At 42.3% G+C, this 65,522-nt stretch overlaps 2 protein-coding genes and 1 long non-coding RNA gene across 3 annotated transcripts; 2 read left to right on the forward strand and 1 right to left on the reverse strand.

Moving 5' to 3' along the window:
- Positions 1 to 207: 207 nt before the first annotated feature.
- Positions 208 to 7,291, reverse strand: LOC102154514. Its single transcript, XR_005383851.1, has 4 exons — positions 6,890 to 7,291; positions 6,343 to 6,416; positions 5,504 to 5,584; positions 208 to 394 (listed from the first exon to the last, which is right to left on the reverse strand). It is a non-coding gene; the product is annotated as an uncharacterized LOC102154514 (long non-coding RNA).
- A 4,331-nt stretch (positions 7,292 to 11,622) lies between these two features.
- AHSG (alpha 2-HS glycoprotein) lies at positions 11,623 to 19,413 on the forward strand. The gene is made up of 7 exons (XM_038583641.1): positions 11,623 to 11,940; positions 14,168 to 14,278; positions 14,652 to 14,736; positions 15,114 to 15,277; positions 16,753 to 16,854; positions 17,972 to 18,055; positions 18,689 to 19,413. Exons 1-7 carry the CDS (start codon positions 11,728 to 11,730, stop codon positions 19,025 to 19,027), a joined length of 1,098 nt encoding a protein of 365 aa, XP_038439569.1. The 5' UTR covers positions 11,623 to 11,727; the 3' UTR covers positions 19,028 to 19,413.
- Positions 19,414 to 49,847: 30,434 nt separating this feature from the next.
- FETUB (fetuin B) lies at positions 49,848 to 63,516 on the forward strand. Its single transcript, XM_038583643.1, has 7 exons — positions 49,848 to 50,185; positions 50,525 to 50,635; positions 51,952 to 52,039; positions 54,188 to 54,357; positions 55,075 to 55,176; positions 62,224 to 62,307; positions 63,009 to 63,516. The coding sequence occupies exons 1-7, from the start codon at positions 49,964 to 49,966 to the stop codon at positions 63,387 to 63,389; spliced, it is 1,158 nt and encodes a 385-aa protein (XP_038439571.1). The 5' UTR covers positions 49,848 to 49,963; the 3' UTR covers positions 63,390 to 63,516.
- Positions 63,517 to 65,522: the final 2,006 nt, after the last annotated feature.

Consider the following 65,522-nt stretch of genomic DNA (forward strand, 5'->3'; position numbering starts at 1 on the left):
AGCCCACCCTGTCCCAGGCTCCCCCGTCAGTAATGTTTCCCCAGACTTGTCTTTGAGCTCATGGACAGAAGCCACAAGAACAACAAACTGACTTTAGACCTACATTTTATTACATCAGAAAGTAAATCAACCTTGAACTGTTAGTTTTGGATTTTATACAAAGAGATAATGCTGCCATCCACCCCCACCCCCCCACCCCCAGCTCCTGATCACGCGTGGTCTCTGCTGGTTTCAACCTTCCTGGGTAACCAGCTCCTATTCCTTTTTAAATGTGATACGCCCAGATGTCTTTTGTTAAATGTCATCTTCTCTGTTCACTTCTCAAAATAATACCGTGTATTAGCGACTTGGAGTGAGAGGGCACCGTTTGCTCTCACGGTGATCAAATCACGGGCTGCAGGAGAGCACTGCTGTCACTCAGGGCTCCTGTCCCCAGGCACCCCCACCCTTGTCCCCTTGGCCGGCACCGCCCTCCCTGGCCTGGGGGTGGTCATGGAGCAGCACCCAGGGCCGAAGTGAGTTCCATGCGGACAGTTCAGGAAGATCTCTTTGCTTTTCTATGTTATAGGCTGTCAACAGGCATCGAAACAGAAATGCCTAAACTTCCTGAGGTCTTCTGGGGACAGCCCCTCTTCGGTTCTTTCTCATAATAGGGCTCAGATAATGAGTTCAAAGCAGGGCCAGGCGGGAGACAGAGCTCAGTGACAGACAATATTTTGTTGTTCCCTTTGACCAGGGAGGACGCTTCAGTACCAGGCAGGCCTTTCAGTCCTGGCTCTGCTCCGGGGAGGTGGGTTCTGCCCCAGAAGGGCCCCCACCCCTCCTCCACATGGTGTCCTGGTGTCTATCCCACCCGTCTTCAGACACACGGCAACACAGCCTAGGAGGAAGCTGAGGCTCTGGAGCCACACAAAACCTACTAGCTATCTATGTAACTCTGTCCCATTTAATTTAAGAGAGGAAGCTCCAACTTTTAGAAACCATGGGGCATTTATATTGGAAAAGAAAAATCGAAAAATCAATCAAAGAAAAATCAAAGCATGTTGATCAAGTGGCCAACCTTAGTACTTATGCAAATCACACTGGCATACAACAAAATCAATACATTCACGATCCATGTGTTCACAGAAAGAAAATTTTAAATGCCAATTTTAGGATAAGGTCGAGGAAGAAACAGATGTTTAAAAGAGAAACTATGTTTTTTCTTTCATGTTGTCCCTTATCTGTGCTGCCAGGGTATGACTCTAGGTAATCTTATAAATGCCAACACCTGCACTGTTTTCTGGGGCACCCCAGGCCTCTGGTTGGGGCAACCCAGTGCCATGGAATAAAATGGGGGCCATGGCCATGTGGGGTAGTGGGCAGAGGACAAGACATGGACCCCGATCAGAATTCCACCTCCACTGTTTGTCTTCTATGCAAATCCCTACACAGAATTTGCATTGAAAGATAGACATAAAAGACAGAGAGAAGATAAGTTAGACCATGGGGATTCCAGATTGAATTTTTCTCTTGGTCTGTATTTGATCTATTATTTTACTTATTTAAGTATTTTTATTTTTTTATTTCAATAGCCATTCTTTTTAGTTAAGAATTTCTATTTGATTATTTGTTATATTTGCCTCTTCCCATCCCTACCCCATCCCTTGCTTTCTTTTTCTTTTTTTTTTTTCTTTCTGGTTTTAATGAGTAACATGACTAGAATTCACTTACTAGTTGGACAGGCAACTAGCAGAATTTGGAGGAAAGTCTAAGAAAGTCTAAGAAAGGCCTTGGAAAAAGGCTGCCCTCTGGAAGGTCAGCTGAGCATGGCACTGCCCTTAAAGGAGTCCATGTGAGCCCCTCGGGAACAGGCACTCCACGTTTACAAGGGTTCTAACCATTCCCTAAACACAGCCAACCCATCTCTACCTCTTGACTTGGCCAATACACTTCTTCCAACCAGACAGCCATACCCTCATTTCTACCTGTCTGAAACCTGTCTTTCCTTCAGGGTCAAACTCAAAATGTGTCCTCAACCATGACTCCCTCTTTCCTCTCCCCTGCCCACGCTCAGCTGGGAATGAGTCTCCCCTTCTCCTGTGAATGCTGATAGCACTGGATTCCTCTTATGTACCACTTACAGTTAATAGGGCCGGCTACATGATTTCCTGGCTCAATGCAAGGTGAAGGCATAGGGCTCCCTGTTCAAAACTGACTAAGAATTTTCAGGATGGCTACTGCAGAGCGTTACATCAAGTGCAGGGCCCTTCAAAGTGCGAAGCCCCACACCACTGCACGGGATACTCACCCAGCTAGCTGGCCAGATGACTACACTGGGACACTCTGGGGAAACTGTGATGCCCACTTAACAAATGTGATTGGTTAAATGGCTATTCAAGTCCCCTCCTAGGGAACCTCCTGAGCTGCCCGCCCTGCCTGAGCGGAGTTTGGCTCCCCAGCATCTACATGTCTGGCACTCCACCTCTCTAGCACTTAGTTGAGGGCACTGCTCCCTGAGCCCCCAGCCACTCAGCCCTAGGCTTATTGCCCCTTGTCCTTAGGTCCTGCCCTGTTGATTTTCTGGATTGGCCACTAGCACCAGGAACAGAGAAGAATCCATTGGTTGTTTTCCACAACACCACTATATCTCCCTTTGTCTTTCTGTTCCTTCCTGTTGCCAGATGTTGCCAACACATGACTCTCTGCCAGCATGCTGATGCAAAAAATGCAGTCACACTCTCCACCTGTTCTATTTCTTTCTTGTGACTAAGTGGTAATATAGATACTTAACTGATGCAGGAATATTAAGTGTACTATCTCACTTAATGCAAGATCAAATCTTAGCAAGATCAAATCATTTGAAGTATGTGTTGCTATTATTGTGCCTTTTTACAGATGAGTGAACTAACTCAGAGAGGTTAAGGAATTTGCCAAAGATGATAAAATTAAGGAGTGCTTACTCTTAGTAACTGGGCTATGCTGCCTCTGTATAGGCTAATTGAAGGCAGAGACCATATCTTGGTCTCGTTGTATTCCCCCACGGGACCACTTTTTGCATTCAGTGCCACTGTGCCATTGGGTTTATTAAGAGCCCCCATCTATTGATAGTTCACTGTGTACCGCCCAAGGCTGAGAATTTGCAAACATTCTCATTAAATCCTTCCCACATCCCTACTAGTCAGGCTTTACTGCCTATGTTTCACAGATAAAGAAGCTAAGGCTTAGCAAGATCAAATCTCTAGTTAGGTCACACAGCTAGTAAATCATGGCACCAGGGTCAGTCCTTTCTTTAAATGTAGGCTTCCAAACTGTGGAAGGAGCCTTGGTGCCCATCGACAGATGAATGGATAAAGAAGATGTGGTCTATGTATGCAATGTAATATTCCTCAGCCATTAAAAACAACGAATACCCACCATTTACTTCGACGTGGATGGAACTGGAGGGTATTATGCTGAGTGAAATAAGTCCATCGGAGAAAGACAAACATTATATGGTCTCATTCATTTGGGGAATATAAAAAACAGTGAAACGGAATAAGGGAAAAGGAGAGAAAATGAATGGGAAATATCAGAGAGGGAGGCAGAACATGAGAGACTCCTAACTCTGGGAAACTAGGGCTAGTGGAAGGGGAGGAGGGCGGGGGATTGGGGTGACTGGGTGGCGGGCACTGAGGGGGGCACTTGATGGGATGAGCACTGGTTGATATGCTATATGTTGGCAAATTGAACTCCAATAAAAAATAAAAATAAATATAGGTTTCCTAATCAAGCTACACTGCTCCCATGTCTTCCCTGTCCCTGCCCCACCCCAGCCAATCTGGCCCCTCTCCATCTTACTCAGTTTTACCTTCTTGCTAGTATCCATCCTCACACTGCCTTAGACTCCATTAGAATCTGAGTCCCGGAGGCTCAATTGTTGCTTAACCTGCTGAATGATTTGGCTGCGTGTTGCACAACCCAACATAGAAAGAGAAAGTTGCCCACATTACCTTCCCTGGCCCTATGATTGGCACTTTCTATGTTTCAAATTGTGGCCTTCTAATGCTCTAACAAGAGCACCAGAAGCAATGATGTTCCATATCACTACATGACTTCTACAGATCAGATATCAAGTAGTGAAGACATGCTATCAACGGAGAGCTTTGTCAGATTCAAGATGAATGGAAACTTTTTCCACTCTGACAGGTCTCCTGCTAACTAGCCTCATACATTTTCCCTCTCAACTTTCAAGAAGTCTAATCAAAGCAATCTATGGAAAAGAATGGCCTCTCTGCTTCTTGGTCTCATTGTAACTCTGGTTGAAAGTCCAGATAAGCCCCTAGAAACCAGGATAAATCCTCCTACTATCCTATGAGTGGCAAGTGGCCTATCTCCTCACCTAGGAGTTGCTGAATTATCCTTCACCTGTGCACACAGGTGCATGCACAAGTCCATCTCCACTCAGATCCCTATGAAATTCACTTGACCCCCAATCATAGGATGATTCATCCTATTTTTAACCACTGGTGCCAGACTTCCCTATTCAATAAGGTGATGAGGTAGTCTCAAAACTAAGTCACCTGAGAAGTACATGATAAAGAGATGATGAAGATCAGAAAAGGGTGGCAGGATACAACGTAGATGTATCTAAATACCTAAAACCCAACATACAGACCAGAGAATTGACTTAGTCTATGTAGATCCTGGGGGAGAATCTGGGTCCATTGGTGAGGTTATAAGGTAGGCAAGTGTTGACTCAATATAAAGGAAAAGCCTCCTAGTAACTAGAGTGATTCCACAATAGGATGGACTGCCAGTGTGGTGGAGAGATTCTTGTATCTAAATGTCCTCAAGCAGACACCACACACTGAAGGGTGCCTCTGAGCTGAGTGGGAACCTGCCCTAGAACCTCTTGGTCAGTGGTCATGGATGAGGGGCGCAATCTGTGCTGGGCAGGAGGCAGGTGCTGGGAATATGAGATTAAAAGTGACAAAGACATTGCTATAGTGTAAGAACCCTTCCAACTCAGGGATTGCATTCCTCAGGATTTAACACAGGCCAAGGGCAGGAATAGCTTACACTTCTCTCATGTGTTCATAATAACCAACATAGTGCTGTAGAGCCTGACCCAGTGGTGACCATCTGAGGACAAGAACTGTACCTCCCATCTGTGCATCCTTAGCACCTAGCACAACATAGGTGTCCAAGAAATAGCTTTGAATTTAATGAATGTGTGTCCAGAGAATACTCTATTCAAGGCAATAAATGGATCTACAGAATCTAAGATATTCATTCGTTGTTGAGAGGAGCCATTCCAACCCCAGGGATCTACATGATAGATAAAGAAGTGCCCCCATTTTCTAAGGTGCAATGAGTTACTTGACTCCAGTGGCCTCCCTAGAATCATTTGACCCTCCAATGGTAAAGCACAGCTCTTCTGAACATCTCCATGTTCAAGAGCCCCAGAAGGCACAGCAGAGGCCTCATTAGAAGATGATCGTTTCGCCTCTCATCTTGCTTCTTGTCTGAAAGTACTACTCACCTTGTTTTGAAGATCTCAAAAGGTGATGACAGAAACCAGTAGAAGAAATGGATGTGATTTTCTGCATTGACTTGCATCCCCCTGGAAAACATTTAACCAGAAATAATGTAATAACTTACCTTTTATTTACCTTCTAAGCCTGAAGTCAAGATAATTTCAACACCAGCTGAGTCATCACTAAAGTCAATAGGTCAAAGTCTCTTCTGCAAAACTGATTTCCAGATATTTTCCACTGACTGAAATTATGAGAATAAACTAATTTATTCTTTTCATTGTTAACCAAAACCAATACATTTTTCTTTTTTTTTCCACCTTTCTTCAACTACAACACATAGCCGTGTTTTCTATTATTAAGAATAACGAGTTGCTCACTTATAGGCAACACACACCAGTCAACCTTCTTGGCTTTCTTTGGTTTGGGGTTAATAGGAAAAAAAATGATTGAGCTAAACCCAGGCTTCGTCAGTGTCTGATGTGGTCAAGTTGCAAAAACCTCTCTGAGCCCTTGTGTCTTCCTGTAAAGGAGGAAAAGATGAGAATAGAATAGGTCCCATGAAGTTATGACAATAAAAGCACAATGCTTTCCACAGAAAAAGGAGTCCCTAACATTATTTTTAGTGAAGATGATATTTTCCTGAGGAGAAGTTATTCCAGCCTCAGAAAGCCCAATCTCCCCAACTTTTCTTTGACCCTACAGTGGTTAACTCTGTCTTTTGTGAGACAGGGAGTTTGCATGGGTGTCAAGGCCACAGTAACAGTAAGAATATAGGAAGTTTTCCTTCAAACAAAAGAGAATGGAAGGTTCCCAGGAGTTTCTTTTGTGATAATGAAAAGCTTACCCCGAGGATTACTGTGTTCTTGAGGCGGACTTCACGCATAGCCATCACCACCCTGAGTGATAAAAGAACTTTCCCTGAAACAGTAGGAAGATGTGATGAAGTGCAAACTTTTCTTTCTGTGCTGGGTTGAGATCATGCCCCTTCCCCAGTGCTGGGTCTAAAGTGTAAACAGGAGAGGCCTAGGATATAAAATGCAAAGAGATGCAACCCTGAGGATGAGCACCTCCTTAAATTGTGCACCTTCACCCTCTCCTTTGCCTCACCCTAATCCAGGCCCTACTCTTTCCCCATTGATCCCCTCAGATGCCCTTTCTTTTCAGGGTTTAGATCTACAGAGCCAGGTCGTAGTTTTGTAGGCAGGATTGGGGGAAAGCTTTTAGAATCCTTTCTCCACCCAAAGAAAGGGAGTAGGTAATCACTGCTGGTCACTACGATTTAATAAATTATGCCATGCTGTACTTAGGCCCACATCTTCCAATTTTGATGGGCTGGCACCAAGTACAAAGGGCTTTTCCAAATCACTCCCAGGGCAACTGGGCTAAGTTACCTTCACAAAAACCCTGATGGGTCCTTGGACAGGGGTAATTTGCATTCCACCGATGTTTTACGTTGCAGAAATAAATTCCAGTCTGTCTCCACAAGACAAACGTTATGATACTTTTATATAATAATCTATACTTCTTGGCTGATCAGACGTTACCGGGCCACATGAGTCAAGGTGAGCTCCTTTAGGGCAGATTGTGTCTTCTCGTCACTCTGCATCCAGGCACCTGATATCACAGATAGTGGGTGTTCGATAAACATTTGTTCAATTGCCCATATGAATGAAGAAACACCAGGCTTATCAGAAACTAATGCTCGGCCTCTCAGGGCCTAGGCTCTTTAAGTATCAAAAAGGGCAGAGCCAGAAATCCAGCCCAGCGATTAAAGCACCAACCACTGTCACCTCCTCCCCTCGAAAACCAATTGTCCCTCTGGCTTCTGCTGACGTACACTTGTCATGCTCTGCTTTGTGAGAGGCTGAGTTTCTGCCTCTCACCTCAGATCTCAAAGCTTGACTTGGTATTGCACCCCTTTCTAGCTCTACCCTTCCCCTCTAAGACTTGTGTCTGCCTGCAGGGCCCAGACACAACCAACCCCCAGCAACTGACCTCAGCTTGCCGTGATCCTTCTTGTCTTGGCTTCTGGTTGGTAATTATAAATGCGGAATCTGCCTTGGAATATCTCAGATGCATCGCTGCCCTAGTGGAGAGCCCTATTGACCACTTCAGAGGACCTGGAGCCATCCTAGCTGCCATCTTGAGAACCCCGCCACCAGCTGCATGGGGACTCCACCCAGCAAGCTCTGCCCAGCGCTCTGCTGCCACGTCCTGCAGGTTGTTGACCCTCTTCTGGCCCTTAGGCCCTTGGGCCTGTTCTTCTTGCTTTAACAAAACTCCGATAACCTCAATACTCTGAGATGCAGTGTAAATGTTAAGAATATTGTTTTAGTACAGTGATGTGGGCCTCACAGATAAATGCACAGATGAGCAATTAAAATAGTGAGACTGATGACCAGAAAATGGAGTAAACACCCATCCCCTACTGGCATGCAAAGAAATGGGAGCCAGGTGAGTGAGACTAACCCAAGGTCACTGATAAGTGCATGCATTTAGCATATGAAAATCTTCCCAAGGTTGAAATTGGTGCCAACAGGCACAGTAAGTACCTGTAGCCTCCCTTTGACACCCTTTGCTATAAGTCTCTTGGAAAACATACCAAAACATCGTCTCTTTTCTTCTTCATTGTCAGTAGGTAAATGATGACATTTATATCTAAGGAAACTGAAAAAAAAAAATTCAAGGGACAATTTTATTCAGCTTGGCTCTAAAGGTATTTCAGTTTGTAAGTATTAGACATATGGAATAGTTGAGATATAACCACAGATAGTCATAAAATACATTTAAAAAGAGTTCTGAGGATTTTCCCATATCTGAATTCTCACAAAAGTCAGAATGGAAACAGTAGCAGAAGAAAAGAAACAATACTCAAGCTGACCTACACCGGTTGAATGGTAGAGACATAAATCAGCATAGTCTTCCCCATAGACAATTTGGCCAGAAAAACTGAGAGCTTTAAACATTTCCAAACTATTAGTGAATCACTGATTTTACTAGAAAGAATCATTCTTGCGAAAAGAACTAGAAAGCCAAAGATTTTTAAACACAAAAGTTCATTGCTGCTCATACACGATAATGATCAGCTGAGAAGAGGCTAAATGCCCAATAGTAAGCAAGTGGTTACATACATTATGACACACGCCAGAGAATCACAGGCAGTCATTATGTTCTCTAGGTCCGTTTAATGATGTGGGAATATACTCATGTTACAATGTTAAATGAAAAAGAAGACAAAGTTGTGTATGCACTATGGTCTAAATTATATTATACATAAAATAATTCTTTGTATAGAAAAAAACACACAAGATGGGGATAACACCTGTATGACAAACCATTGGCACTGTTCAAAAAGAAGGAAAGAAAAAGAGACATTGGCACTGTTGACCTCTGGGTAATGAGATTGTGGATGAGTTTTGATAGGATGATAAGTGAGGTATCAATTGCTCTTTTACCACAGGCTTTGTTTTTCTAGCATCAGTGAAACAAAACAATACCTCGTGCTTTAGAAATTGTCACCGATGGAAGATCTAAGAACGAAGATCCCAAAAGAAGTGCTCCAAGTGCAAGAAAACATGATCAAAACGAATGATCCAACAGGACTTTTTTCCTACCCACCCCCCTCTCCACCGTGAGGCGGGGATGGCTGCAGAACCACCCCCAGAAGAGTTTGAGAATCCCAAGGCATAGGAAACCCGAACCTCGCTTCAGGCGTGGGGGGCAGGAGGGGACTCATGGGCAGCATGGGGAGACATCACATCATAGGGAAAAGTCTCCTGCATAGCGAGATGGCACCAGAGCAGTGGCAGAGCCATCACGACTGCAGTGCCTGGGCAGACGGGCTTAGATGCAGCTTCATGAAGCCCCCATACCCGGGGTGGACAAAATAGCCAAGTTTCCCCAAGGTTAACCAAGAGGGCAGTGCTTAGCTAAGAAAAAGGCCCTTGGTCTAGAAAGGGTCCCAGAGCTGAGACAAAGGGACCCCTGATCAGAGGATGCAGGAGGGATGTCTTGCTATGGACCAAATGGGGGCAGGCAGGATCTTAGCTTGTGGGTGGACATGCAGGTGGGTGCACCTGGGCGCCAGAGGAGATGGGTTACCCGGCAGAAGGGGCCAGTGCACACCCTAGCTGCAAAGGCAGACATCAGTCTCTGCCCCACTATAAAGGAAAGTGGTATTTGCAGAAGTCTTCCCCTCCCCACTCAGGCTTCCTTCTAACCCCGGGGGAGGGGGGGGCAGAAGAAGCGTAAGGGGCAAACCTAAATGGGACTGGATTGCAACCAAGCACCTGGGAAATCAGGTTACCTATAAGTGACTAGATTAAATTTCACAAAAGAGGGCTCAGACTCGTGTGTGTGGCCAATAAAGTAGTATTTTGTACACCTGAGCTTATGGCATATGAAGTGTGTACTCACTGCACACATTTTTGTGACTTTTCAAATTTTTAGTAATGACCATATTTTATATCTTAAAACATTATTTAAAAGAAAAGCATTGCATCCACACAAAGTTGCATAAGAGGAGTGGGAAGTCACCCTTGGTCCTGAGGATCATATTGCTAGATGACCAGAGCTTGTTGTGGGTCCCTAAGAGCAAGGACTTCACTCTCAGAGAGAACCTGGAGTCCCAACCACAGCTTCTGAGCCTCTGTCATTAAGATTCCATGGGATCAGGGCACCTGGGTGGGTCAGGGGTTGAGCATCTGCCTTTGGTTCAGGTCGTGATCCAGGGGTCCTGGGATGGAGCCCCGCATCAAAATCCTCGTGGGGAGCCTGCATCTCCCTCTGCTATGTCTCTGCCTCTCTGTGTGTCTCTTGTGAATAAATAAAATCTTAAAAAGAAAAAAAAGATTCCATAGGACCATATGAGCACCTGGGCATAACTAGGAAAACACCCTTACATCTACCTTCTTGGCCCTATATCTCACTTCACCCTTGCTTACCTTTCAACTCCCAGCAGATCCATATGATTAAGTTTCCTTGTAGAAAGTGTCTCCTTTTTAAAGATGAAATGTCATTCTCAATATCAGAGAACATAACAGATCCATCCACACACAGTGGTGAACTCTAAATATTTGAAGAACATGTGGGATCTTCATGTTAGGGCTTCTTTGCTCTGGGCTAAACCAAGCCATGTCTTTCTATGATTTTTTCCAAGCCTCTCACTGTCCTGCCCACCCTCCTGTAGGTCACTCCAGGGTTTGTCAAGAGCCACTTACAAGCACTGCCTGGAACCAACACCATGGCCCTGTGCTCTGGTCATCAAGACTCACTCTAATTCTGCTAAGGCTGCGAAGGGCATTATAGAGGCATTTATGTTCTTAGCTGCCCCCAAAGCATCTCAGCCTGCAGTGAAGGACTCAAACCCAGAGCTTTGCCAGAGAAGTGGCTGTTGGACTGGGGTTCCCCTCTGTGGCACTTGTGCACTGGCTGGGGGCCCCAGTTACACCCAGCCACCCAGGAGACCCAGGTCAGTGCCCATCTGTGCAAGGCCTTGGCAATGTGGTCTGAGGGGGTAGAGAGCCCCACCCAGCCCTGCCGCAGGAAGCCCCTTCTCTCACCCCTGTTCCACACTGCGGGCAGCAATCTCTCCCTTCCTTCCCTCTTTTCCTCAAGGCTCTTACCCAAGACCTTAGCAGCTCCCATAACTCTTCCTGGTCACTCTAGATCATCTCCATCTTTGCTACAGCTCTAAGACTTGTTTTCCCTCCAGGAGGAGATCATTCTTGCTGACATTAGAGGATTTTACCACATTGCTGCCTATCCCCACTTTCCCCTCACAGCCACCCACTACCCCCACCCTCCCCCCTTCCACATGCTCTGCTCCAGTAGGGAGTGCTCCCTCTGCTGCTGAACTCAGAGCACAATGGGGCTGGTGGTGCGGGCCCCTCCTCGCCATGGTGCAAACCTCATCTCCTCCACGTTCCAAGCCGACTTTGGAGCATCTCCACCCCCTTCCGCCCACCCCCAGCAGCATTGACTTTGGCAGATTTCTTGGGGACCAGTGATGTCCTAACCTGTTTGCTTTTCCAGAGCTGATGTTTGCAGGGGTTTACTTGGAACCAGAACAGAAATCATCCCACGTCCTTATGCAATTCCTCCAGCAGGCTCCGGCAGATAAATAAAGCCCTCGGCCCTCCATCGGCCTACTTTTTGGAGCAAGAGCACCTGGGCTTGTCCTGAAGCTTCCAGCCATCTGCCTACCTGCTAGGGCCTCTCTGGAGCAGCCATGAAGTCCCTCGCCCTGTTCCTTTGCCTTGCTCAGCTCTGGGGCTGCCATTCTGTCCCAGTGGGGCCAGCTCTGGTTTATAGGGAACTGGACTGTGATGACCCAGAAACAGAGCAAGCAGCCCTGGTGGCTGTGGACTACATCAATAACCACGTTCTTCGAGGCTACAAGCACACCTTGAACCAGATTGACAAAGTGAAGGTGTGGCCTCGGGTAAGTGAACCTGCTGGGTATGAGCTGAGAAAACCTGTGTGTGGAGCTCAACTGCATGTCTCAAAGATCACATCTCTGAGCACAATGAAACTGCAGGGGGAGCCAAATTCTCTGGTTTCTTCCCAGGAGTGAGGGAGGGGGCAAGTGGGGAAACAGAGGCATTCTGGGCTGTAGTCCTGGGTCTCCAGAGGGTGCTGGATGGGGGCGGGGAGGTGTGTGAGACAAGAAAAGTCTTCAAATGATATTCTGAACATCACAGGGAGAAAGTGGGGTTTGCTAGAAAAACTATATGCACAAAATACAGGATTCTAGTTGACTGGAAATCACTTCTCTCTCTTTGCTTTCTCTGGATGGAGACTGAGAATGAATGAAACTAGCATTTGACAATCATCTACTAGGTGGCCAGGCCCCTCCACATACACCATCTCCTTACCTCTCCTGTCCCCCAGTCCCATGGGCTGTGTATGGACCTTGCCTTACATGAGGGGAAACCAAGCGTCTGACATATTAGGGCGTTTTGTTGTTGTTCAGGATCATATAATCTGGAAGCGTCCAGCTGGGATTTGATTCTAGATCCATGCTCTTTCCTCTACACAAGTTACCTCCCAAAGACAGGTACCCACCTCCCAGAAGGAAATGTCGAACGAATGGGGTTTACCTCTTCACATACTAGACAAGTAACCAGTATAGTCTGAAGCCAGTGATAATAAAGATTAAGCTGGGAAATATGCCTTGGGGTCAGCTGAGAGATTTGGAGCAGTGGGGAAAAGGTGTATGTCTACTGTCTATTTTGAAATTAGTTTTTATATCTGAGGAGGGCTAATTCTTTCAGCAAACATTGATTTTAAGCCTTCCATGAGTAAGAACCATGGCAGGTGCCATGAGATATCAAGTTGAACCCTAAAAAATTGCTCTTTTTGTATATTAAAAGCAGTCAAATATTGGCATTTTAGTGGTTCAACCTAACACAAAAGTGAGAAAGACACAGTGCCCACAAGAAATTTACAGTCCAGAGGGGAGGATATGGTAAATGTCAGAATGTCTGCCCTAACACCTGATCTCACAATGGGACAAAATATTTGAAATCAGGATGGATTTTAGGATTGCTGCAACCATACTGTAGCACAGTGGGGGTTTGGAGGAAACACCAATGACTTCAGGGGGAAAAACAAACACACGACGTGTATATTCGAGGGAAAGTAATGAACAGACATTGCAATTTTCACTAACGGCAGAGCTTGAGAGGGGCCTCGCTAGAGCAACCAGGGAGCACCAGGCTCCTGTTCACTGCAGCCCTGCGTGTTGTCAGGCAGTTCAACTTGGGCATGTCTGCACATCATAAAACACAGCTTCCTCCCGGAGAGGAGGTTTGGATACTAGTGACTCAGCCAGAACCCATGTGAGAGGTAAGCAGAGCCGAACTAAAATTTTTTAAAAAGCATACTTGTACTTTCTGGATTTTCCAGGGTTTGGAGAAAGGATACAGAAACAGACGAAACGCCAGGAACAGCTACAAGGACTTACCAAGCTGCCCCAGCTCTCTCTGCCTTCCCTGCTACTCCTTCTGAGTTTCCTCTGGGTCAGAGGGCGGCTCGCTGTGCCCCCTCACCCCCAGCAGGGGACAGTAGAGAGCAGCACCTTGGCATCCAGGCCTCAACAAGCCCCAGAACAAGAAGCCAAGGACAATTTTCCTTTAGGAAGGAAAGGAAAATGGGGCAGAGGGGAAGTTGAAGGTGAGAGGGAAGGCAGAAAGAAGTAGAGGGAGGAGAGAGGGATGGAGAAGAGAAAGAGGAGACAGTAGGTATTAGCCTACGCCACCTTACTTTGCCACTTGATTGAAAAAAAATTCCAAAGCTGATTTTTGCAAAGCATCGCTTGAAGGGTGAAATTTTAAAAATTAAAAAAGTATCAGTGCTCAGTTTTAGCTTCCAAAGAGAGCTCAGAATGATGACTGTGGTTCCAGCAACCTGCCCAAGCCCATGGTCCCTTCCTCCTTGCAAACACCATCTAGAGCCTGCCCAGCCAACAGGGGAGGACCTGAGAAGCCCTGGCTGTCGTCCTGTCCACAGGCCAGGGCAGCACTGGGTGGAGGTGCCAACTAACAGGAGGGACTTCCCCCCACCTGTCCAACAGAGCTGACTTCAAGCCCAATGGGGGCTCGTACTTTGGCTCACTCCATGGGATCAGAGGAATAGGCTGCTCACGGCTTCATTCTGTGTCTCCACAGCGGCCAATGGGAGAGGTGTTTGAGCTCGAAATAGACACCCTGGAAACCACCTGCCATGTACTGGACCCCACGCCCCTGGCCAACTGCTCCGTGAGGCCGCAGATGCAGCATGTGAGTGTCCCTCTTAGGGTGACTGTGGATGGTGCCCCAGCCATCCAGGGTCCCCGGTGGTTCTGCAAAGTGCAGACCCGTCTCACCCAGCTTCCCAGCCCGTCTTCATGGCTAGCCAGTGTGAGGCTGCTAGAATTACTGTTTGAGGCTGCCTTCCCTGGGGCTGGTTTTTACAGCAGTTCAACCTTCTTGTTGAGGCCCTTCCCGAAACCAGAGAGCATCATGTTTCAATACCACTCAGTCAAGGTGACTTCATGAGGCTTGTTGGACAACCACGTCTGAGGAACCCCCCACCCACCACCCCCAGGGCTCCCAGCCAGAAAGGAAAGGCCAGCCCTCCTCCTGAGCCCTCACCGTGGGTTTATTTCTCCAGGCTGTGGAAGGGGACTGTGATTTCCGGCTGCTGAAACAGGATGGCCAGTTTACCGTGTTATTTGCAAAATGCGATTCCAGCCCAGGTAGAGATGATGATGAGTTTTTCTTATTTGTACCTTGCAGAGAGAGTGGGGAAGGGGCCTGAATTGTTTTCAACGTAAGCAAGTTTTAGCCACTTTGTTGGTGGGGAAAGAAGGAGTCCGATTTCCTGGGAGCTGGCATTGTGAACCTGTTCTTTTTAAGGAACGGTTGTCATTGGAGGTGAAAATTGCCCTTGTTGAGAGGGGCTCCTGCAGAAAAGTCGGCAGGGCGGGAGCCACCTGAAGATTTAGTGAGCAGCAGAGAAAGCACCTGGAGCCTTTTGGAGCCTGTCCCAGGCCTTTCAAAATAAGCAGGGCGTGGGGAGAATGCCCCCGGAGAACAGAAGGACAACCCAGATTCGGTTCTCCTGTGTGCGTAGACTCAGCCGAGGACGTGCGCAAGGTGTGCCCACAGTGTCCCCTGCTGGCGCCGCTGAACGACACCAGGGTGGTGCACGCCGTGGATGCTGCGCTGACCGCCTTCAACGCTCAGAGCAACGGCTCCTATTTTCGGCTTGTGGAAGTCTCCAGGGCTCAACTGACGGTAGGGCTGAGACCTCAGGACAGACCTCTGGGCAGCTTGGTGGCACCTGGGGAATGTGGGCGCTAAAACAGCTGGGAGGGACACAGCAGGTGCAGGGGCAGCGGGGGATGGGAGACCGGGGAAAGATAGGATCCGTAGGGGTATGAGGGTGTGAGGACACCGGGGGTCACCAGGGTCCCAGGAACTGTCAGCCTGTCACCCGTGCGGAGCCACCCTACAGCATTGGTCACCCCCGTGGGGCTGGGTTATGCTGGGCCTTCCTCCGCGGTGTCACCCTAACATGAAACAGCCAGCCTCTGCCTGGCCTGGCTGCCTCAGGCCTAGTTGGCTTGCGGTGCAGTGGGGGACCGTCCCCGCGTTATCCAGAAGCACTTGCTATACATCCACGGGGTTCCACGTCCTTACCCTGCAGCACTGATGCGAATGGATCCTCAGTAACTGATACTCACAGAGGTAGGAGCCTGCTTACACAGGTGGGCATGTAGCGGCAAGGTCCTAAAGGGCCTCCTGAACCGTTGGAAAAAAAAAAATCTCATTGTACAGTGGATTATTTAGCACATTTGACTGCAACAGAATTCTAATATTTAAGAAAATTGGTCTTCTGGATCCCAGGCATGGCATCCTTGGAAATGCATTCTAGGTGTAGGTGGTGATTCTAATTAACCGGAATACATGATTCTCAGAAACCCCCACCCCAGACTACGCCAAATGGCACTGGTTATGTTATTATACCAAATACAACATTTGTAATATGTATTATGCCAAAGGCAACATTACTGTTGTAAGCATCAACATGAAAGGTGATTCTAATTAACCAGAATACATGATTCTCAGAAACCCTCACCCCAGACTATGCCAAATAACATTGGTTATGTTATTATACCAAACACAACATTTGTAATAGGTTTTATACCAAACACATTATCGTTGTAAGCACCCATATAGTACAAGAGAGAAAAGCACAGGTGTCTTCTCTTCTTTTCTTTAGATTTTCCATTGGATCATGCTCTATATGATAGGATAGGTGGGAGAGGTGTTCATCTCCACTTTCCTGCCCCATCGTGGAGTAACCAGAACTTTAGGACTCCAAGTCCTAAAGTTCCCCCCTAGAGGGAAGGCTGTGAATCGCTGTATTGTACTAAAACTAATATATTGAATCTGAAATTAATATTAAGGTGGGCCCTCTGGGTTCCTGCTTCCTCTCTGAAAGCTCAGCTCTGCCCTGAATGATGGGCAGTGGATACCTGTACCTCCTTCACCTCTGTATACAGGGGCTTCGGAACACAGTGCCACAATGACTGACCTGTGGCAGCCACTGGGGCTGTGTTTCCTGGCTGCTCAGAGTGGTCCACACGAGTGGCACTCCCTGGAGCGTGCAGCATCGGTGCCCTCGCTGCTGCCTTCCAGCCTCGGCTTCCCCGCCTTTTCAGGTCAAGTCATGTTGCCTCATAAACATTTTCATGTATTCTCCTCAGCCTCTTCCACCTTCCACGTATGTGGAGTTTGCAGTGGCTGCCACAGACTGTGTTGCTGCAGAGGTCACAGATCCAGCCAAGTGCAACCTGCTGGCAGAAAAGGTGAGCAGGCCAAGCCATGGCGATGGCAAAACTGGCCGTAGAACAGGGCGTTCTTAGAGCTAGTGTCTTGGGGCCGTGGAAAACAGATGACAGTGAAAAATATCCCTCCCTGTGGGGCTGGGTTATGCTGGGCCTTCCTCTGTGGTGTCATCTCCTCGCTTAAGAACTGTCACCAAGTCATCTCCCCCACTGGGCGTCCTTGGAGTCAGGAGAGAGATAGAGGCTGTTTCCTCACTAGGCCAAGTCATATCCGGCTGCCAGAAGCGTGTTGTAGATTTTCTAGGTACACCTCCAATATGAAATCTTTTAAGTCCCTTGATGCTGTAATGTCCACTTCTAGGGATTTAGCCTAAAGAGATCATCAGAGATGTTTGACAGAAATGTATCTAATAAGATGATTTATTATTGATTCAAAATGACCCAAAAGAGACCCGAATGTCCAACAGGAGGGGGTCATTGTTTAAAATAGAAAATTATACAGACCCTAAAAATTAAGTTTTGAAAGAAAAATGAGTGTTATAAGAAAATGTTATATTACAGTGAGTGAAAAACACAGGATACAAAATGGAATAGTCACAATAATCCCGATTTCTAAATGATTTTTAATATATTTTTTTAAAAAAGAATACATGTATGTTAACAGAAGTTCTGGGTCACCACAATTTCTGCGATGATGGGTGATCTCTCTCTCTCTCTCTCTCTCTGTCTCTCTCTCTGAGAGAGAACACAAGCAGAAAGAGCAAAAGGAGAGGGAGAGAATCTGAATCTCGAGCAGACCCCTTACTGAGCTTGGAGTCTAATGAGGGGCTCAACCTCATGACCCTGAGATCACAACCTGAGCCAAAACCCAGAGTCTGCCACTTAACCAACTGTGCCACCCAGGAGCCTCTTATGGGTGATCTCTTAGAATCTCAAAGCATATCTGTATTTTTCTACCTTCTATTTAGAATTATATATATTGCATATCTTCTACAAGCAGAAACTAGAAACTTTAGGGGGAAAATTTTAGGGAATTAGAATTTAAGTTTTTTTCCTTTGACTTGGAGTGTCAGTGAAACTGGGGGAGAGAATCCACTTTTGAAACCAGTTCAGATAACTCTTCTCTTTCTGTGGGCAGCAATATGGCTTCTGTAAGGCAACACTCACAGAGAAGGTTGGTGGGGAAGATGTTGCAGTGACCTGCACCGTGTTCCAAACACAGGTAAGGACATCATGGATATACCTGCCCTCATCTTCAGAATACAATGATCCCTTAACATTTATGAAGTGTTAGTAATTATGGGGCATTTGCTGCCCTGTCCTTCTGAGTCCCACAATATAAATTGCCCTGGATATATGGAATCAGCCACAAATGAAAGGATATTTCAGCCATGCCTTCCCCTCCCACGAGCTAGTGGCTTTAGGACAGAGCCAATGCTAGTGTGAGGTTGACAAGTCCATATTTCTATTTACAGGGGGTTGGGCGTGGTATTCTGAGTTTACACAGGTAGCCAGATGCTACTGGCGCCCAACAGCTCCCAGTGCCTGCAGTCGTAGATGACAAGCAGGGTGATGCTGCTGGTCAAAGCTATAAGGCAGGGTGATCGTCTTGTGGGATATACATGTAAGTCCACTGATACCAAGACAGTTGGTAAGAAAGGGGCTATTATAGGCTAGTTACCTCTCCCTCATGGCTCTGCAGGCAATCCTTTGTACCTTGGTAGTTCTTTTTTGCTAGATTCCTTACAAATAAAAATTATTACTGTGAGAGAATTGGGTAGGGGCCCTCCAGAAGTGTGAGTGGCCTTGCTTATGAGGAGAAAGGTAGCTAACCTAGAAATGATTCTCTCTCCAGCCTTTGATCCCGCAGCCCCAACCAGACGGCACCGAAGCAGTGGGCCCTACCGTTGTGGCAGACCCAGGTGTGACTGTGCCTGAAGCTTCACCTGACCTGCCTGCAGCTGCCCTGGTGGTAGGACCCGTGGTGGTAGCAATTCCCGAGGCACCCCTACCAGAGCACCGGGCACACTATGACCTGCGTCATGCCTTCATGGGTGTGGCCTCAGTGGAGTCAGCCTCAGGAGAAGCATTCCATGTGGGGAAAGTACCCAAGGTGGTGCAGCCTGACGTTGCTGTTGCTGCTGGTCCAGTGGTCCATCCTTGCCCAGGGAGAATCAGACATTTCAAGATCTAGATGTAGGTCAGAGATGAAGAGATTTGGCCCAGGAACATAGCCGCCATTTTGTCCAAGTCTGGGTATGGGTGGGGGCCTTGTTTGCTATCGAAGCAGGTGCTATGCAGGTCTAGATTAATATCAAGTCTTCAATCCCAACTTCTCTTCATTCTTCAGAGAATGGAAGCAGAGGGGCAATGTTATGTTTCATGGAAGGTATAATAAGGTTGGCAACTTGATTGTTATTGTTTTGATGCTAAGCCACCACCATTGTGTTCTCTCCCTTCTTTGACCTCACAAAAACAATTGGAACTGTGACTTTGAGAGGTGCTCTTGCCAACTTCATATTTTCTTGTTAATGAAAGTGACTGAAGACCTTCCTTAATAAAGAAGGTTCTAAGCTGAAATGTGGTCGTGATTGTTGCTTCTTCCCTCCAAGCTCACATGTGATCTGTCTTCAAAATAACCATATCACAGAAATCCCTAAGCAAAATCTAAGTGAAAATAAAAATAAAATGAAACAAAACTCCACTGTATTACTATGCCCAGGAAAAAATTAGACCAAGACCTGCTCATAAGCCATTGGACGTGCCCATTTCCTTATGACAAAATAATCCTTTTCATTTCATGAGGGTCAGAAAATATTGCTAAAGGAGGACACAGTGCCTGAACTTTGTACAAGCCAACCGTTGGTTTTCCCCAATATCCAGGTAAGGGGAGATTGGTAATTAACACAGAAGCCTCATTTTAATTATATCTCTTCATTATTTATGTTGATTGTACTGTATACACTTCATGTCATGATAGAAGATTGGTCTTTTTAACCAATCCATTTTAAGACCTCAAGTTAAAGCTCTGATTTATAGTATGAATAGAGGAGGGATACTTGGGCAGGTAAATCCAGTGGACATTTGTAGGTACTATCCAAGTACTCAGCATAAAGAAATAAACAGTTCCTATTACAGAATGGTGTCTAGACAATTTCACTGTCTACTACCATTAGGTTATTCTGAGTAACCTTAATGATAAGTCCTTTCAGATGGAATTTTAAGGAGGTGAGGCCAACAATCTCTTGAGTGAGTTCAGTTGAATCAAGGAAACCAGATCAAGCCTTGATATCTTATTACTGTTGCTTAGAGGTTTTGCCAATACTCCAGTAACCAGAAGGAATGGCCAGGAAGGTAGGAAAACCACTGGGTATCTCAGAAGCCCAGGGAAGATGAGGAAGGTACGATCAGCTGGACTAAATGCTACAGAAAGAGCAACGAGATTGAGGGCTGAGAAAAATCCACGGGTTAGTTGACTGGAGGTCATAGTGACCACTGACAGATGCCGTTTCACCAAAAGGATGAGAGTAAAGGCCTACTTGCAGAGGGTTGACTGGTGGTATATGATGAGGAAATGGAGGGAGGGGCTCATGCGTTCTCTTTTAAGCAGTTTGTTGGTTAAGAGTGGGAGAGATAGGATGTAATTCAAAAGGGTAACTAGGTTGAGGGAAGATTTCCTTTTCCGGAAAGAGGATTTTAAAGCATATTTAGGGCAAAAGATGGGAAGAGAGAGAAGAAGAGAAGAGATGGTGGGGCAGGATGCTGGGAGAGAGAATTTAGAAGAAAGCTGGGAACAGGAGGGTTTGAGCACGTCTGGTCCTTGCTTAAGGGAGCTCGCAAGAGCACCCTGAAAAAGCAACTTGTACCCAGCACTAAAAAAGACTCAGGCGCTTTCCACCATGGCTACACACAGGTGTTGCTGTGCGGGAGCACGTGGAGGGCAGGTGGTAGATACCCAACCCAACAGAAATAAAAGGGAAATGTTACTGCTTTGTGTATTGGCAATTCAAATGGATGAGTCCCACCTAAGACACAGCTGGATCTGGGGGTTCAAAAGATATTGTCTGTTCCCTGCCTCCATCTCTCAGCAAAGCCTCCCTTCAATCTTAGCTAGGATGGTCACTGGCAGCCTCACACCTACAGCAGCACTAATGCCTAAGTCTGAAGAGAGAAGAGCCAATCAAGGAGAGCCCAAGGATGAGCTAGCTATTCCAGGGGACTAGTAGGCGCAAAGGTCTAGAGGCAGGAGACAGGTTGATGTGGCCAAGGATGAGAGAAGCAGCTGGACCGTGCAGGTAAGAGGAGAAGGAGATGGGCTCTAGGAGATGAGGTTGAAGAAGTAGATGAGGGGCAGTCACGAACAGCTCTGCTGTCCCCAGAAGGAATTGGGGTGTTAGTCTCAGTGCCATGGGAAACCACAAAAGTTTTTAACCAGGTCAGTGACATAATCTGATTTATGTTAAAAGATTACCCAGCCACCATGGATCTCAACCTGGGGATGGGTGAGGTGGGGCTGAGCAGTATCACCTTTCCGCCAGAGGGATGTTTGGAAGTCAGTGGAGGCACTTGGGGTGCTACTGGCCAGAGGCCAAGGATACACACTCTGAAATGGACAGGTCAGCCCCAGTAATGAAGCTCCAACAACGAATAGTGATTAGCTAATGCCCCGAATATCAATAGCATTCATTTGTTGTTTGCTGTAGGGAAAAGAGGTTGTAGCTGGGTAAAAACAGCCACAGGATAGAAAGAGACTGGAGCTTTCTAGGGGAGAGATAATGTATAACTTAGGGTAAGGTGGTGGGCAGGAGATGTGGTGAAGCTATGATGTAGTTTTCAGGTAGAAATCCTAGGAGTTCCTGATGAATTTGATGTGGGGGTGAGAAAGAGGGAAGTGAAAGATGACTCCTGGATTTGTAGCTTTGCAAACTGGGTAGATGGTGATGCCATTCACCGAGGCAGAGGACACTGGTTCATTTCACTTGAGTTACCTCAACGCCTCTCCTCTCTGTCTTGAAAATGTGAAGTTGATTTTTCTTTTCTTTTTCATTTTGTTTTTTTAAGATTTATTTTTTTTTATTTTAGAGAGACAGAGTGTGTGTGCTCATGAGCAGGGGAGGGGCAGAGGGAGAAGGAGAGAGGGAATCTCTAGCAGACTCCCCACTGAGTTTGGAGCCTGACATGGGGCTCCATCCCACGACTCTGAGATCATGACCTGAGCCAAAATCAAAAGTTGGCCACTTAACTGACTGAGCCACCAGGCACCACTGCAGTTGATTTTTCGATGTCAGGCTAACCCATGCCTTGATCTCATGCCTCTCAAGAAAGCAGTGAATCTGACAGACCTGAGTGACCTGGGCTAAGCTGCTTCACCTCTCACTTCTCATTGCCCTCATTCTACAAGCAGGTGTACACAGTAGCCTGGCAGGGCAACAGCGAGGATTCAATAAGATGCTAGAAGTATATGCTTGGAACCTTCTTGACACATGCCAGGTTCTTAAGGGTCCTTCCTCCCTACTTTTCTTCCTGTCCTCTGAACTTGGTGAGTTCAGAAGATTATGTCTTGACCTTCTCTTAAATGTGTACTCTCTCCTGAGCAAGTCTCATGATTTAAACTCTCAGTCTCGCATATAACTTTACAGTTCCAGTTTGGGTCTTATTTTTTAATTTCAGCATTTCATTTCCAAATGTCACCAGGATTTCCTCACTTATATTCACCTAGAACAATTTCCTATGTGATTTATTTTATCTAAGAGATGCATACCTAAAGACTCAGCATTATTCAAAATGTGCGTATTTGAGAAAATTTTCCTCATAGAAATAAACATAAATTAGAGAGGATGAGTTATGGAGCTGTTATATCTCCTGCACTTACAGCATGTCTTTTTGTATGAATACTCTATATTTTCTCAGCATCCTCTTTAACATTTTTCAGACTGTTCTCTCCTAAATTAATAGCATTGCATGTATCTCATTTACTTGCCTTCTTAGTGGCTTTTTAATCACATCTATCTCATGTTCCAAGGTTATTTCATTTCAGATGTATTTTCCAGTACTTGTACCACCGTCACCAATTAACAATATTTGGTGAACATTAGGATGATACTAATATTTGCAAACTATAATAACATCAAACAGACTAACTGAATAGCAGTCATCAAAATCACTCATGAAAATTTTGCTGCTTATAAAAAAAATGTGGTTCCATGCTACTGACAAAGGGTGCTGGGTATTTCTCTTTCATGGAACAGTCATATGGCAATGTCATAAACAAGGCTTACCATGTACTTACTTAAAACATATTCCATCTTTGGCTAATTTTTAAAATTTGGAGAATTCAAGTTGTTTTCAATTTTGTATGTAAGGTGAGACTTTATTGCTATTTTACTAACCCACTATTTAAAATTTGCATGATTCAAAATCATGCAATTTAACTATTGTAAAATATAACTATTTTCTATGTGCAATCCTCAGCTGCTTCTCTTGCAAACTGAGTCCCATCCCTGGCATCTTCCCCATTTTGGTCCATAATGCCCAGTCACCCAAAAATTAAAATTTCATTCATCACAAGGTAAATTCTATTTTTTTAGTCTTTAAGATTTAAAGCAAGATTATGTAACCTATATAATATAGCACTATTAGCACTGTTTCCCAGTTAACTGCTTTCATAAAATATTGCTGGTACTAGAGTATACTGCTCCTCCTGCTTCTGGCTCTTTCCCTACCCCCTACCCGGGTCCCCAAACCCAAACCCCCATGCACCACCAGGGATATGTGAAATACAATGCTGACTTACTAGAATTTGTATATGTATGTATAATAAATATATATACAAAATATTTATATATTTATATGATATATAAATATATGTATATATATAGAGAGAGAACACAAAATCTCCATTCAGTAGGTAGTGACTCTAACCCTTTTCTCGTGGCCTTCCAGAGCTTAAAATGTTCACATAAAACACATAAAATGTTTATCACAGCATTATCTGAAAGAGCAAAAATTGTAAACAACATAGATTTTCTGTAACGATGACTGACTAAATTTTGTTACATCCATTTCATGGATGGACTACTACACAGAAATTTAAAATCATATTACAAAAATGTAACAATTCACGTAGGAAAATATTCATCATATATTTTGAAATGACAAGGCGGGTTTTACAATCATATGATTCTAATTTTGTATGTAGGCATATTCATATGTGCACGCACTCAGGCATGAAAACCATGTGGCATGACTCTCAAAGAAACAGGTTTTATGCAAGCACTGTGGCCTAACCCTCCCAGGAATAGCACTGGGAAATGGAGATGGTGCCAATGTTAACCAGATGTAAGCAGCTATTCCACAGTTTTTATGGAGCAGCTGTTCCTTGGGTTGAACCTGGGAAATGACGAGGCTGGTAACATATGGAGGTTTATTTACTAAAAGGGTCTTTCAGAAGGCACAGTGGAAAGAAAGATTTGGGCAAAACAGGGATACTTGATGGTATGTCTGTTTGCAAGAGAGGACACAAGAGCACAGAGACAATGACACTGCTGAGAGAGGACAGACAGCCAAAGGGGTTCTGTTGGGGGCACGTGGGGCCTGCGAGGATTAGTGCCGGGAACGAGCAAGCAGTAGTTTGGTGATTCAAGGGCAGGCAACGGGATGATACAAGAAACAGCAGCAATCTCTGGAGGAAACGAGGCCTCTCCCTCACTAGGTCACTGCCATCCTTTCCCCCAGTCTCACCTTACCCAAAGTCCATACAGGACTCTGTGGCCTTTGGTCCTCACTGAGACAAGCTCTGCTATAACTGGAATGGGCAACAATGTGTTCATCACCTCTATTGTTTCCTCCATTATATTCCTTTTCATCGATTTTACCTCCTCTTGAGCCATTGCCTAGAAGAACTCAATGAGGAAGTAAAAAAAGATTGACCTCCTAAGGGATCTTGCCAGCTCCAGCCCGCCTCCTTCCAGCGGTCTCATAGTGGGCTGACAGGGACACATGCACAAAGACAAGATTACAGCCCAGCTCCTGCAAAAGGAGGATTCATACGTCACACGGGCTCCAGAACAGAAGGTGCAAATCCCCTGAGAATGCACAAGATAAGTTGCTGGGTTGTGTGGGGGAGTTAGTATCAGAAATCTATTTCTCTAATTTTTTTTTTACCGTATTTATTGGCTGTATACATTAGGTCATATGACAGTGACTTTTCCTTTTAAACAGATTTAATTTTTAGAGTAGTTTTAGGGACACAAGAAAACCTAAGTAAAAGGTACAGAGAATACCCATATGCCTCTGTCCCCACATGGGCACAGCATTCCCCACTATCAGCATCCCTGACTACAGTGTTACATTTGCTGTAATTGATGAACCTATGTTGACACATGATTTTCACCCCAAGTCCACACAGTTCCTATTAGGATTTACTCTTGGCATCACACATTCCATAGGTTAGCACATGTGCATAATGACATGTATCTACCACTAGAGTATCGTACATACATTTCACTGCCCTGAAAGTCCTCTCTCCCCTCCATCCCTCCACAACCACTGATCTTTTTACTGTCTCCACAGTTTCCCTTTTTCTGGAATGTCATATAGTTGGAAGCATACAGTATGTAGCCCTTTCACATTGGCTTTTTTCACTTAACAACGTGCATGGACAATTTCTTCATGTGTTTCCACGGCTTGATAGCTCATTTCCTTTTAGCTCTGAGTAATATTCTATTGTCTGGATGGACCAGTTTATCTGTCCATTCCCCTTTGGAAGGACATCTTGGTTGCTTCCAAGTGTTGGAAATTATGAATAAAGCTGCTGTAAACATCCATGTGCAGGGTCTCATGTGGACATAAGTTTTTGTTTCATTTGGGTAAATAGCAAAGAACCTAGCTGCTGGATAGTTTTTATGGTAAGAGTATGTTTAGTTTTGTAAGGAACCACCAAAGTGTCTTCCAAAGTGGCTGTACCATTTTGCATTCCCACCAGCAATGATGAGCATTCCTGTTGCTGCAAACCCTCACCAGTATTTGGTGTTGCCAGTACTTTGGATTTTGGCATTCTAGAAGGTGTATAGTGGTATCTCATCTTTTCTTTTTTTTTTTCCCGGTATCTCATCATTGTTTTAGTTTCCATTCCCTGATGACATATGATGGAAAGCATCATTTTATATGCTTATTTGCCATCTGTATATCTTCTTTGTTGAGGCTCAGGCCTTTTGCCTTTTTTTATTTTTATTTTTTTGTTTATATTTTTTAAATGATTTATTTACTTGAGAGAGACAGTGTGTGTGTGTGTGGACACACCCAGCAGGAGTGGGAGAGCAAAAGGGAGAGAAGCAGACTCCCTGCTGGGATGGAACTTGACAGGGCACACTGAGGGGCTCAATCTCACAACCCTGAGATCATGAACTGGGCCAAAATCAAGAGTCTGACTCTCAACTGACTGAGCCACCCAGTCGCCCCTGCCATTTTTAAATCAGGTTGTTTATTTTACTGTTGAGGTTTTTTTTTTTAAAAGATTTTATTTATTTATTCATGAGAGACACACAGAGAGAGGCAGAGACGTAGGCAGAGGGAGATGCAGGCTCCCCGTGAGGAACCTGATGTGGGGACTCGATCGCAGGACCCCGGGGCCACACCCTGAGCCGAAGGCAGATGCTCAACCACTGAGCCACCCAGGCATCCCTACTGTTGAGTTTTAAGGGTTCTTTGAATGTTTTGGATAAAGTCCTTTATTAGATTTATCTTTTGCAAATATTTTCTCCCAGTATGTGATTGCTTCCTTATTCTCTTAAAGGAATCTCTTTTTATTTGTTTTTTACTTACAAAGAAAGAAATTAAGCTTTGCTAATATTTAATATATTAATTATTGACATAAACACATATAACAAATAGTCATACATATATCAGGGATGCATATTCTAACATTTTATTACTATTAGGATGCATGATTAAAAAATTTAGAAACCGCTAATGCATGGACTAAAGTGTAGATTCCTTACCTGGGCATTCAAGTCCTTACAAAATCAGCTCCCTCCCCTTCTATATCCTATTCCCTGTATATATTATGTTCTAACCAAATTCATCTACTAGATCTCATCTGAACAGACCCTGGAATTTCTCGTTCCTGTATCACCTCATGCTACTCCCTGTCTTCTCCCAACGCCCCCAAACCATATGTCTAAGTGCTATTCCAAGACCTATCTCAAATACCTTCTTCTTCACAAAGCCTTCCCTAAGCCCCAGCTGAAAAACCCCACCCTTTTCTGGACTATTTTCTGGCACAGAGCCCTTTCTAGTCTATTTTGTGGCTATTTCTTTGCATGTCTCCAATTGTCTAGTTCATTTTAATTCACTTATTCGTCAGCCTGCTTAGAACATTGCCTTGTCCTTAGAAAGGCTCAAATAAAATCTTTGTTGAGATGGTACATGATAAATGACACTACTTCCCTCCCACAGCTTGACCCTGAACAGATTGAGATTCCTAGTTTCCAAATAAAATAAATGTTCCCCAGTGAAAAATCCTTCCACTTCCCTCCAGTACTTCTCCAGAGTTGCCCATTCTTACCTCCTCTCTTGCATAAGACAAAAGCCTTTTCGCCTTCTCTCAAGCTACTCTCCCAACCCGACCACCACCTCCCCCATACTGTCCCTGCTTAGTGTGTCCTTCCTGGCATCTTTTCTCTCCTAAATCAGCCTCATCCTTTCCCCAGACCACAACTGCTTTCAGCTAATCCCCATCCTAAAACCCACTTCCCTCCCTCAAGCCACTCCCCTATCCTCCCCTTCCCTTTACCACCAAACCTCCTTTAAAAAAAATGCATACTTAAAATTTTTTTAATGTTCACTAAGGAAAATTTGGAACATACTGAAAACTGAAAGAATAAAAATAGAGATCTCCTATGTATAGTTCTGTATCTTTGATATGGGCATTAGTAACATTTTCTTGTACTCCTGCCATAGAGATGCTTTACAAATACCATGCAACTACCCTGTAGTTTCAGTAGTCTATCCAGCTTTGTAATTTAACATTATAACATAAACATCTTTCTATGTTATAGAGCTCACAAATGTATTTTGTAATAGCTAGTCAGGACTTCAGCCAATGAACACACCATAGTTTACTTAACTCTTCTCTCTTATCAGACATTTAGGTGGTTCCTACCTTTTTGCAATTGTAAGTGGCCTGACAGTAAATATTATTAGGCATAAGATTTTTCAATATTTACAAATACCTTCTAAGGGTAGAGTCTTAGAAATAGAATACTCCAAAATATTAATACTTTATGGTTATGGACATTTAGTGTCCAATTGTTTTCCAAACATTTTACCAGACTGCACTGCCATGACACGAGAATGCCCACTTACTGAACTTTGGCCATCATGCCCACAAAGTGCTAATTTATGTCTGCCTTAAAAAATAGAAGGCAATTTATTATATTTCTATCACATCTCAATCCACTATACTTTGGCTGAGGTTCACACCAATATGATGAAATCACTCTGGGAAAAGGTTGCCAGTAACCTCCCTATTTGCCAAAACCACTGATGCTCTGGTTTGTTTTTCCTTCTTACATGATTTACTCTTTCTGTGAGGCTGTGGTCCACCTGCCCTTTGGAGCTCGTTCTCTTTCTCCTCCAGCCATCTCCAAAGCGTCCCTGGGCTTTTCCTCTCGACTCTTCTCATTTTGAATGTTCCTCCTGACAAGTTGACCCATGACGTCAATTGACTGAGTGGTCTTCTTCCATCATTTTCCCCTTCTGTTCTCTTTCTAATCTCCCCCCATCAATTGGGCCTATATTCTCAGCAAACATACTCAAATCTTTTCTGTTCCTAAAAAGGTCCTTCCTCAATCTGGTATTCCTCTTACTCATGTGTTGCTTTCTTCCTACTTACAGCCAATCCTTTAAAGACAGTGGTCCTGACTCAACTTCGTGAGCTCCCATCTACTTTTCTTTTTACTGTAATTTGGCTTCCACCCCACCCAGGGCCTCACTGAAGCTGCTAGCAACGATAGTAACCAGGGCCCTCCCCAGGTGATTAATCCAGTGGACCCATATTTAGCCCCCCTTTTTTTGGTTTAAGCTCTTAATGGCATCTGACCCCTGACCCCCTTTCTTTACTGAATTCAATCCTCCTTTGTCCATGGAGTCTGGCTTTTTCCTCTGCAGCCTCTGAATCTCAGATATTTTTTTTTTAGCGCTGCTTCTCCCTTAATCTAAATTCTTTCCAGAGTTCCACCTAAATTCTTATTACCTTACCTGCCTTCCCAGAGGGAGCTCATTCACTCCTATGGTTTTAGCTCTGTGTGGTACTGATGATGGTCCTGCTCATCCCCCACAAGCTGCAGGTCCATGTATCCAACACTTATTACAAATCACTTAAGAGATTTGTCAAGATTTTCTGATTAACAGTCTCAAACATATGTTTCCAGCTCTCCCTACCACCCCTGCCCCTGCTTCCAAAATCTCTCCACCCAGTCAGCTCACCTGAAACCTCTGAGCTCATTCTTGACCCCTCCCTCCTCCTCACGGCTATATTTGATGGGTCACCAAGTTTTGACTTGCTACATCTTTAATATATCTCAGATCCATCCCTTTCTCTGTATGCACCGTCACTTCTGTCTCTGCAGCAGCATCACTTCCAATAGGTCTCTTTTGTTCATGACTGTATCAGTCAGGGCTCAACCAGAAAAGCAGAACAAGTACGAGGTATTACAGGTAACTGGCTTATGCCCCCCTCCTTATTGTGGGAGCTGAATAAACAGTCCCTCTAAAACAGTGTTCATATCCACTACTGGAGCCTCAAGTCCATGGGGCAGGTGTTTAAGAATAGAAGTTCAATTGTGAAGTAAGGGGATGGGAAGCAGGTGGAACCCACAAGCTTGAGCTGGATCCCATTAGGATGGATGACACACAAGTCCATTCTTTTGCCTCTGACTTTGGTGACCTAGGTATCTGAAGAAGCTAGGGTCTTTCATCACTGCTACCTTGGATGAGTTTTATGAGAACCAAGTTCTTAAAACCCTTTCACATTAGGAAATGCCTTAATCCAGTAATTCCATTTCTAGGCATTTGTACCAAGAAAATAATTAAAGGTGTGAACGGGAATTACCCACAAGAATGTTAATTGTAGCATGTTCATAACATATAATTGGAAACACCCTGCATGTCTGTCACAGAGAATTGGTTTGGATAACTGAATCCCCTGTCAATGGACTACTGTGTAGCATCTAAAAATTAAGACATGCAAGCAGGTTTATTTATATGTTAAGATGTTCAAAATCTATTATTGGACTTTATTTCTTTTTATTATTGGACTTTAAAAACAAGTTACAATATAGCAACTCAGCATTATGTTATCTGTATATAACATGTATATGTGCATAGAAGAAAGTCTAGAAAGATATCTATCAACTATTAACATGCAGTGGCATATTGTCATCTTTTTCACTTTCTGTCTTTTTTATTTTTCTATAATGCACATGAATTGCTTTCATCATATTCTTTAAATGAGAAAAAAGTTTAACCCGCAGTGAGTTCTCTAAGCCCTTCACCCAACACCGTTAATAGGCATAAATGCTTTTGAGTCAAAAAGAAAAAGAAGGAGGTGGAGGAAAATATTACCAAGTACTAAGACTTAAAATCGACAGAACATGCATCACATGCATGATCTCATTTAGTCCTAGAAAACATACATATTGTCCCCATTTTTATTGAAGAGAACTGAGTGTTGGAGAAAATAAATTCTCCTGTGCCTGAAATCACACAGCTAGTGACAGATTGCATTCAACAGGCCTATCTAACTAGAAGTCTTGGGCCTTTCTACTTACTCGCCAGCACAACAGAGGCCCTGAGGCCAGTGCCCGCACTGAGAAGGGTAGAAACAAATTAGCTCCTGAGGTCATTGTCCTCTGATGTAAGCCTACAGAGGCCAGGGACCCTTGCAGTAGTAGAAATTGGTTCAAAGCTATGGGGGTGTATATTGGTTTTTCCCTGTAGTTAATGTATTATTATTTGTCTATCTATCTGAGTATTTACGTAGCCAGATCCATGATAAAGGAGAACAACAAACACTACCCACTCACTGAGGAAAGCACTGGTGTGGAGGGTTTGGGGTTCAATCCCTGGCTGGATGCATGGTCTTGGGCAAGTCACCTAAGTTCTCAGGATTGTGGTAGATCATTTGAAGAAAGTGAAGGATGGCTTGCTTGATCTCTAAGGACACTTCTATACTGTGATAAAATGTGTATCACACAACATATAGGAAAGGCATCTTCTTGCAGGAAGGAGAACAGGAGCAAACATTTCCAGGGTCTCAAAGACCCTAGTTTCACCAAATCTCAGAGGGAGATTTTCCAATTCTTATTTTCTTCTTTTTCCTAAGATTTATTAATTTATTAGAGAGAGCATGCGCATGCTCCCCAAGTGGGGAAAGGGCAGAAGGAGCAGGGGCTGGCGGGGAGAGAAAGAAAGAGAGAGAGAGAGAGAGAGAGAGAGAGTGAAAGTAGACTCCCCTCTAAGCATAGAGCCCAACTCAGGGCTCCATCTCATGACGCTGATATCATGGCCTGAGCTGAAGCCCAGAGTTCGACATTTAATCAACTGAGCCACCCAAATGCTCCCCCTATTCTTATTTTCAAGATGAGAAAACTGGTTCTTTAAAAAGTTACAGGGACAATTTCTCAAGCTTTTGAGCATCTTCCCCTATAGAACTTCATACTCTTTCTTCCTCCCTCCACCCTTCCTTTTTCTTTTTAAGAATCTCTGATTGTGACAACTTCCAAGTGTTCTAGAAAATGTGAAGGACAAGTTAACACTTTTGCCAACAAGTAGCGAAGGGCCGACACATCTTTTTCCTCTAATGGTCCCATGAAGTCTCTGCCGAGCCCAGCAACACATCCTTTGGCCTGGCTCAGGGCATGCAAGACCAAATCTTCAAAGAGACACTCCTCAAAGCTGATTTATCATTTATTTATTTATTTCCCAGAAATAAACTCTGAGTGCTGCAGACTATTGTCTCCACCCAGGAATATCTAACAGCCTCATTTTCTCTGAATGCTTTGAGGACCTGGATCCCAGGAACTCACATCCAGTACCACCAATGGCACTGCTCAGAATCTCCCAAGACTTCATGACTGTATTTTGAAGGTGAAGGAAATTTAACAAAGTTTTTGAATACTAAACAGTGGCAAGGTAACGCTCATAACTCAGAGAAAAGAAAATGATTTCAGAACTTTTGTCTGTTCACTTCCTTTTTTAAAAAACAAGATTTTATTTATTTATTCATGAGAGACACACAGAGAGAGGCAGAGACACAGGCAGAGGGAGAAGCAGGGTCCCTGGGGGGAGCCCCATACGTGACTCCATCCCAGGACCCTGGGATCACAACTTGAGCCAAAGGCAGACACTCAACCACTGAGCCACCCAGGTGCCCCCTCTGTTCACTTCCTAACTGGAAGATACTGGGGCGGTGGGAAAGGGGCAGGAAATGCAGAAAGTTCACCCACTGTCTCCAGATCCAGGGTCGGAGTTTTCAGTCTTCCCTCCTCTGCTAGCCCACCCTTGTATTCTCATCCCTCTTCACACTTCTCCACTCTCTCCCTCCACCCCCTTACTCTTCCAGCACCAACAGGAACTGCTCAGTTCAGCAAGTACAGGCTAATTACCAGCAACAGGCATAACTGACGTGTTCCATCCTGGAGGACATAACCCTCCTCCTGCCTCCAAAGCAGTGCAGACAGGGTTTACTGCCTTCTCTCCTCTGTGCTCCCATAACATTGTGTCAGTGTGTGTGTGTGTGTGTGTGTGTGTGTGAGAGAGAGAGAGAGACAGAGACAGAGAGAGTGAGAGTGAGAAAGGGAGTCTTCATTAGCTGAGGATTTTGTATTTGTGAGTTCACCTACTTGCTCATACTCCTTTGTAACCCCCAAATCCATATCCTTATTATTTTTGCAGTCATTCCTAGACGTGTGCACATGGCCAACGTGTTGAGTCCCCTGAGGCAGCCTGAGTTCCCAGCTGAAGTCAAACCAGGTGACCTGCTCCTTGGTTCAACTCTCATGCTATAAGCAAGTGTACTTTTCACCGTCTGTTTAGTGCCACATTTTTCACAGTTTTGTGCTTGTTGTTGATTTTGCTGCTTGAAATGCCCCCCTGCCAAGCACTGTGCCAAAGTGCTGTGTAGTGTTTCTAAGAACAAGAAGGCTGAAAATGTGTGTGTTTAGAGACGTGCCATTCGGACGTGAGTTACAGTGTCGGTGAGTAAGTGTTAAAGAACTAATGGTGTAGATTAAATATATCTTTGAATAGAAACATAAAACAAGGTTATGTATTATTGATCAGTTGATGAAAATGTGACCAGATTGGTCACACACACACACACTCACACACACATATAACAAGGTACCATCTTTTCTCCCTACAAATACCTCTTCTGTTTAAGAGAGTCAGGCCTCTGTCTTATTCACATCTCAACCACCCCTGCAACTTAGTAGTGGTACTTAGAGGTCTGCAGGAGGAGTTTGAGGAGTGAAGCATGAATGACCATCTTCTAAGGCCCTTCAAACCACACCGGAAAATCCCCAGTTCCCTGAACACTTCCCACAGGCCTGACTCCCCATGTGGATAGTTTCCTCAAGGTGATTAGTGTGGGAGGTGTCTAGAGAAAGTCATTTGTAATGACATGGACTGAATAAAACCAAAGGCAGCTTCATTGCTTTAATGTTATTCCCTGTGCACTGCCATAAAACATACTAGTTATAATATGACAAAGCCCTGGGTCTCTTGGGCTTACTGGTCCTGGGAGATAGATGATAGATGATTGATAGATAGATAATAATAATAATAATAATAATAATAATAATGATGATGATGATAGATATAGATATGATGGAAAGGCATATTGTAAAGGACACGTCCATCTTACAAAAGAATGAGTCTTTTTCCTTAGAAAATTACGGAAATGTATAGAACTCTGACATCCAGTCTGGAAAATCCAGACAAGGGTAGTACAAAAATTTTGTCCTTGACTCTTTCCCTAAACTCTGCCCTGGTAGCCTTATCGATCCTTGTGGCTTCTACTATTAACTCCAAGGGGTTATCTTTCAGCCCTCCCACTCGGTCTGCAAACACCGAGCAGCTGCTGTCTGGTAAACATCACCTGGATATCCTGCTGCAATATTTAACCCAATACTTATTCCAAAATTCAGCTCCTCATTGCTTTCCTGTCTTTCCCACCGAGCTATTTATTCCCGCTCTGGTACATCTCTTCCATGGTACTCCTTCCCCATGTTCTCTCCAGATCTCAACTCTGCAGCCATTTCTGGCCCTTCTCTCTTGTTCCCCATCGGCTGCTTGCCGAGGCCCTTCCCAGGGCCCGAGTGCTGAATGAATGCACAAACTAATGAGATCAGTGACTCAGTCCTGGGTGCAAACTGTTGAAACGTTTCCTCCTTGATGGTATCAGTATCTAAAGAGCATTAGGCAGAGAAGATCAGATGTAGTGGTAAGGAAGGAGGCTCAGGGCTTCCTGATCCAGGGCTCCAGGGACGGTGTGGGATCCTCTGTTCAGTGAGTCTCTTTGTAGAAACGTGGATGCATGAACACATGCAGTGCTGGTGGGAGTGGGAATTGGGCACTTTGGGAAGCCATGTGTAATGCTGTTGGAAATTTTGTCTCAAGGGATAAGACTATATCTTCCCTTTGGGAGACCACTTGGGTTTCCTGCTATTTAGTGCTTAGTCAACTAGGGTTGCTAGAACAAATATCATAGACTCACTGTCTTAAACAGTGGGAATTCATTTCTTACAGTCCTACATGCTACAGGTCCAAGATCAGTGTGCCAATATGGTTGGATTCTTTTTTTTAATTTAAATTCAATTAGCCAACATATTCCATCATTGGTTTCATATGTAGTGTTCAATAATTCATCAGTTGCATATAACACCCAGTGCTAATCACATCGCTGTCCTCCTTAATGCATAGTTGGATTCTTGATGAGGACTCTCCGTGGCTTGTAGACAGTCACCTTTATGTTGCATCCTCCCATAACTGAGAGAGTGAGAGAGCTCTAGTCTCTTAATCCTTTAGAAGGGCACCAATCCCATCTTGAGGGCTCTACCCAATGTCATCCAAACCCAATCACCTCCACAGTTCCTATCTCCAAATATCAACACATCAAGGATTATGGTCACAGGATATGGATTTTGAAGGACATACACCTTCAGTCCATAGCATTTGGGGATTTATGGTAAATAATGACATTAATAATTTCCTGCTTCTTTTTTTTTTAATTTCCTGCTTCTTAATCAATACTTGGTATTTACGTAACTAGCACATTTTAATCTTTATAGTATTCCCAATTTTTTATTTTGGTTATCTTCAAAACTGCAGAAGAGTTACAAAGAACCATATGCCCTTTGTCCAGATTCACCAACTATTGATATTTTGTTACTTTGATATTTTCTGATTTCTCTCTCTCCCTCCCTGCCTACACACACACACACACACACACACACACACACACACACACAATCTTAAAACCTCATGTCTGTTTCATAAGAACAAACACAGTTTCTCACATAAGCACATTGTAGTTCTCAAATTCAGAAAACTTAACTCATGTGGTATGATATAATTTACATTTCATATGAAAAATTTGCTGTCTCAATGGAGTTCTATAAAGCAATCTTTCCTCCTTATTCCATGATCCAGTCCAGAGTCACATTGGAATCACACATTGCATTTCATTATAAATTCTTTTTATTACTATTTTAAAATTTTTTTATTAAGTAACCTCTATGCCTAACATGGGGCTTGAACTCATGACCCTAAGATCAAGAGTTTCATGCTCCACCAACTGAGCCAGACAGGCACTCCAGTTATAAGTTCTTTTTAATGTCCTTTAGAACAGTTCTTGAGGCTTTCTTTGTCTTTCACAAATCTCCATTTTGGAAGAGTGTTAAATTAGTTGTTCTATAGAATGCCCTTCTAATTTGGGTTTGTCTAATCTTTGCTCATGATAGATTTAGTTCATGTTTTCCGCCTTCCCCCAGGAATACCACAGAAGAGACATTGTGTCCTCAGTGTATCACATCATGGAAACACTTGGTATCTGTTTGTCCCATTATTGGGGATGTCAATTCTAATCCCTTAGTTAAGGTGATGTCTTCCAGGTTTCTCTGCTATATAATTTCCCCCTTATAATTAATAAGTGGCTTATGTTAATTAGTTACAATTAATTATTAAGTAGTCTGTAGAGAGATACTTTAAGAGTATACAGATAACCTATTCCATATAAAATTTTCACTCACTAGTTAATATACATTGATGATTCTTGCCTCAGTTCATTATTACAACAATGGTTACAAGGTTGGTTTTCTATTGTTTCATCTATATTCTTAGTCATTGGCATTTTATTGTGTGAAAAGTTTTGCCTTTTTCCTTCTTTAGTTAGTACTAGTATGGGATCTCTATTTTATTCAACAGATGGTAATTCACTACTCTCATTATTTGTTGTAATGCCCAGGTTGTGCCAGATTTCCAAATGGCTTTTTTTGGCAGCCGCTCATCATTCTTTGAGTGACACAAGGTCATGTTGTACTTCCCTATCCTTGGGATCAACCATTTCTTCCAGGAGCTCTGGTTGCTTGTAGGAGGGAATACTACCTAGAAAGTGAGACCTGGGTGCTAGATGAGCTAAGAGCTCTCTGGCCTCTAAGCCTCCACAGTGGACGAAGTTGGAAAGAATAGTCATTTCACGTGGCCCCACTCTCATTCCTGCCATCTATGTAAAATTACGAATTCATACTGCTCCCTCAAACACCAATCCAAAGTCAGAATTTTCCTTGTCTTTCCCTGTTCCCATTCTCCTCCTTGGTGAGAACCCTGGTTCCCAAAGGACAATACAACAGTATCATTTGTTCAATATTGCAACGCAAAAATAGTTTCAGGACTGCTGCATCCATTCCACTACAAAAAAACAAACCTAGTAGGTAGAGTTCAACATTTGTTTGTGTTTCTTTTTTCTTTAGGCTGAGGCTATACAATCAAAAAATTGTATTCAAAAATTACTTGGATTAGCCCACTTTTCCCCCTTTCACTGTGTCTGATATTCATTTAGAAATACAGGCTCATTTGTTTCTGTAATCAATTTTCATTTTCTTTCCCCAGCTTTATTGAATTAATTTTATTGTTCTGAATAATTATAACATTAACATGATTCCAAAAGTCAAAATTCTATAAGAAGGATGATTTAGAAAATAGTACTGGCAATTTTGAGTAATTTATTTGCCTCTTATTTATATTTAAAATTCTCTTTTAATTATTACCAATTATGTCTCCTTTCTTATATATATATATATATATATATATATATATATATATATATATATATTATGTCTCCTTTCAATAGGATTTAGTGAGAGATTCCCCTTTGAACATGCCTCCTCCTTGCTCCATTCAGCCTTGGCTGTCCCATATCTCTTTTCTTTCCAGCTTTATGGAAATATAATGACATGTAACATTATGTAAGTTTAAGGTGTACAGTGTGATGACTTGATACTCATATATATTTAGAAATAATTACCACAATAAGGTTAGTTAACACACTCATCACCTCACATACTTACCATTTATTTCCTTTTTGGGGAGGCAGGCATTGTGTTGGTGAGAACATTCTAGATCTACCCTCTTTATTTGGAAGTATACAATTCAGTATTGTTGGCTGTAGTCACCATGCTGTACATTAGATCCTCAGACTTTACTCATCTTACAGCTGCAAGTTTGTACCCTTTGACCACCATCACCCATCTGGCCCACCCTCAAGGCCATCTCCTTTTATTTCTTCATCAGTATCTCCTTAACCTCCAACAATGAAGCCAAATCCAGAAGAGGAGTAACTGAATCATAGCTGGGCTTCCACTAAAAGAAAATGTGCCAGAGATGCCAGCCCTCCATGAGAATGTGTCCTGCAGTCAAGTTCTGTGAATCTGCCAGAAGTTAGCACACATGGGGTATTGGAAAGGGCACATGCTTTGGGATGACATAGTCATCAGATAGGGGTGAAAACACCTTCCAACAAAGTCTGAGGCCTGAGTGTAAGACCTTCCACTTGGCAGTGCTGGCATGCAGTAGGCACTCAGTAGTGTACTTACCCTTCCCTTCTTTGGTCAGTGTGTGGGCAGCCTGGGTGAGCGTGGAATACTGCAATAGAGCCATCCCCTGGGAGTGATGGCCACAAGCACCAGCGCTTCTGGGCCAATGGAGCTATTTGCAGAGCAGCACCCTCCAAGTTGGCTTGTACAGGTGTGAGTGAGGTAACTTGGGAAGTCCCGGGTCTGAGCAAGGTGCTGGGCGGATCCTCAGAAAGAAACTGCACCTAATGAAAGATTAGCCTTCTGCCACCAGCTCTAATTTGGAAACCAGTGGAAACCAGCTAGTGAAGGCTGCAGCTCAGCCAAGTGCATTGTTGCCTGGCATTCTAAAGTGACAATACAGTCTGTTTGCAGGATATAAAAGGGTGCTCAGAGGGGAAGAACTTGTCAGTATTTGTCCAGCCTGCTGGGGAGATGCTGGCATCCCGCTCCAGTGTAAATTAACCAGCAGGATTCCAGGTTATACATCATTTGCTTGTGTATAGGGTCACCGTGAGTCAGCCCCCCAGGGCTCAGTGATTCTGTGTCCTTAGGAAAGCCTGAATGTATGACCTGCACAGCTGACACAGGCTTGACATCTCTCCATAGACCAGCACTTCTCCCTCCAACCTCATTCACAACGGTGAGTAGGAGATGTGGGTTTGGAGATTCTAATCCCTTTTCCTTAGGGTGCCTTCTTACCCTTTAGAATCTCTTTGGTGAGGTATTGAGGGAAAGCTGTGTGCCAGGCCCTTTATTTGTGTGTGGGAACCCACCTGACCCTCACATCCAACCGTGGATTAATTGCAGCCTCAGTTTATCAATGAGGAAGCTAAGATTCAGAGAGGGTGAGGACCCATCTTTGGTCACACAACTGATGAATGGTAGAGCTGGAATTCCGACCCAGGCTTGTTCGAGCCCAGAGTCTGTTCTCTTGGCTACGACACCATAGGGGTTCTTAGAAGAAATCCCACTCGTGATACTGTCAGGGAGTTTTGCCCTAAGAATTTTTGACACTGAAAAATATGCCCTAAACCTTCTGAATTTTCTCAAACATTGCCTAAATATGATTGATAAAAGTAAGGGAGAGAAAAGGGCTCCAGATGTAGGGTACTTTAGGAGATAGACTGTCAAAGGTAACCCGAACCCAGTGGGTAGGACAAACACCATTCAGTTTATAGAGAAGACAGCTTGAAGGACATGGAAGACAAACTATGTAATTCACATTTTTAAATGTTTACTGATTCCTGCTCCCACTTCCTTGGGCTTGTCTATCAGGAATACTTCTACTCATCCTTCAAGCTCCAGGCATAATGTCACCTCCTCCGAGGAGCCTTTCTTGACTTCCCCAGCAGAGCTAGTTTCTCCTCTGGTGGCTTTCCTAGTACCCACTGAAGAGGGCCTTCCTTTCTGACACCATATAGGCTAGATGCAAACCCCAGCTGTAAGACTTCAGGCAACATACTTCACCTCTCTGTTCCTCAGTTTCCCTTGTCTGGACAATGAAGATAATAGTAGCACCTACAGCCCTGGGTTGGTTGTGGACTTTAAATGAGAAAAGGAACACGCAGCCTTTAGCACAGGGCTGGACACATACTAGGAACTCCTTAGAGTTGTTTATTATTTATAATGCTGGGCGTTGGCAGCATATGAAATAAATGCTCATTCAGTATTTGTGGAAGGAAGAAAATATACAAGGAAGGAAAGAGAAGAGAGAGAAGAGACCAAGCAGCCACAGAGGCTCTCTTCAACCAGGGTTGTGCCAGCCTGGCATTTGGAGCTGCAAGTGCCACCTAATTCCTCTCTGTATGCACCCACCCTCGCAGGTCAAAATTTGGTACCTGCATCTCTAACTCCCCAGAGACCTAATCCCATGCACTGCGTCTCTCCCAGCTTTGCAGCAACAGTGCCTCACCTGTCTGACCAGTTCCTACTCTATCTAGAACAATCACCAATCACACCTGTGTTGCGGTGGGCAGACGGGAAGGCCTGGGACCAGCCCCTCTGGCTCAGGGAAAACCAGCCTTGTTTCTCCTAACCTGGCTCACCTGTTTCTTCTAACTCCACCTACTTGGTGGTGACTGCATTCAAGTGGACCTGGAAAAGGTGACCAGCAGAGTGGCACGAGATCTGCAGTATTTGTGACAAGGTGAGAACCACAAGGAACAGCACAGCACTAACAGCAGACACTGTCTCTGTGCTTCCGATGCACCAGGGCTGTGCCAAGCACCCTGCGAGCACTGCCCCTGCATCCGGTCCTGACCACGGCCTCAGGAGGTGGGTGCTCCTGCCACCTTCCTTTGCCAGGGAGAAGCCCAAACGGCCTAGTCAAGCGGCCACATCTGACCGTTGAGCACCTTAACCGAAGTCTGCTGCAATGTGAAACAGAGTGGAAACGTGCCCATTCCCAGCTTCTAGATGAATCACAGATTGAAATGATAGTGTTTTGAGTACATTGGGCTGACCAAAATATTACGATAAATTGCATCTGTTCCTTTTTACTTTTTAAATGTGGCTACTAGAAAATGGAGGCATGTGAGTGGCGTTGTGTCTTCGAGGAAGCACCGGGTTAGGTGATTACCCTAAGCCAAGGCCAAGATGCCAACCCAGGTTGAATGTTTCCACAGCCTCGCTCTTCACTCTGATGCTGAAGCCAAACTTCTACGTGACACACACATCGTCCCCACATGTGATGAGGACCAAACAGAAGTGTACCTGGGGTGTGGCTCCTGAGGAGATGAAATACATTCATTCCTCTCTTCCCCCAAGCTGGTGTACGTGTGTGTGTGCGTGTGCGTGCGCTGCTGTTTCATGGAGAAAGCAGGGAAATGCTGGGGCACACCCACGGCCTCTCAGGCCCTCAGCCGTGCAAACAGCAGAAGCAGAATCTGTCTACTTCCAGGTCTGTCTGCTTCTAGAAACTGGCCTCCTCCCTGCAGCCTCTCCCAGGCCTCCTCTACTCCACAACCTAGAAGGAGGCCAGGCCCAGGTTGTTTGATACAGGGTTGAAACCCAGATGCTGTGGAAATGGAACGATGTCGGGTAAAGAGAAAGGCAGAGAGGCCTTCACGCAGCTGGAAGGGCTCTAGGAAATTGTGTGGCCCCAAACCCAATGTCACAGATGAGGAGACCGGGCTTCAGGAAGCTGTGCCCTCCGTCTTGGTCACACAGCTGAGGTCCGAACCAGGACATCTGGGTCAGAGTCTGCTTTACTCTCTGGCAGTATGTCATTAGATTTTAATCTGGTTTGCAGAGCCCTGCCTTTCATTCCGGGTGCAGTAACGGCCTTCAGCTGTGCACAGGGCTGCACTTCCTCAGGCCACACACTGCCTCCTCCTGTCCTACGTCCTCAGTCCTTCCCAACCTCTTTCCACACATTGCTCAAGCCCTGTGAATATTCACTCGCTGACCATAAACCTTTGTTGGACCCCAGAACTTGAGTATCTAGTTTCCATGCCCATTTTCTGGCTTCCGTGCCCATTTTCCTAGTGTTGCTCCTATTTGAAAACAATGCCCAATGCCCATCTCTAAGGAGCTGGGATCCTTAGATTTGGGTTTGTAAATCAAGCCTCAGAAAGATTTGGGTTTGTAAATCAAGCCTCAGAAACTTTACTTGCTTGCAGAAATCAGCTAGGGGCTGTATTTTATTAATCTAATTAGTCTGATTAACCCTTGATTCCAGAAAGCCTACCACAGTCCCTGGCATTATAGAGGTGCTCAATAAGGGTTTGTGGAATTTCAAGTAATTATCATGATTATAGTGACAGCAATAGCTACCACTGTGTGCCAAGTCTGGGTCTAGCCCATTTCATAGATTTGGCTACTGAGGCTAATAGTGGTTAATTGGCTTTTCAAGAACTTATTAAACTCAACAGCAAAGAAACAAACAATCCAATCATGAAATGGGCAAAAGACATGAACAGAAATCTCACAGAGGAAGACATAGACATGGCCAACATGCACATGAGAAAATGCTCCGCGTCACTTGCCATCAGGGAAATATAAATCAACACCACAATGAGATACCACCTCACACCAGTGAGAATGGGGAAAATTAACAAGGCAGGAAACCACAAATGTTGGAGAGGATGTGGAGAAAAGGGAACCCTCTTGCACTGTTGGTGGGAATGTGAACTGGTGCAGCCACTCTGGAAAACTGTGTGGAGGCTCCTCAAAGAGTTAAAAATAGACCTGCCCTACGACCCAGCAATTGCACTGCTGGGGATTTACCCCAAAGATACAGATGCAGTGAAACGCCGGGACACCTGCACCCCGATGTTTCTAGCAGCAATGTCCACAATAGCCAAACTGTGGAAGGAGCCTCGGTGTCCATCGACAGATGAATGGATAAAGAAGCTGTGGTCTATGTATACAGTGGAATATTCCTCAGCCATTAGAAACGACAAATGCCCACCATTTGCTTCAACGTGGATGGAACTGGAGGGTATTATGCAATTGGAGAAGGACAAACTTTATCTGGTCTCATTCGCTTGGGGAATATAAAAAATAGTGAAAGGGATAAAAGGGGAAAGGAGAGAAAATGAGTGAAAATATCAGTGAGAGTGACAAAACAGTGAGAGTTTCCCATAACTCTGGGAAACGAACAAAGGGTAGTGGAAAGGGAGGTGGGCAGGGGTTTGGGGTGACTGGGTGATGGGCACTGAGGGGGGCACTTGATGGGATGAGCACTGGGTGTTATTGTTATGCAATATGTTGGCAAATTGAACTCCAATTAAAAAATTTATTTAGTTGATAATCAAAAGAGTTACATTAGACTATTGCTATATTTGGTATGATGAAAAGGATTCTAAACTAGAAGGTTTCTTACTGGTTCTACCACCAATTCGTTTATGATTTTTCTTTCGGCACTCCACCTTCCTAATCCTCAGTTGTCTCACCTGAGAAACATGCTGGTTAGATTCACTCAATTTCCGTTAGGGGCACTTTTCAATGAGGCTGTACACTACCACCAGGTGACCTACAGTGCCATGATTTAGCTAAAAGCATGGTTATCAAATAAGAAAAAAAAACTAGTTTCTACTCAACTTTTAAATAAACATTTAGATTTTTATCACAATAGCTAATTTTTACAATAATCTTAACCAGCAACACAAATCATATTTAAGATTTGTGTGAAATTAAACCTAGATCATGTTAAATGCCTTGCTCACATTTAGTTTGCTGTTATCAGCCATGACTGACCATATCCTGAATTTTGGTTCAGGTCAGAGGGACATTCTATCAATCCATTTGATATATCTCCCCTTCCACTCGAAATCTTCACACCTCTCACCAGTTTCTTATCAGAAAACCTCAGAGATAGCTATTCTTACCACTCGTACAGCAATTCCAAAAGTATTTTTTTGTGACTTAATACTAAGGACTACAAATACCTCTCTTCTAGTCATGTAAGTATAGGAAATTGTGGTATAAATACGTTTCTACTTTGGAGAGGTTTTCACAGTTCAATGTGTGTTGAGACCCTACAAGATTGAGCTGCTGTGGATGTAGCGGTTCCTAAAGATGTCTGAGCACAGAACACTGAGGACAAGGGTCAGGGGTGGGGACACATTTCACGGGGACTAGCGAACTACGGAATAGCTTCTTGTGAAATCCTAATCTAGAAGCTTCCTTCCAGTCTTTCCTATTTTCTCCTAGAGCAAACTACCTCTGATGTGCATGGTAGGTTTTTCTAATGGAAAGTTTAAAATGATATTTGTGTTTTGTACAGTTTCAATCAGTAGAACCTTCCTGAACTTCCTGAACCCCAAGCAGAAGCTGCAAGAAACAAAATAAGAAACAGAGTATTACTGGCTTTCTAGCCCATCTATCAATCACTAGCTTTCTCTTTTTTATTGTTTTATGCTTGTACACATAAGTTTATTTTTTTCATTTATTTGGTTTTTATTTTAATTCCAGTTAGTTGACATACAGTGTTATATTAGTTTTAGGTGTACAGTATAGTGATTCAATAATTCCGTACATCACCTAGTGCTCATCCGGACAAGTGCACTCCTTAATCCTTGTCCCATTTCACCCATCCCCTGATCCACATCCCCTCTGGGAACCACCAGTTTGTTCTCTGTAATTAAGAGTCTGTTTCTTGGTTGATCTCTGTCTCTTATTTTTTCCCCCATTGCTTGTTTGTTTTGTTTCTTAAGTTCCACATGTGAATGAAATCATATGGTATTTGTCTTTCTCTGACTGACTTATTTCACTTAGCATTATATTATATACCTCCATCCATGTTGCAAATGGCAAGATTTCATTCTTTTTTATGGCTGAATAATATTCCACTGTGTGCGCATATATACATATAATATTTTTCCTTTTTTTAAGATTTATTTATTTATTTATGATAGAGAGGCAGAGACACAGGCAGAGGGAGACGCAAGCTCCATGCAGGGAGCCCGACGCAGGACTCGATCCCAGGACTCCAGGATCGTGCCCTGGGCCAAAGGCAGGCGCCAAACTGCTGAGCCACCCAGGGATCCCCTCCTTTTATATATATATATATATACACACACACACATATATAATATTTTTCCATTCAGTAGTCCATGGACACTTAGGCTGCTTCCATATCTTGTCTGGCTGTAAATAATGCTGCTATAAACACAGTGGAGCATGTATTTCTTTGAATTAGTGTTCTTGTATTCCAGTAGTGTGATTGCTGGGTCACAAGGTACTTCTACTATTAACTTTTTTTAAAATATTTTATTTATTTATTCATGAGAGACAGAGAGTGAAAGCAGGAGACATAGGCAGAGGGAGAAGCAGACTCCCCGCAGGAGCCTGTTGTGGGACTTGATCCCGGAACTCCAGGATCACACCATGGGCCAAAGGCAGATGCTCAACCGCTGAGCCACCCAGGCGTCCCTACTATTAACTTTTTGAGGAAGCTCCACACTGCTTTCCACAGTGGCTGCACAAGTTTGCATTCCCAGCAACAGTGCAAGAGGGTTCCTTTTGCTCCACAGCCTCGCCAACACCTGTTGTTTCTTGTGTTATTGATTTTAGCCATTCTGACAGATGTGAGATGATGTGTCATTGTAGTTTTGATTTGCATTTCCCTGGTGATAAGTGATATTGAGCATCTTTTCATGAGTCTGCTAGCCCTCCATATGTCTTCTTTGGAGAAATGTCTGTTCGTGTCTTCTGCCTGCTTTTTAATTGGATTATTTTTTGGGTGTTGAGTTTTTTAAGCTCTTTATTTTGGATACTTAGCCTTCATTATCCAATGATACTGTTATGTCATTGCAAATATCTCCCCCCACACTGTAGGTTGCCTTTTAGTTTTGTTGATTATTTCCTTTGCCCTGCAGAAGCTTTGTATTTTGATGAAGGTTCGATAGCTTAGTTATGCTTTTGTTTCCCTTGCCTCAGGAGACAAATGTAGAAAGAAGTTGCTATGGCCGGTGTCAAAGAAGTTACTGCCTCTGCTCTCCTCTAGGATTTTTATGGTTTCAGGTGTCACATTTAGGTCTTCCATCCATTTTGAATTTATGTTTGCATGTAGTGTAATAAAGTTGTCTAGTTTCATTCTTTTGCACATTGTTGTCCAGTTTTCCCAACACCATTTGTTGAAGAGGTTGTCCTTTTCTCATTAAATATTCTTTCCTGATTTTTTGAAGATTAATTGACCATATAATTGTGGGTTTGTTTCTAGGTTTTCTATTCTGCTCCATTGATCTGTGTCTATTTTTGTGCCAGTATCCTACTGTTTTGATTGCTACAGTTTTAGCTTTGTAATAGAACTTGAAGTCCAGAATTGTGATGCCTCCAGCCTCACTTTTCTTTTTCAAGATTGCTTTGACTGTTCAGTCTTTTGTGGTTCCATACAAATTTCAGGATTGTTCTAGCTCTGTGAAAAATGTTGTTGGTATTTTAACAGAGATTGCATTAAATGTGTAGATTGGTGTGAGTGGTATGGAAATTTTAACAATATTTTTCTCTTCCAATCCAGAAACCAGTGAAATAGAAACCAAAAGAACAGTAGAACAGATCAGCAAGTGATGCCTGGGTGGCTCAGTGGTTGAGCATCTACCTTCAGCTCAGGGCTTGATCCCGGCATCTGGGATTGAGTCCCACATCAGATTCCCCACAGGGAACCTGCTTCTCTCTCTGCCTGTGTCTCTGCCTTTGTCTCTGTGTCTCTCATGAATAAATAAAACTTTTTTAAAAAAGAACAGATCAACAAAACTAAGAGCTGGTTCTTTGAAAGAATTAAGAGTGATAAAGCCCTAGCCGGACTTACCAAAAAGAAAAGAGAAAGGACCCAAATAAATAAAATCATGAATGAAAGAGGAGAGATCACAACCAACACCAAAGAAATACAATTATAAAAACGTATTATGAGCAACTATATGCCAACAAATTAGGCAATCTGGAAAATATCCCTAAAGATGTATAAACTACCAATACTGAAGCAGGAAGAAATAGAAAATCTGAACAGACCCATAATCAGCAAGGAAACTGAAGCAGTAATTAAAAATCTCCCAACAAACAAGAGTCTGAGGCCTGATAGCTTCACAGGGGAATTCTATCGAACATGTAAAGAATTAATACTTATTCTTCTGAAGCTGTTTCAAAAAATAGAATGGAAGGAAAACTTCCAAACCCCTCCAAGAGGCCAGTATTACCTTGATCCCAAAACCAGACAAAGACACCACCAAAAAGGAGAATTACGGACCAATATCCCTGATGAACATGGATGCCAAAATTCTCACCTAACGACTAGCCAATAGGATCAAACAGTACACTAAAACATTATTCACCATGACCACGTGGGATTTATTCCTGGGCTGTAAGGGTAGTTCAACATCTACAAATCAATCAACATGATACACTACATTAATAAAAGAAAGGACAAGAACCATATGATCCTCTCAATAGATGCAGAAAAGGCATTTAACACTTTCTTGATTAAAACTCTTCGCAGTATAGGATAGAGGGACCATATCCTGATATCATAGAAGCATTCTAGAAAAATCCCATAGCAAATATCATTCTCAATGGGGAAAAACTGAGAGCTTTTCCCCTCAGGTCAGGAACACAGGGATGTCCACTATCACCACTGCTTTCAACTTAGTACCAGAAGTCCTAGCCTCAGCAATCAGAAAACAAAAAGAAACAAAAGGCATTCAGTCGGCAAAGAAGTCAAACTCTCACTCTTTGCAGATGACATGATCCTCTATATGGAAAACCCAAAAGACTCAACCCCACAATTGCTAGACCTCATACAGGAATTCAGCAAAGTGGCAGGATATAAAATCCATACACAGACATCAGTTGCAGTTCTATACACTAACAATGAGACAGAAGAAAGAGAAATTAGGGACTCGATCCCATTTATAATTCCACCCAAAACCATAAGATACCTAGGAATAAGCCTAACCAAAGACGTAAAGGATCTGTAGTCAGAAAGCTAAAGAACACTCATGAAAGAAATTGAGGAAACACAAAGAAATGGAAAAATATTCCATGCTCATGGATTGGAAGAACAAACATTGTTAAAACGTCTATGCTACCTAGAGCAATCTATACATTCAATGCAATCCCTATCAAAATACCATCAACTTATTTCAGAGTTGGAACAAATAATCCTAAAGTTTGTATGGAACCAGAAAAGACCCCCAAATAGCTAAAGGATCATTGAAAAAGGAAACCAAAACTGGTGACATCATAATTCCAGACTTCAAGCTCTATTACAAAGCTGTAATCATCAAGACAATATGATACCAGCAATGTCCACAATAGCCAAGCTATGGAAAGAGCCCAGATGTCCATCAACAGATGAATGGATAAGGAAGATGTAACATATATATATATACAACGAACTACTATTCAGCTATCAAAAAAATGAAATCTTGCCATTTGCAACAAAGTAGATGGAACCAGAGGATATTATGCTAAGTGAAATAAGTCAGAGAAAGACAATTATCATATGATCTCACTCATATGTGGAATTTAAGAAACAAAACAGAGGATCATAGGGAAATAGAGGAAAAAATAAAACAAAACAAAATCAGAGAGGGAGACAAACCATAAGAGACTCTTAATCATAGGAAACAAACTGAGGGTCGTTGGAGGGGAGGGGTTGGGGGCAGATGGGGTAACTGGGTGATGGACATTATGGAGGGCACCTGATGTAATGAGCACTGGGTATTATATAAGACTGATGAATCACTGAGCTCTACCTCTGAAATCAATAATATATTACATGTTAACTGAATTTAAATAAAAATTTTTAAAATAAGAAATAAGGTCCATTTTATCTAATGTCAGTATTGCTACCCCAGCTTTCTTTTGACAGACATCTATTTGCATGATAAATGTTTCTCCATCCCCTCACTTTCATCCTGCATGTCTTTAGTTCTAAAATGAGTCTGTTAGGCATCATATAGATGGGTCTTGTTTTTTTAATCCATTCTGTCATCCAATTTCTTTTGATTAGAGCATTTAACACATTTACATTAAAACTATTATTGATAGATATGTATTTATTGCCATTTTATTCCTTGTTTTGTGGTTGTTTCTGAAGATTTTTACTGATCCCTTCTTGTCTTTCTCTCACATCTTGCTGATTTTATTTAGTGATGTATTTGGATTTCATTCTCTCTATTTTTGCGTGTTTATTGGTAGTTTTTAATATGTGGTTACCATTACGTTTGTATATAATCTCTTCTGCAAATAGTAGTATATATTAAGTTGATGGTTGTTCAAGTTTAAACCCATTCTTTTCTCCCCCTCAATTTTAGACATACATTATTATATTTTATATCCTTTTTGTAGTGTGAGTTCTTTGATTTTTTTTACAGAAATACTCATTTTACTGCTTTTGTGTTTCCTACTTTTATACTGTCATTTTTAAGCTCTCCTTTCCACTCAAAGGGTCCCCTTTAATATTTCTTCCAGGGGATCCCTGGGTGGCTCAGTGGTTTAGCGCCTGCTTTCGGCCCAGGGTGTGATCCTGGAGTCCTGGGATCGAGTCCCGCATCAGGCTCCCTGCATGGAGCCTGCTTCTCCCTCTGCCTGTGTCTCTCATGAATAAATAAAATCTTTAAAAAATAAAATAAAATCTTAAAAAAAATATTTCTTTCAGGGCTGGTTTAGTGGTCACGAACTCCTTCAGTTTTGTTTTTTCTTTTTTTTTTTTTGTCTGAGAAACCCTTTTTCTCTCCTATTCTGCATGATTAGCTTTCTTAACCATAGTGTTTAATGAGTTTGCTTCCATATAGATCCACAGAAAGAGAGATAGACTTGAAGTATGATGCAAGAACTATTGATGTACCATTCACTTCTTTTTTTTTTCTTTTTTTCTTTATTTAAATGATGTCTTAGTTTTAAGAAACTTAAATAAGGCTAAATAAACACTTTCTAGCCACATCCCAAAGTGTGTTAGGCATGACACTGGTGCTTTATGTAGGTAATATGGGTGGGGATAGAGCCATTTTCCTGATCTAACAAGAATGGTAAACACGGGAGGTCAGGCAGGAAATCTGAACTCACTGAGCACCATTGGGACTGAACCCGGGGTTCCATGCCTGGAATAACTATTTGTGTGGACCAGGACATCGACTGGAGGTCGGGTGCCAGGGGAGAAGGGAGAAAGTGACAGCCCACATATTCTGATTCAAGTGGAGCCCTGGACATGAACCAGAATCCAGTCATGACCTGCTAGGAACCTTGACCCAGTGTTTATTATGGTTTCTTAGGAAAAGGTTAGGAAACAAATTTGTTTGCATGACACATGAATATAAGATCGCTCAGGGGTCCAAGGTTAGAAACATTTGCAAATCCCATCCAAAGTACTGACCTTGGGAAATCCACACTTAGAATTCAAGGAGCTAAAATGGGACATTGTATTTCAAATCCTGGTTACTGTTTAGATTGTGATTGCAAAACTGCTCAAACTGGCTTTACAGAGAGAATGCTTTAAGCAGCCCCATCCTTGTAGCTCTACATCCTGACCCATCCTGGGCCTTGTTCCTCACAGAATGGATCTGCTCCTATCCCTCGTGCTCTGCACGCTGGCGGCATGCTGCTGGGCTACATCTGTACCCATGCCAGTCCTCCCCTTACCTGTCCTCTCCCGTGACTGCAATAACTCGGGTATTCTGGAAGTCGCAGGCTTTGCCCTGCAGGACATTAACAGAGACCGAAAGGATGGCTATGTACTGAGCCTCAACCGAGTGAGCGATGTCCGTGAACACAGACAGGCAAGTAATGGTCCCCTATCCAGGACAGGTGCTTGCTGAAGTTGAGGAGGCCAACCAGGGGATGGGAACCCAAAGACACATGTTGGCAGGTGCTTTCCAAATCGGAAACCCTGCTAAGAACGTTCCTCTATTCTCTGCCAGTGTGTTCTATGTGTTTTTACTGTTTTTTGTGCTAATAGTTCTCCTACTCTGACACTTGTCTAGTATCCCACAGGTTATCAGAAATCTTCACAAACATCACAGAGTTTGGCTTTGTCATAAAAGAGAGACTTTTTGGCCAGTCTTTAAGGGTTTCTGCTTCATGTGGGATGCGATGCATTTCTCAACCCCCTTCCACAGGTTGCTATGGGATCTCTGTTCTATCTCACACTGGATGTGTTAGAGACTGACTGCCATGTACTCAGCAGGAAGCCGTGGAAGGACTGTGGGGTGAGGCACCTACATGAATCGGTAAGTGCTTATGTCTAGGTGCTCCAGAAAAGCTAGGTGTGTTCTGGGTTGGGTGAGGATTGCTCAATATGTGTCATTTCTTTAATGTCCTTCATTATAATCTCGGCCCAGGTGGTTATTCCAATGCTGTAGGTCAGAGTTTAATCCAAGGAGTTTCTGAGAGTCCCACTGGGAGTCATAACCCCAGAAGTGAAAAGTTGCTCCCAAATTATTTCCTACCTTTAAGACCCTCTTGTAGGCTCTGAGCTAGTGTTTGAATTATGAGAAAAAAAGATTTGAGATGTAATGCTCTTGTTGTGTATCTAAGGAAGACTGTAGAAGCAATGGAGGGAGAGCTGCTTTATTGGTTTTATTTTGCCTTATTTTGTTTCAGTGAACACTGATATGAGATGCGAGGTTGGGGAGAAGGTAGGCTTACAGTATGGGAGCTCCCAGAGGTGCCATGGAAGGATTTCCTGGAATCGTAGAACCTAAGGGGCCTCAGCATTCAACATTTTAAAGGCAACTATTAAAGAAGCTTGAAAAAAAAAATGAAAAAAAAAATAAAGAAGCTTGAAAATAACCTAGCTTTCTTTTGCATCTCAATTATCCTGAGGTTATTTCCATTAATTGATATGCAACTTTATATTTTGAGTGCAGGACTATGTTTAGAAGTAAAGTATTTGATTAAGATATCTTTTCTAATCATTTAACTGAATTTGTCAAATTGCACCTATCTAGTTTTGAAGAGCAAAGAATGTTCTTACCCTGTTGTGAATTATATTTGTTAAGGTGATACTAGCTGCGATAATACATACCCTAAAAAGTGTATACTAATTCCAACGTGGTAGAAGTTTATTTAAAGTTCAAAAGAGAAATTCCAATCAAGAGGGGGGTTTCTTCCAGGAGTGACTTAGAGACCCAATTCCTTCCATGCTGTGGTTTTAGACTCTGTCCCCTTCAAGCCATGGTGTCTATGACCACCGTGCTCATCTGCATCAGGCTATGGAAAGAGAAAAAGCATGGTAGACAGGTGACATGTGGGAGAACTTCATGGGCCACATGGAAATGGTTCCAATCACTTCTCACATTCCTGTGGTTGCAATTCAATTATACACAGTCACATCTGATCTGGAAGGAGGCTGGGAAATGTAGACTAGCTGGGTCTCAGAAGAAAGTTGAACTGTTTAATTTGCTTGCAATTTCTCACACCCCAAACTGCCAAAATTGGCCTTAGCTTTTCATTATTTAAAAATAAAATGTCTAGTCTAACTTCGGGGGTATTTTTAAAAGCCAGAGTTGGTTCCATCCTTTCATAAAATGTGTGTTTCTTCCAGGTTTATGGTCAATGCAAAGCACTATTTTATGTTAATAAGCCAGGAAGAGTTCTCTATCTACCTGCTTATAATTGTACTCTTCGCCCAGGTAAGAAGGCACTCTGATTTTGTTTCTTTTAATAAAAGATGGAAAAAAAATAAAAAATAAAAGATGGAAAAAGAGCATTAAATAGGGCTATGCCTAGAGTATGCAGTGTTCTCCCATCCTATTCATACCAAGGCCATGTTCTTATATCTAGTATTTGCCTCTCCTGTGAAGTTTAACTTGCACCATTCCTTTTCCCCACAAGGAATCTTCTTAAATCACTTCTAAAATCATTTATGATAGAGGGTTGCATTAAATCCTAAATTTTCAGTCTGATAGAAATTGCTTAATCTCTGGTCCCTAGGCTCCCTTTCTAGCTCTCTCTAACATTATTTTCCTGACTATACTAACACTCCACTTCCTACAACTGGATGGATATTTCACTATTTTCCAGACACACATTGCACTTTCCAATCTCCACATCTACTTGTGTGCCTCCTTCTCCACTGAGAATGCCCTCACCTGACACCCTCTGCCCTTAGAACTTACATTCCTTGAGGACCCCCCAATGCTGCTGTTTCTACCATGTTCTCTATTCCAGAAAGGAAAGGTGCTCTCCCGTGCTCATCCCTATAAAGCTTAAGCCTAACCACTCATGGAACAACAGAGACAATATGCTGCCTTGATTTGGGTCTCCTATCTTATATCATGTAGAACATATATTCCTTCCTCCCTGTCAAAAGCCCTCCTTCCGTTCCTATTAAGTGTAAGGAGGCCATAGTATTGTTGAATAAGTGAACTAAGAATGCACTGAAACTAATGACACTTCAAATATGCACATGTATTTGTTCTGGATCCTTCTTTGGAAAGCAAGCATCCAAGGCATGGGGAAACAGGATATGGCTACTTGTCAAACTATTATGTGCATGTGACTCCCCTAGTGGAACTTGTTCAAGTGCAGATTCTGAATCTAGAGGTGTGGGGTTTGGCCTAAAAGTCTGCATATCTAATAAGCTTCAGGAGATAACAATGCTTTGGGAGATAAAGCAACAGAGCAAGTATTTTATTAGCCACAGTTTAAGCTTCCTGGTTGTGAAGATGAGTCTTACTTAAAAAATCAGAGAACAACCAACAAGACAGACTGGGATTGTTGTTAGTGGTACCAGAGTTATAGAAGGCCAGGAAGTGACCCTTGGGGGCAACGGTGCAGGAGTGACAACCTATGGAAACTGCCTCATGATATGCCCAAATTTGTGCAAATAGACATGCAGTTGATCAAAACAATGCATTTGCTCTATAAAAAGAACCTCTGGGGATCCCTGGGTGGCGCAGCGGTTTGGCGCCTGCCTTTGGCCCAGGGCGCGATCCTGGAGACGCGGGATCGAATCCCACATCAGGCTCCCAGTGCATGGAGCCTGCTTCTCCCTCTGCCTGTGTCTCTGCCTCTCTCTCTCTCTCTCTCTCTGTGTGACTATCATAAATAAATAAAAATTAAAAAAAATATTCAAAAAAATAATAAAAATAAAAATAAAAATAAAAAGAACCTCTGGAAATGCTCCCTGGCCTGACGTTCACACAAGTTTTGCCACCCCCAGCTCCTCCCAATCAGAAATTCTCGCTATATATTTGGCATAATTATTCTATCCAGTAACACAGTGATTTGACCAATATTTGTTTTCTGGCTCACTTATATGGTGTGCAATGACCTTCCATAGGTCATTCACACATCCGTCATTCACACATCTGTTCACTCAACAAGCATTTGCTAAGCACTTATAATGCATTAGACATTATATTAGGTGTTGGGGGCTAAAAGGTGAATAAGACACGACACTAATGAAATCCCAACATTTTAAGACATTCAGTCTGCCTGACAGAGGCAATGATGGTGAAAAGTATTGAGCTAACTGGGAAAAAGTTTTTTATATCAATATAAACACACATAATATGTATTTTTGAGCAAAATTCCTCTGGTAAATAACTTTGTGTGAGGTATAACAAAAATCTTGCTTTTTTGGATTATGAAAATAGTACACACTCACTGCAGAAAGCTTGCTGCTGACAGTTTTCTTTCCAGATAATGCCTTTTTCACTCCATCCTTGCTGAAATGATTTTTTTTAAATTTCTGCCTCTGCTGTGGTCATATGACTTATGGGATTAAAAATCATTAAGGAGTTTTATTTTTAAACTTCTCTCTTTGGTGTCAACAGTTTCTCGAAGAAGGATTCACAATAGGTGCCCTGATTGCCCCAGCCCCAGAGCCACTGACTTGTCAGATCCCACGGTTCTAGAAGCTGCCCTGGAATCTCTCGCAAAATACAACAGTGAGAGCACCTCAAAGCAGTATTCTCTCGTCCAAGTCACCAGGGCTTCTAGTCAGGTGAGGCTGAAGTGTCGTTACACCAACAATGTGTCTCATAACTGTTACTGTCAATTCCTAAGCTGAGAGGAGTTTTGATTCCAGCTGAAAAGCCTTTTCTTTGTTCCCTACTCGGGTAGACCTCATGTACATTCAATCATGTTTCAGTTTCTGAGTTATGCCATGGGATTTCCATCAGAGTTGTGGGACTCCATTTTACTTCATTGGCCTTAAGGTGAGAAGGGAAATAGACTCATAGTCTCCTTGGTTATTCTACTTAGGTTCACTATTTGCTGCTACAGTCTCATATTTGATTGACCATGGATCATTTAGCAAGCCAATTTCTGCTTCATCTTAAGGTGTGGAGTAGATTACAGAGGTTTACAGATTAGGGAAAATGGAGGCTCACTTTTATTTGGATTATGTTGAATCTATTTATATAGAGAAAGACTAAGCTAAAAACAAATCTGCAGGAGAAAAAAGCAGCTCACCCAAGGGAAGGTTTTTAGAGCTCTTTCAAATCCTTAAGAGGGGAAGAAAAGTATGATGATTATATTTTTAAATAACAGAATCACAATATATGCTTTGATCTTGGGGGAGTACAGGGACAGCAGGAGACCTGTGTTGACAATGACCCTGAGGACATTTGGTTCTCGAAAATAAAATGCTGTCAAACCTGAATCATTTCTCCACATGGTAAGATTTAATTTTTATTTCTCAACTTCCCTCTCATACCAGTGGGTGTATGGCCCTGCGTACTTCGTGGAATACTTAATCAAAGAGTCACCATGTACCAAATCCCAGGTCAGCAGCTGTGCACTTCAGCCCCCTGACTCTGAGGTAAGTATTCCTGAATGTCTTCATAATTTAAAATTTGTGTTCACGAGTCATCTATACATACTTATGATCATAAATTATTACATGAGGTGTTATAATGCATGAGATGCTTTTCTTCCCCTCAAGGAACAACTAAGTAGAGATTGTGTTGGCTCAGATGCAATAATAAAGGATTTTATTTTATTGTAATTGCAATTTTCATCAGCAATATGATGCCTTCACATACACAAAAAAATTGATCATAGGGCACTATAAAACACAGACAGATTTTCTCAGTGGTTTGTGATAGTCCTGCTTCTATCTAAATAAATCCAGTTATATTTGGAATACAGCATGGTGTTCCTTTCCTTGGACCACTCCGTAAGAAGGAAAAGAAGTCAAATAGGGTTTCTTTCAAAGAATGTGGCCAAGATAGGCAGGGCACCTTGAAACCATCTGAAACATACCTGGTGGGAAATGTTGATTGACACAATGTGTTATAGCACAATTGGGTAAAATGAGTCAAAAGGCTTTTTCCTCCTTATTTACTTATACTAACAACTTTATTACGATATAATTTACACATCATAAAATTCACCCTTTAAGGTATATTCACAGAGTTGTGCCACTATCACTACTATCTAATATTAAAATATTTTCATCATCCCATAAAGAAACCCCATACCCATTAGCAACTGTTTCCTCACCCCAGTCCCTGGAGATTGCTTGGCTACTTGTTATCTCTATGACTTAGTCTTTTTCTGAACATTTTGTATAATGGAATCATGTTGCGTATGACCTTTGGTGTCTGCTTTTTTTCGCTTAACATAATGTTTTCAAGGTTTATCTGTGTTGTAGCATGTATCAGCACTTCATCCCTTTTTATGACCAAATAACATTTCATTGCATGGATGCACCATGTACTGTTTATTCATTCATTAGTCTATGGATATTTGGGTTGCTTCCCCATTTGAGCTATTATAAATAATGGTGCTATGAGCATTTGTATACCAGTTTTCACGCATACTATGTTTTGTTTCTCCTGAGTATGTAGTTTGAAGTGGGATTGCTGGGTCACACTTTATGTTTCACCTTTTGACTAACTGCTGAACTGTTTTCCAAGGTGACTGCACCAGTTTCACAATCCCATCTGCAATGTATGAGGGATACAATTTCTCCATATATTTGCTCATACTAATCATTACCTGTCTTTTTAATTGTAGCTATCTTATTGAGTATGAAGTGATATCTCATTTTGGTTGTTACTTGCATTTTCCTCATGGCTAATGATATTAAGCATCTTTTAATGTACTTATTGGCCATTATTATATATATGTTCTTTGGACATCTCTCCAATTTAAAATTGGATTCTTTATTTTCTTATTGATGAATTGTAATAGTTTTTTACATATTCTAGATACAATCCCTTTATCACATACATGATTTCAAATATTTTCACTCATTCTCTGGGTTGTCTATTCATTTTTTTAAAGATTTCATTTATTTATTCACAAGAGACACAGAGAGGCAGAGACATAGGCAGAGGGAGAAGCAGGCTCCCTGCGGGGAGCCCAATGTGGGACTTGATCCCAGGGCCCCGGGATCATGCCTGAGCCAAAGGCAGACACTCAACCATTGAGACACCCAGGTGTCCTGGTTTTCTTGATGATATTCTTTGAAGTGCAAAAGTTTTTAATTTCCATGAAGTCCTATTTATTTATTTTTATTGTCATTGAACATTCTTTTGGAGTCATCTTTAAGAAATCATTGCCTGATCCAAGATCACTAAAATTTACTCCTATGCATTTTTCAAAAATTCTTGTAGTCTTAGTTCTGATGTATAGGTTTGTGACCCATATTAAGTTAATTTTTGTATATTGCGTGAGGTAGGTGATTCAGCTTCATTCTTTTGCATGCAAATGTCCATTTGTCCTAGAATTTTTGTTGAATAGACAATCATTTCCTCCCATTTAAGTGTCTTGGCATACTTCTTGAAAATCACTTGGCCATCAATGTCAAGGTTTATTTCTGCACTCTCAATCTTATTCTATGGATCTATATAGCAATCCTTATACCAGTGCCTCACTATCTTGAATACGATAGCTTTGTAGCAAATTTTGAAATTGGGAAGTGTGAGTCCTCCTATTTTGTTCTTCTTATTCAAGATTACTTGGGTATTCCAGATCCCTTGCATTTTCATAATAATTTTAGGATCAGCTTGTCATTTTCTATTTTAAAAAGGCAATTAGAATTGTGATAAGAATTGCCCTGAATCTGTAGACCAATATAGGACATACTGTCATCTTAACAATATTAAGTCTTTCAAGCTGTGAATATGGATTGTCCTTCCTTTTGTTTAGGACTCATTTGATTTCCTTCAACAGTGTTTTATAGTTTTCAATGTTTGATACTCACTTATTTGTATATCTAAATATTTTATTATCGTTGATGCTAACATAATGTATTTGTTTCTTTAATTTTGTTTTTGAATTGTTTACTGCAAGTAAATAGAAATACAATTGATTTGGGTATACTCACCTTGTATTCTCTAACCTTGCTGGATTCATTTAGTAGTTTAATAGTGATCTAGTAGATTCGTTAGGATTTTCTACATGCAAGATCATGTCATTTGCACTTAGAGATAGCTTTACTTCTTTCTTTCCAATGTGCGTGCTTTTTAATTCTTTTTCTTACCTAATTTCTCTGGCTAGAACTTCCAGTACAAGTCAGACAGAAATGGGAAGAGTAGACATTCTTATCTTATTTCTGTGGAAAGCATTCAGTATTTTATCATTGAATATGATGTTAACTCTAGTTTTTTCATGGATGTCCCCTATTAAATTGAAAAAGTTCTATTCCTAACTTCTAAATATTTTTTCTTAATAAAAAAAAGCAGTATTAGAGTTTATTAAATGTTTTTTCTGAGTTAATGAGATAATCCTGGGTTTTTTTTCACCTTTAATCTATCATTATTGTATGTAACAATGACTATTGTATGTTAAAACAATTTTTACACTTAAGGGATGAATTCCAATTGATCATGATATTTAATCCTTTTTATGTTTTGCTAAATACAGTTTGCCAGTAATTTTTTTACAAGATTTTCCACTTATAAGCATAAGAGTATTAATCTCTAGTTTCCTTGGATGGTCTCTGCCTGATTTTCATGGGTTTAACATTAGCCTCACAGAACGAGTTGGGAAAAATTCCCTCTTCTTCCATTTTATTTTGAAAGAGTTTGTTAAGGATTGGTGTTCAGTCTTCTTTAAATGTTTGGTAGAATTCACCAGTGGGCCTGAGCATTTCTTTGTGAGAAGTTTGGGGCTTTTTTTTTTTACTATTATTAATAATTCAACCTCTTTACTTGTTAGAGGTCTATTCAGATTTTCTATTTCTTCTTGGGTAACTTTTGGTAGTTTGTGTCTTCCTAGGAATCTGTGTATTTCATCCAAGTTAACCTAATTTCTCAGCACATAGGAAAATGTTCATAGTATTCCCTTATTTCTGAAAGATTGGAAGTAATGTTCCCTCTTTAATTCCAGAGTTAGTAATTTGAGTTATTTTTTCTTGGTCAGTCTACCTGAAGTTTTATCAATTTTGTTGATCTTTTCAAATAATCAACCTTCAGTTTTATTTTTCTGGGTTTTTAAAATCATCTAGTTCATTTATTTTCTCTCTGTTCTTTATTATGGCCTTCTTTTTGATTGCTTTGGGATGAGTTCTTTTCTTTCCCTAGGTTATGTAAACAATTTGCTATCCTTTTTTTTCTTTTAAAGGTTTTATTTATTTGAGAGAGAGTGTGTGTGAGTGAGAGAGAGCACAAGCAGGGGGAGGGGAAGGAGGAGAAGGAGAAGCAGACTCCCCACTGCAGGGAGCCCCAATTTGGAGCTCGATCCCAGAATCCTGGGATCACTACCTGAGCCAAAAGCAGATGCTTAACTGACTGAGTCACCTAGATGCCCCACCTCTTTTTCTCCTTTAACAATAGTGTTTACATCTACAGATTTCCTTCTAAGCAATGTTTTAGCTGCATCTCATAAGTTGTGCGTGTTTTGTTTTGGTTTCCATTCATCTCAAAATATTTTCTAATTTTCTTTGTGATTTTTTTTTCTTTGACCAATTGGTTATATAGGCATATGTCATCTAATATTTGCAGAATTCCCCAATTTTTTCTCTTATCCATTTCTAATTTCATTCTATTGTGATTGGACGATATGTTCCATATTATCTCAATTCTTTTAAATTTATTGAAGTTTGTTTTATAATTTAACATAACGTTCTATGCACACTTGAGAAGATTGTGTATTCTACTGTCTTTAGGTGGAGTGTTCTGTAATGATTCGTTTATAGTGTTGTTTAAGTCTTGTATTTCCTTGATGTTTTGCATAGTTGTTCTAACCATTACTGAAAGTGAGGTTTCCATCTATTATTGTTGACTTGTCTTTATTTTCCTCAAATTCTGTCAGTTTTGCTTATGTTCTTTGGGGCTCTGTTGTTAAGTACATATATATTTATAGTTGTTGTGTCTTCCTAATAAATTGAACTTTTTATCATTATAAAGTGTTTTCCTTGTCTCTACTAACAATTTTTGTCTTGAAGTCAACTTTGTTTCATATCTGTTTCATTGCAGCTCTCTTTTGGTTATGTGTATATAAATGTATATATAAATATATAATATTTTTACTTTTAGCCTCTGTGTGTCTTTGGATCTAAAGTGTGTGTCTCAAAAACCTTGTATAATTAGTCAAGTGAATTTTCTCAAGGAATAATTGGAATACATTTTCATCCTATTCTGTAGGATCACTCCTCACTTCTCAATAACATCTTGGGCAGATCCATAGCTTTCTGGTCATTTTCAATAATAAGCTCAACTTCACTTAGGTAATTAAGATTCACTTGCAGGTCTGAAAAAATTATACTCAATCAATTCTGAAACAACACTTCTATCTTAGATCCAATGCAAAGCTTTTCTTTCTCTCTGTAGCTTCGGCCTGACTCAGAGCTTAGGGCCTGCTGTGAGAAAGGAAGTCAAGGTCTATTCTTTCATTTTTTTTTCTCTCCTTTCTGTAATTTTTTGTTTAATTCTGGCTCTTCCAAGTTCCAAGAAGAATGAGAGCGGGGAAGAGTGAACAGTACAAAGTCTTTTTTATTTAACTGCAGTTGTAGTTTTCTCTTGCTCTACACTAGCCCTCCATAAGACAGGTTCCAGTACTGGTTCTCTAGAGTAATACCGGTGTGGATTCATCCAGAGATCCTTTCCTGGCAGTATGATGTATTCTCTAGTTGACTCCTTGGAGCCACTCCTCCTTAGATTCAGCCCTCACAGATTTTTACTATCATATGCCCCTTGTCTGGAAGATTGTCCCTTCAGTAGATACTTTCAAAAAAGACCTACCAATGGCATTTGCTTGTCCCATGGAAATCACACATTTTTACTCTTCCAAACAATTGAAACAGTCTTCCCTTTCCTGCCCTTTCTCCTTACCCTACCATAGCAGGCTGCTTTAGCCAAGATCCTGCTTTCAGAATGCTCTGAAAGAAAAGCTAATACCAATCTTCATAGCCCATATGTCCTCACACTTCACATGTTAAGCATGACCACAAACTCGCTCTTTGTGGTTCACTCTAGATTCATCAGGAAGTAGAGTAGCTCAGCAAATCCTACTCAGAATAGGAGTAGACAGGCTCTACTTGGTACAGGTAACTGCAGTGTCTCCAGAAGGTTCTCTTAAAGAGTGTCTCCTATATGATTTGGTGATGAATTGGAGAAGGAAAGAGACTAAAGCACCATTCTCCAAGGACTTTCTACATTAATTAATTTTCCCATCCTAAGGAATTTCTAATCTTCTCTTTCTGTAGTCTGGACATGGGTGATCAAGTAATATTCAGGCAATCCATTTAGACACATTTTAGTAAATTCCATGTGAATATTCTTAAGAGTTCTTCTTTAGAAATTGAGGCAATATTTTTTTTGCAATATTTTATTACAACATTCTATTCGTACTTGGATATATGTATACTCTATGACTCTAAAATTCCTCTTCTAGGAATTTACCCTGAGAAAGTAACTAAGAACTTATTAAATAATGCAGAGGAATATTAGCTAGTGGTTATAAAGATGTCAGAAAACTATTTAATGCCATTAGAGGATTTTCACAATATATTATTAAGTGACAGGAGAGAGTTATAAAATAATATATGTAACAATCCTATTTATCTAGAAGAAAAATATATATGCATAGGAAAAAGAGTTACAGGAAAAGAAATCAGATCATTGTGGGAAACAGGTACCTTTCATGCAGTTACAGGTCTTTTTATTTCTTTTTGTTTATTCATATTCTAAATAAGTATTTATTATATTTGTATTAAGAAAAAATTACTTTATGTCTAAATAAAGAGATGTTGAAGGAGCTGAGAAGGATTTTGTCTGAGGAAACACAGGTGGAATATATATAAAAGGCACTACTATGTGAGAGATGAGAACAGGTTTTCAAAATGACCCAAAGATAGAAGTAAGACCAAGAGGTAGATATTCTGTAGAGACAGATTTCTACTCAATACAAAGAATTTTCTAACGGTTTGTCCTCAAGAAATCCTGGGTTTAGAAACACCTGGGTGGCTCAGTCAGTTAAGCATCTGACTCTTGATCTCAGCTCAGGTCTTGATCTCAGGGTCATGAGTTGAAGCCTCTCATGCTTGGCATGGAGCCTACTTTTTACAAAAAGGAAAGGGGGGGGGTGCCTGAGTGACTCAGCTGGTTAAGCACCCAACTCTTGATCTCAGCTCAGGTCTTGATTTCATAGTCATCAGTGGAGCCTACTTAAAAAAAATAAAATAAATTTAAAAAATAATTCCTGAGTTTCACATCATTGGAAGATATGTAGCCTAGTTTGGGTGATTATTTGGTAAAAATGATCTAGAGAGAATTGACTCAGAGCCTGCCCATAACATTAGGAACGTAAAAATGTCGATTGGTTGTGTGTATACAAAAGCAGAAAGCAAGTTGATTTCTATTTATAATCATTGATAATCATTAATACTCACAGGACATTGTGTTTTCTCTTTCTTTAGCCTGTTGGTATTTGCAAAGGTTCTCTGGGTCAAAGAGAATTAGAAAAGTTCGTCTCCGTGACTTGTCACTTCTTTGAACCACAGGTATTTTTCAATCTAATTGTTTGTCTTCTTGTGAAGAAGAGAACAGATAAGCTAAATTCTAACTGCCCCCACCCCACCCTCTCCTTTTTATTTCCTAAAATCCATGATCATCACTTTATTCAGCCTGGCCCAAGGTCATACCCACAGCATGGCAGGTTAAAGACCAGTCAGTCATATTTTGTTTACTATGAGGGAAAGAACTATAGTTGAGAGGGTTATTGAGACAGGCCACCCTGTCCCAGTGTGACTCTGGGAACATTCTTCCCTCTCTGAGTCTTGGTTGCCTTGTCTGTAGAATGGGATTGCAACATCCACCTGGTTCAGATCCCTGTGGGAAACAAAGAGAGGAATTGGATGAAGAGCCCTGTATTGGGCCTGGCAATGAATAAGTAATCAATAAAAGTAGCTGTGGCTGCACTACTGCAAACAGGGTGACAGTTCCCCGGGGGACTTGAAAGAAGCCATTTAACCTCTCCAAACCACTGTTCAGCTCTGAATTTGTAAGATTTGCAGTCAAGCTTCTGTTGTCTGGTTTTGCTTTATAACCCTTTAACCAGAGGTTCATCCCTCTAATTGGTCTCCCTTTGAAACATTACATCGGAAAGTCCCAGAACAGCTTAGCTTGGTACTAGCCATGACAGGCAGAAGTTTTTCCTGGGAATGTTCCCTTATTTGAAAATTTGAAAATGTTCATATTTCAGGTTCCTGCACCTGGAGAGGAAAATGCTTCTGCTAGCCAGGGACCTGTGGACCTCCCTGGGGTGGGAGAGTTCCAGCAGAAAAACACAGCTCCTACCAACTCACCCTCCAAAGCTGTGCCTAAGGGATCTGTCCAATATCTCCCTGACTTGGATGATGAGAAGAAGCCTGAGGGTGCTCAGGAAAACAGCCCTGTCGAGGCCTTCCCTGTGAAGCTAGATCTCACCACAGATCCTCAGGGAGAAAGCCTGGATGTTTCCTTCCTTTTCCTGGGACCTATGGAGCGGAAGCTGGTTGTTCTGCCTTTCCCCAACAAAGAACAACGCTCTGCTGAGTGCCCAGGACCAGCGCAGCAGGGCAACCTTCTTATTCTCCCACCATGAGAACCACATAGAGGATTCCATGGGGGTACAGTGCCTTGTGGGAGAAGGGAGGTGCTGGAGAATGGGGACAGGGAGACAGAGAACTCAAATGTAGAAAGTGACTAATAAAGTGTATCATTTGACTCTTTGTGGTCTCATCATGTCATCTGGAAGTGTAAATAATGAGACTACACCGTTGACTTATACACAGGGCTGCATCCCTTCTGAACCATCCAAAGCCTCACACACCATGGACAGATGCCTCTCTGCCTCTCCTGTCTTCAGCCTCTCCCTCTGTAATCTTACTGCCTGTTAGCTAAGTCTCTGACATAGGGCCTGCCATATTCAGAAATGTCCTCTTCTTTCTGGGCAAAAGCACATTGTGAGTCTTTTGATCAAAATAAGATTAAAATGGAAGGATATCAAGAAACTGGGGAGATGCCTGGGTGGCTCAGCGATTGAGCATCTGCCTTTGGCTCAGGGCATTATCCTGGATTCCTGGGTTCAAGTCCCACATCAGGTTCCTTGCATGGAACCTGCTTCTCCTTCTCTCTGTGTCTCTGCTTCTCTTTCTGTGTCTCTCATGAATAAACAAAATCTTTAAAAAAAAAAAAAAAGAAACTGGGATTCATTGGAGTGTCATTCTACCTATATTCCATAATTATTTAAACAGCAAGTATTGGTCAAATGTTATTTGCACAGCTTTCAACCTAAAGGTGGAATTTTGTTTTTTTATGACCTGTATGAATAGTCTCCGAGCCCCAGAACTTGATAAACTCATCTGTCAATAGGAGTAATTGGAAGCGACAGGTGCCTGTGGCCTGTGATTGAGCCTGGGGAGAACCAAACAATGCTCCAAGTTGGAGAGCTTTTTGACACCTATAATAGTTTTGCTTAGAATAGAAATTAATGTTCTGGTGACATTCATTCCCAATGTTTTCACTTAATAATATATATGTATATAATACAGTATATTATGTGTGTATATATTTATCCAAATATATGTAATAGCTGCATATACATATACACACATATCTTTTGAAATCTGACAGGTGTTAGGGGTTGAATTGTTTCCCCAAAATTCATATACTGAAGTCCTAACCCCCAGTACCTCAGAATCTGGTTGTATTTGCATATAGGTCTTTAAAAATGTAATTAAGTTAGAATGAGATCATTAGCGTGGGCCCTAATCCAACATGACTGGCATCCTTATAGGAAGAGATCAGGACACAGATTAGCACAGAAGCAAGGCCATGTGGGGACACAGAGAAAAGGTGGCCAAGGAAAGAGGCCTCAGAAGAAACTCACCTGCCAACACCTTAATCTTGGACTTGTAGCCACCAGGATTGTAGGCAATCACTTTCTGCCATTTCAACCACTCAGTTTATGGTACTTTTTTATGGCAGCCCTAACAAGCTAATACGACAGGGAAATCACAGGTGTAACAATTGTCCTCCAACCTAGTAGCTGTCTCTTAAAAGAAGCACATAGGCCTTGATAGCATTTGTTTAAAAGCAGTTAACAATAGCCATGTGCTGTTAACTCTTAGCTGCTTCCTTTAGGAAGGAAAACTGATGAAGTAGGGGCATCATGCAGAGTCTCGGGGCCTGTCGCAATCCAGGTCTAGCAAGAAACACAATGCATCACTAGGACTGTATTGGCCTTGAGGGTTCAGTGAAGGAAGGGGAGGAGAATGCATGAGCACATCCAAATCTCAGCCAAACTGTAGGAAAAGGTTATCCTCATCCTGGGAGCCTTTCCATCCCCTGCCTTTCCCTCCACCAGCCTTTAGCTCCCTCAAAGGCACTCTGTATTGGGTGTGGCCAGTAGAGCAAGAATAGAAGGCGTAATTAAGGAGCTCAGCTCATCAAAACATAGTAAGTTTTCATGTTCATCTATAGTTTTCTCCCTGCCTCTCCTCAGGTTAGAGCCCATTAGTGACATCTTGGCCAGATTCATACATACTACTCCTGTCATTCTAAATTTCATTAAAGAGGTCCCGTTTCGCTAAGCAAAAGCTAGTGTCGTTAACACTACAGGTTCAATATCGAGCATAATTCAAAACATGTGTCTTCCATGTTTAGCACTTGCTAAGCCAGCCTGTGACTCTGGAAAGTGGGGCCTGCTTTTCATATACCCTCCCCTTTCCCTCTC

The sequence above is a fragment of the Canis lupus genome, chromosome 34 (assembly GCF_011100685.1).
Source record: "Canis lupus familiaris isolate Mischka breed German Shepherd chromosome 34, alternate assembly UU_Cfam_GSD_1.0, whole genome shotgun sequence".
NCBI lineage: Eukaryota > Metazoa > Chordata > Mammalia > Carnivora > Canidae > Canis > Canis lupus.

Excerpts from the sequence above, each read along its gene's own strand:
- AHSG (XM_038583641.1), top strand. The coding sequence starts at position 11,728 with ATGAAGTCCCTCGCCCTGTTCCTTTGCCTTGCTCAGCTCTGGGGCTGC. Across the intron at positions 14,279-14,651 it reads TGAGGCCGCAGATGCAGCAT|GCTGTGGAAGGGGACTGTGA; the intron begins GTGAGTGTCCCT and ends TTATTTCTCCAG. Across the intron at positions 18,056-18,688 it reads GCACCGTGTTCCAAACACAG|CCTTTGATCCCGCAGCCCCA; the intron begins GTAAGGACATCA and ends TTCTCTCTCCAG.
- FETUB (XM_038583643.1), top strand. The coding sequence starts at position 49,964 with ATGGATCTGCTCCTATCCCTCGTGCTCTGCACGCTGGCGGCATGCTGC. Across the intron at positions 50,186-50,524 it reads ATGTCCGTGAACACAGACAG|GTTGCTATGGGATCTCTGTT; the intron begins GCAAGTAATGGT and ends CCCCTTCCACAG. Across the intron at positions 62,308-63,008 it reads GTCACTTCTTTGAACCACAG|GTTCCTGCACCTGGAGAGGA; the intron begins GTATTTTTCAAT and ends TTCATATTTCAG.